Below are 72,089 nucleotides of genomic sequence, written 5' to 3'. Positions count from 1 at the left end.
TTAGCTAATGACCATCTAAACAGACATGAAATGACAGTGGTTTGGGTAGCTATACGGAATACAGACAGATGTAGGATCTTAAATTGAACAGTTTCTCACAGCAGGAAAATAATATTGCAGCAACAAGAAATTTGAATTATTGTGTGGATTATAATGAAAAATGAATGTAGACGTTGACATTTTAAAGCCGAAACTACAAACTTTAGAAGCATTTGTAAACCTTGAATACACTACACATTTGCATTTCCTGCTGTGCAAGAAATTTCCTGCAACTAAAGGGTGAACAAATGAAGATCCTACATCTGTATCTGTTTAGATTTGATTTTACTCCTGACAACTCAGCTTGTTTCTCTCTCACAAGATTGTATGTTTTTGGCAGGACCATATGAAAGATTGTAGCTACATAGCTAATTCTCACCTACAGTTTAAGATGGACAAATTCTCACCAACAGTGATCATACTGTGTCTTATCTGAGTCCTCTTGTCTCTCTCTGTCTCTCTCTCTCACTGTGCTGATGACAGCATTGTGTACTGGGCAGTTTGCTGACAGACCAACAAAAAGGTGTAATGGGTTCGCACTCAAAAGGATGTAGCATAATGCTTACCTCATTATTCACTTTTTTAAAATGATTTTCACTGCATCAGGGATAGCGTACACAGACATTTCGGCTTTACAGCCTGTGTAAAGTGTGTAAAGCTGTAAAGCCAAAACGTCTGTGTACGCTATCCCCGATCCAGTGAATTTTTTAAACAATAATAATAATGAAGTAAGCTTTATGCGATATCTTTTTGATTGCGAACCCGGTATACCTTTTTGTTTGTCTGAATTTGCGGGTTTTACGCATCAGCCAAGCTTCTGGGAGAGCGCAATGGTTCTCTTGACAGGTTGCTGACAGAGAAACACTAGCTTCATACCAAGGAAGACTGCATCGCCGGGTCGCCCATCATGCCTTAGTACCACCATGTTAAACACTAGTCACATAGCTGCTGCTGCTGCAGTCACACGACCAGGTACCTTAAGTTACAGTAGCCCACATGCTACAGACAGACTGCCCCGGAATGGGCACAGAAGGTGTGTTTAAACCAGTGACATGAAGCACATACTGTATGAAGCACATGTTAAATAAGGAGATGTACAGAAAATATATGTCTGAGTTGGTGTATGCAGAGCTAGGGCTGGATTCAATCAGTAGTGCTGAAGATCTGCGCTACAGCGCAATATACAGTGCATTCAGAAAGTATTCAGGCCCTTGACTTTTTCCACATTTTGGTTATGTTACAGCCTTATTCTAAAATGTATTAAATACATTTTTTACTCATCAATCTACACAAAATATGCCATTATGACGAAGTGAAACAAGTTTTTAGAAATGTTTGCAAAAAATAAAAAAACTGAAATACCTTATTTACATAAGTATTCAGACCCTTTGCTATGAGACTCTAAATTGAGCTCAGGTGCATCCTGTTTCCATTGATCAGCCTTGAGATGTTTCTACAACTTGATTGGAGTCCACCTGTGGTAAATTAAATGTATTGACATGATTTGAAAAGGCACACACCTGTCTATATAAGGTCCCACAGTTGACAGTGCATGTCATAGCAAAAACCAAGCCATGAAGTCGAAGGAATTGTCCGTAAAGCTCAGAGACAGGACTGTGTCGAGAAACAGATCTGGGGAATGGTACCAAACAATTTCTGCAGCATTGAAGTTCCCAAGAACACACTGGCCTCCATCATTCTTAAATGGAAGAAATTTGGAACCACCAAGACTCATCCTAGAGCTGGCCGCCTGGCCAAACTGAGCAATCGGGGGAGAAGGGCCTTGGTCAGGGAGTTGACCAAGAAGCCGATGGTCACTCTGACAGAGCTTCAGAGTTCCTCTGTGGAGATGGAAGAACCTTCCAGAAGCACAACCATCTCTCTCTGCAGCACTCCACAAATCAGGCCTTTATGGTAGAGTTGCCAGACGGAAGCCACTCCTCAGTAAAAGACACATGACAGCCCGCTTGGAATTTGCCAAAAGGCACCTAAAGTACTCAAAGACCACGAGAAACAAGATTCTCTGGTCTGATGAAACCAAGATTGAACTATTTTGCCTGAATGCCAAGCATCACATCTGGAGGAAACCTGGCACCAGGGATGTTTTTCAGCGGCAGGGACTAGAGGACTAGTCAGGATCGAGGGAAAGATGAACGGAGCAAAGTACAGAGAGATCCTTCATGAAAACCTGCTCCAGAGCTCTCAGGACCTCAGAGTGTGGCGAAAGTTCACCTTCCAACAGGACAACGATCCTAAGTTCACAGCTAAGACAATGCAGGAGTGGCTTCAGGACAAGTCTCTGAATGTCCTTGAGTGTCTCAGCCAGAGCCTGGACTTCAATCCGATCTAACATCTCTGGAGAGACCTGAAAATAGCTGTGCAGAGACACTCCCCATCCAACCTGACAGAGCTTGAGAGGATCTGCAGAGAAGAATGGGAGAAACTCCCCAAATACAGGTGTGCCAAGCTTGTAGCATCATACCCAAGAAGACTCGTGGCTGTAATCATTGGCAAAGGTGCTTCAACAAAGTACTGAGTAAAGGGTCTGAATACCTATGTAAATGTCATATTTCAGTTTTTGCTTTGTCATTATGGGGTATTGTGTGTAGATGGATGAAATATATATTTTTCTCATCAACTTTATAGTAAGGATGTAACGTAACAAAATGTGGAAAAAGTCAAGGGGTCTGAATAATTTCCGAATCCACTGCACATTTAAAGGCAATGTTCCCGCACAGACTGCATTCACAGTAAATGCTGCATATGTCGGCTCAATAGGGAAGTACCTTTAAATTTAAAGCGCGCTATAGCGCTGGACTTCGGCAATACAGATTGAATCGAGCCCCTAGTGCAGGTATCATTACATCATGGCCACAGAAAGAGGGAGAACTCAGAATTTGCATTCTCTTTAATAGCACACAGTTATCTCAGACCAACCAGATACAGTTAACATTGGCAGGGATTCCACTTTACACTCTTTCATGTACTGCACCTTTCACTTCAGTAGTTTACCATAACTTCAAGGCAGACAATAGACTTAAACAACATAGCTATTAACATTGTATTTGGCTAAATAGTTAGAGTTCAACATTATGCAATGTATTGGATATAGGTCTAATGGGGTTAGTGTTAGTTTTATTCTGAGGAAGAATACACAACATACAGTATGAGTACTGAAATATACAAATCCCCGTAGGTAGGAGCTGTTTTCAATTTGGTTGGATTTATTGAATCAGTCTGCATACTAGATAGTCATAGATATATTATTAATATCATGTTAACAATGTTTTCCCCAAAAAGAAAGAAGTTGCATTCATCAGGGTGGCAGTGACTGCAGCTTGTCAAACTCAAGTATGTGAAACAGAACATTTGTATGCAAACAGAACATACCTGCAAACCTCACTGTCCATTTTCTCCCACATGACAAAGCCAATACTAAAAGTAATGTCCTCTATTCTGCCTTGATCAGGTTTGAGTAGGCGGCCTCAGAGCTTGACCTTCAATATTGAAATAGCTCTATAAAATGTTAGATATAAAAACTTTAAATCAATTTGGATCTGGCTACAATGCCCCACTAGTTGTTACAGTACTCCGCCCAAGAGAAAGGTTCTAGTGTGTTTACTGGTCGTACATATGCTAAACACAAACACAACAAATCAACATGGCCTTACAACAAAGAGAGAAAAGACAACATAGATCTTAGTCATTGCTAATGTCATTTAGCTCACATTCTCCATCCTTGAACTTGTCTAAAACAGTTTAAGTAATGCAAATGGAACATTGGCAGGATCTTCTAATACTGACATTCCAAATGGCATTCCAACAAAATAAACTAACGCTACATCACTCAACACTCCTTGTAGCCGAACAATCAAAGCTGATTGTTTCAAAGCTTTTATTTAGACAAATCAAAATGGAATAGCCTTCTCTATACACATAAGCAGTTAGGCACATGGACATTACAATGGAGTCTACTTCTCACCCTGATGTCCTAGTTACTTCTTGGCATAAGTCAAGTCATTTGACTGTAAATGATCGCAAAATGGCTATCAGTAATAGGAATGGTAAATACATAGCACCATCTTTGTTGAAAATAAAAAATAGAAAAATAATGTTGAAACATTTTACAAACAGAAATAACCAAACCAACATTTGAATGGTTAAAGACATGCTCCGGACCTTTGGCAACTACTAAGTATTTCTTTTAAATCTCCCTCTTTGGGCTGGATGTGTCAATGTGTAGTTCAGAATTACCGTCTTACCTCAATTAGCCACGAAATCCCTAGTTTGAAAGCAATTTTTTCTTAATGCTGTGCTTTGCCATTTTTCCTAGAATTTGTCCCATTTGAGCCAGCCCCCTAGCAATTTTAGTTCAACCAATGAGCTTCAGCTCCTCACCATATTTGTGACAACTAGGAAGAGGCACACACAGCAGAGCATGAGAGGGAGCAGTGACATTGGGCACGTGTCATAGTTCGCAATTTTCAGGGGCCACTTTTTGGATCGTGAGCTCTACTTTTAAAACTACTGGCTAAAATGTATACTAAGTACTGGAGAATCCCTTTAACAACCATAATTTGGATGTTACCACTTTTAGTTTTTGTAAAGCAAGCTCAGTTACACATTCTTTCTAGTTCTATATTTTATACATGCACTTTGGTTAAAATAGTTCAAAACTTTTTTATTCTTACATTTTTGGTGGGTTACATAGAGAGAAACAAACAGCGCCTAATTATAAACAAATATTTAGGCACTTTATCAGCTAAAATGAAGCTCATACGAATATTTTTGTCAACGGAGCAACACGACAATACTATGTACATACACGTAAAATGTGTTATAAATAGGTTTTAAACCATAGATACTACAGTATATACATTTGACAGTATTGGTTGTTTCATTATGTCATTTTTGGTGGTTGTGTTTTTGGTGTTACCCCTAGGGTGCGGTGCAGACCTAGGTGAAGCAGCCTTGTGACCCAGTGAGGTATACAGGTCCTCAAGCTTTTGAGTTTAGTCTCCTAGGGGTGATTGTTAATGCTGAGGGCGGGGTGGAGGTTAGGGGACACGGGCCTCATTCCCGTTTTCTCAAGATGACGTAGATGAGTCCGCTGATCAGGGCCAGAGGGAAGGCCACCCAGGCCAGGATATAAGCCCAGCCGAAGGCCTCCGATGCTGGCACCCAGTCCGGACTCATCACTGTGTAGATCACTGCTCCACTCATCACAAACAGACCTGGAGAGGATGAGAGGAAATGTTTACATACAATAGAGTGAATTCCATTTGAACTTGAAGACCAAATTGTTGTGTCATGTCATCACAATCTGTGCTTTATTTAATGTGTCCTACTATGAACCCTGCTGGGCAGCATTGGGGGAGATGGTGGCTATTTAACCATAAACAGGCCTCTGTCACTTCCTCATCTAGAACCTTGGTCTACTTCCAAGTTCCCCAGCCCTGCCCACTGAACAAGCATGTCATGGCATTGTCTCTTTGTTGATGTTTTGTTGTTCACCCCCTACATTGCCTGTCTTGACATTTCCACTTGTGTCATTGTCTCTGTGCCCACTGGCACAGCCTACAGTGCCAACCTGGGAGGTTTGACATTGGCAGCCCTTTGACACAATAGACTAGAAGAAGTGTCTATCCATAGCCAAAGGGCACAGAATACAATAAACAAGGGATAAACCCCTATTGTAGCAACGGGTTCATGGAGGGACCCTGGAGTAGAGGCGTGGCTGTAAAATATATCTTAGTCACCCGTTAGACTAAATGTCATTCCAGTTCATCTGTTCTGTTGTATTGTCATTACATGCTAAGGTTGAACACTGGTGGTTTTGTAGTTTCAAGGAAGCTAACAAAGGAGTTTGAGTTCTTCAAGAGCATATAAAAATTCCAAAGTCCGAATAGTTACCACTATATGTAATCAGCAATGATAATCATATTAGAATATGTAACATGCATTCAAGGAACATTTTAATTTGCGGTGTACAAATTTGAACAGGAATGACATTTATGCTAAAGTGTGAACAAAAATAATTATCTGAAAGCTATGCCTCCAATAAGCCACACCTCAATCTGATAGGCTGTCACCTCTACAATAAAAGGTTAAGAATTGAACCCCTCCAATCACATAAAGGTTCTGGTTGGAACATTTACACAGGGGTTCCTCAAATAACCTTTTCAGAGGGGTTGCTTGAGGAACATTTTTCAAGTGGAAAGGTTCCGCCAGGGGGGGCAACCCAAAAGGTTCTTCCAGGCACATATACTTCGAAGAGTGTAGTGTAAACTTCTGAATGTGTCCGTTTCAGTTGTGTTTTTCTGGACAAAATGGCTACTCACTGGCAAGGATCTGGAAGACTCCAGTGACAAAGAAGCGTCCTCCCTTCTGGAGGGTGAAGAGCTGACAGAAGAACAGGAAGAGAGAGATGAAGCTGAAGATGATGGACAGGATCATCAGGGCCTGCACTGCCTGGATCCACTCTGTAGGGAAGAGAGAGGGAGCTTGTCAGTCAATTATAGATAATAATATATGACATTTAGCAGATTATTTTATCCAAAGTGGATTCTTTTTTTTTCTTATTATGGTTGGTCCCAAACCCACTATCCTGGTGTTGCAATAGACATGCTCTACCAACTGAGCTACAGAGGACCACACAGGATACATGGCTATACAGCACATGGACCCATAAGACTCACTTCTAGAAATCAACTTCACTTTTTATACACAACATGGTAAACGAATCATGCCGAGGTCGCAACACTAAAGCAACCACTTTTATGAGAATGAAACTCAAAATTGTTGATCAGCTAAATATTGGTCTGGCCAGACAGGGAATGAGTCTTGTTTAGTTACCTGGAATCCTTAATGGATTTACAATAATGGTACCTACATAGATATTCTGTTCCTGAAAGCATTGTAGCGTACTCAGTAATACACACAGGCCCCTAACACTGTGTAACATATTGATCCTCTGGCTACCTACCACTGTTCCAAGGCCAGCTTACTACAGTACAGAAAGCCCTGTTAACCCATTATAGTAACCTATATTGACAGCCAGGGAATTTGAGACATAGCCCCCCCACCAATCTGTGTGTGTTAGTGCTGTGGTTGTAGCGCTATCTACGTCTGGAATGCCTGGACTTCCAAGGGGGTCTATTTCTTGTCTGAGGGTCATGCATGCAACCTGCATCCACTCATGTTTCCTAAGCCAGCCATCCCTCTCTCATCTCATGTTTAGCTGTGTCTGCTACAGTCCCCTTTTGGTGGCTAATGCTACCCAAACAAACAAAAAAAGTTCTACAGAGCCAAACAGAACTGCACACTCTCATAGGATACTAAAGACACTGGACCTTAGTCAAGTAGGAAGAGAAGGTTCCAGTCTCAGTATTTAAGTCTGTCAGGTACCAAACTTACTGTGCATGCTTGTTTTTACAGGTATTTAATTAATCATGAATCCAGTGGTTTTTGAGGCCCTGCTCAGGCTGCTTTAGCATCACTAAATTGGTTAAGCAACCTTAATGAATGACTGTAGCTAAGAAGTAGATGCGTAAATAATGTTGAAGTAAGGAGACAGTTGGCTTTGTGGCGACCTTGCGTGACCACACAAACAAACATCAGCAAAAGTACTCAGTCTGCAAACACATTACTAATTCATAACAGTTTCTTCAGTTGATATCCATTTGTAGATGGTTTCTAAATCTCCCATGATGCACCTGTAGTTTTCCAGTAAACTAATACATCTTTTCATGAGAGGTTTGGGGAAATGACAACAGGGTTTAATGGATTCGATGAGGCCATCAAAGAGTCAGGTTACCCAGAAAGACAATTATGTCTGTCCCCATGCTGCACTCACTCCAGAGCAGAGCACACTAGACAGGAGATATGGCAGAGGAAATTGCCAACAACACTATTATCGAACCCATCCACTGTACAGCAATATGACAAACACTATTTATATCCACGAAAGCATTACACAAAACCAATACAAACAGCTCTCATAATAACGAGAATACTGGAATGTATATGTAATGACATGCAATAACTCCATGTATAGGCCTAAACATGATAGGTTACATTATCCTTGGTTGTTCTGCTCTATATTAGGGCTCTATAAATATCTCCATCTATACTGTTGATAAACAGACACGTTCTCTTCTTTCCTCTCTTCAGGGCTGCCTGTCTGGTACCAGAAGGCTGTGACGTTGTGGCATGGGGGATTTTCTGGTGTGAGATGTGGTCCTCTGGGGACAGAATATCTACCATAATAACGCTCGTTGTGCTTGTGTCTACGGGTATTGCCATTATATGCGCCATGGGTATACCCGTACAACAATATGTTATACTGTAGTCTATACTCTACAATGTATATAAAATATACAGACAAAGATTTCACAGAAAAGTCCAAACAGGAAAATTAAGAATTGTTCTTGGTTTGTTGAGTCCCGACTATCGAAGCTTCATATAAAAGATTAATGTGCCAGCTTGTGGCTACAGTAGAGATCATACCAGCTGTTGTGTGTCCATGTAATAACTAACATACAGGAAGGCGCAACCCTAGTGTGGACTTTGCTTAACTCTAATTTGTGATACAAACTAAGACTGGATTCCCATTTCAGGGGCAAAGGCAGGTCAAGTGCAAACAAGATGGACAAAACAAACCAATCCCCATGTGGAATATAAACTACGCATAACTACATAACTTAACTCCTAATAGCAAAATTAAAAATAAAAGGCCACCCAGTGGGTGTGACCTTCGGACGTGCCTCCACCACCATCCCGCCCTCTCAGTATACTGAGCCTCATGTTACTCAGTATGCTCTGTCCTCATGTTTATCTCTCCCAGTCCAGGCATGCCAGATGTACTGATTGCTCAGTAAAGTAATCCAGGGGCCTTTGAGCACTACTGATTGACTGGGCCGGGCCCCGTGCACTTGAGTACAGACTCCACTATCTTCCCCTCGATCCCTCCCTCCTCACAGAACAAACACACGTGCCTCCTTACACAAACACAGTATGTCAATCAGTGGTGTAATGAAAGCAAATCAAACAAACAAGCTGTTCCATGAATCCACCTGGCAGAGGGGGAGAGAGAGAGAAAGACAGAGCGAGCATGTTGGCTTCAGCCTGCTGTTGGCTCTACTGCCTGTCTCATTGACAACACACACCGGGGCCCAAGACCCACCCGCACATTCTAGACACATGACATCACCAGCCAGCTAGCTACGGCCTGATGGGCTCGAGGCTACTGCAGTTAGCACTGTGGTACTGGGTCTAAGGCAATTGAACACAAGTTCTATAGTATTACAGTGCCTCTAGAATCATGTTTCTGGAAATTGTAAGATATTCTATTGCAAATGCACACACACAAAAGTATGTGGACACCACTTCAAATTAGTGGATTCGGCTATTTCAGACACACCGGTTGCTGACAGGTGTATAAAAACCGAGCACACAACCATGCAATCTCCATAGACAAACATTGTCAGTAAAATGGTCTCACTGAAGAGCTCAGTGACTTTCAATGTGGCACAGGAAAATGTCTGCCCTGCGAGAGCTGACCCGGTCAAATGTAAGTGCTGTTATTACAAGTAGCGTGTAAAAAATCTTCTGTCCTCAGTTGCAACACTTACTATCGAGTTCCAAACTGCCTGTGGAAGCAACGTCTGCACAAGAACTGTTCGTCGAGAGCTTTATGAAATGGGTTTCCATGGCCGAACAGCCGCACACAAGCCTAAGATCACCATACCAAGCATCAGCTGGAGTGGGGTAAAGCTCGCCACCATTGGACTCTGGAGCAGTGGAAACATGTTCTCTGAAGTGATGAATCACGCTTCACCATCTGGCAGTCCGACGGACAAATCTGGGTTTGGCGGATGCCAGGAGAACACTACCTACCCGAATGCATTGTGCCAACTGTAAAGTTTGGTGGAGGAGGAATAATGGTCTGGGGCTATTTTTCATGGTTCGGGCTAGGCCCCTTAGTTCCAATGAAGGGAAATCGTAAAGCTGCAGCATACAATGACATTCTAGTCGATTCTGAGCTTCCAACTTTGTGGCAACAGTTTGGGGAAGGCCCTTTCCTGTTTCATGACAATGCACAAAGCGAGGTCCATACAGCATATTAATGCCCATGATTTTGGAATGAGGTGTTTGACAAACAGGTGTTAACATACTTTTGGTCATGTAATGTACATTCATAACTTCTCGTTTAATATGGTCTAGTTGCAATCTTTGTGCAGTCTTACCCTCCAACCACTGTTGGCGTTTGTCTAAATCTGTCTCAGACAAACACAGCTGCTAGATCTCGTTTTGTTAATGCTCTCGCTGTACACACAATCTGATACATGGGCGTGACCAGGGTTGTCCGCGCACTATGTCCTACATGGGGTGGTCCAAGGCCTCCCTGCCTGCCACACACACCCCTCCCCAGAGCTAACTCTTGAAATTTCCTACAAAGTCCCACCCTAAACCTTCATCCCACCACTACGGCCTCCCAAACATGCAGCCTGAATATGGACATCACACCATGACTATTTATACAGAGGAGAGCCTATGAACAGGGCAAACTCCAGGTTCACATCTTCACCCCTTGATGGCAGTAGAGTCACAGTGGCGCCTTACACGCCCTTCAGGGGCACGGTAAACTAGAGAGTGAATGGGTGGGCTTTCAGGGATTAAGCCAGTTGTAGTTAATCACAGTTCAGGTCTTCCCATGTCTTACTGTCTACTGATCTTTCAGTCAACCAACAGTGCTGAACTTATTCTCAAGACACACCTCAGAAGAATCGACACCCAGCTTGATGTCAAATGCACAAACAGACTACTCAATTTACAGGGTCAAGAAATACATGTCTACAGTATATTCTTTCAAAATAAGTTTACTATTGGACAAGAGGCATCATCAGCATCATGCAGAATGGAAAAAAAAACAAGCCACAGATGTACAAAGTCAGTCTGTACTGCACCCTACCTCCAGTGTAGGCTGGGTCACAGTGGTATCCTCCATTGGTTGTAGAGCAGTTATTCCAGAGGTCTGAGCTGCTAGTGGACCCTGTTGTCCAGGCCTAGAAGATAAACACAGTATTGCTATTAACAAGAGAACACTGCAGCCTGATAGAAAACACCTTTACAGATAGCAGAGATGTCAATGCTTTAAAACAAACTACTGATTTTTAAATGTATAAAAAAAAAAAAAAATCTGTTTGGAATGATTATCATAAATGAGATATCAATAATACGTTGCTTTATCAGATCATTCATTGATAACGATGGTTTACTTACGCTGACAATCGTTGACACAAACAGGAGGACTAGGGCTGCGGCGTGCAGGATGACAATTCCCAGTAGAAGGAGCAGCATCTTGCCAGAAGAAGCTAAATGATAAAAGGAAGGGACACCGTTAGTTTGTGAATGTCTCAGTCGCTCTCCAGTTCTGTGGGACTGGGACATGGGTGTGTCACTGCAGGATTTGCAGTACCCGTTCTGAACTCAGAACAGCGCCTACTCCAAAACTTTATCAGCACCGTGGAATGTCTATCAGCAGAGTTCTAAAAGAGACAATATTAATGTCCTCCTTATATTCAACTTGTAATAAGCTGAAGATATGTGCATACTACCTACACTATTTTTAGTGTGGCCTGTCCTTACTAAAAATGTATAAAAAAAGGCAGTCTAGATAAGAACAGACCACCTTTCACACAACACCGCAGATTCAGTCAGTAGAGACAATGTTTGTATTGGTTGCATCCATATTATCAATAAGTGCGCATGAATTATAAACAAACAATTCTACTCCAACTATCTAGCAAAATTTTTAAATGTCACATAATATAACGGAAAAAGCTATTGTATGTCGACACACTGATAGTCGATAAGTAAAATAAAGACAACCATCTGTCAACCACGTTATGGGTGTTAAAGGTACTAGAAAAATAAACCAAGCCGCTCCCCTGAAAGCCCGCTTGGTGTTGGTGTTCCGTGCGTACCACATATTCCATGCGCATTAATCTAGCGAATAAATAACTTCAATTGGAAGAAAAGTCAACTTACTTAATGCGACTGCGGAGTGACTATAATTTCACAGAAATGGTTTTCAGCCGAAAATCGCAAAAAGCAAGTTTCCCAAAGAGTCCAAAAACTGTAGTCCACAGGTCACAAATCCTTCTGGCTAGATTGACGTCAGTGGCAGCGCTGCAGTTATAAAGTATCTCATTATGGAAGAACAACGCCCATCGGCGCGTCGCTACGTCAGGGAGTGCCCGACGGCTAGGATTCCTGATATCCTTAGAAGACTCGGTGCCTATTTACGCAGCAGGAAAGCCGCTTGTAAGTTACTCACTTTGTGTACTTTAAAATAAGTGATTTCATGACACATTGTTTGTTTATCCTGAATACCATGAACAACACATGCATTTATTAATCTCTCTGGATAGAATTCCTAAAACATGATAATTTCTCTCATGTTGAAACTGAGAGGGGGTCAGGGTGGATGTACCATGTACAGTATGCTGTATAGAATAAGGTATGTTGGACGTGCTCCAAACTGAATAAATACTGAGGTGTCTCCCTCCAGTCAGTCATTCATTCATCCTGCTGCACATAGGCGGAAATCCCCGGGGGGTACGGGGGGGACACGACCCCCCCATCCTGGGAAAAATATGATTTGTCCCCCCCAATCTATCACTGTAAACATAACTATGTAATTTCAATAATATTAATAATACGCAATGAAAGCAGTTGTGCTGATTATAGACACTTAATAGCGCCTTTTTAAGTTTCAAAAGATTGCGACCACCCCGCCCTTTGCCTCACAATGGTTTGATCCACTGCCAGTTCTTTAGCTGGCAAGGTAATAGAGGGTTCGTATCTACTGTCCGAAAGGCACATGTACGTAACTGACGTGAGGTTAATCCAGTCAATCGCGCCATAGCAATGTTTACATTTTTATGTTGGCAGGGTTCACACACTAGCTGAATTTGCAGAGCTAGCGCGCAAACTAAAGCAAACATTAACTAGCAAGCTAGCTAGTACCTATTCCATTAATGTGGCGTCGTCAAAGATGGAATCTTTGCTATCGTCAATTTATTCCAAGATCAGCATGCAGCTTTAGTGCTTCAAAGTCCCTGTGATAAGGTTAGCTATAAACTGAAGTCCAAACTGAACAGAACTACACTCTCTTATACCATTGTCTTAAATATATTTAATGGTCTCGTTGCAAAAGCTAAATTGTCGCTAGTGAACTTTTTTACATTTATTTTATTTCACCTTTTTTTTTTTTAAGATTATAGCAAACACCACAGAAACGGAATTGGTGCTCGCTAGCTTTACAAATTCAGCTATTGTTGGAAGCCAGCCAATATGAAACAAACTATATTAAAATTTGAAAAGGTTGTAGCATATGTTGTGTAAATGTGTGTGTGTGCAGCTAGACCGGCCAGCCAGCCAGGTAGAAAAATGGCAGAAAAAAGTAAAAAGACGGACATCAGAGTATTTTTCAGTACACCAAAACGCAAAGTAAGAACTCTAGTAGCCTAATATCTCAAAGACGAGTTGATAAAATGTTCATAAGAAAGAAGTGAAATGCTAATGGAATGTTTCACAATGATGTCATTAGGCAGAGCAGGCAACAGATGGCACACAGACAGCAGAGCTGGGGACAGATAGGCAGGGACAGACTGGCAGAGACAGGGAGTCTCAGGTAAGTTTGTTGAGTCTTTGTTTGGCAACATTATGAAAGGTTCTCAATTTTTTTTACTTGTAAAATAGGGACATAATTGGAAAATGCCATGGATACCCCCGCTCTCAACTTAAACTGATGACTAAACTAAGATTTGTTTATGGCAATGGTATTGCTGTTGTGATTAATTGTGTAGTTTTGGGTACCGGTAGTTAGGAGTACGGCAAACACCTTATTTCTTTTCTAGGAGACAGACTGAGTCTGTGAGGGTGGTGAAAGGGAAAGAGCCAGGGAGAGAGACTTCAGAGAACAATGTCACAGCCACGGCAGGACCAGGTGTCACCCTTGTTGCCAGCAGCACCAGTATAGGGGACAGTGGCACAGCATTGTCCAGTTACCTCAGTGATGGCACAAAACCATATCAGCCACACCCACAATTTTTGAACCGCAAACACTTGCCAACAGAGTGTTGACGTTTCAAGAGGCCCCAAAGCACAGAATGAAATTCTGAACATCATGGCCAATACAATCATTCGAGGCATTGCAGCTGAGATTAGGTCTCTTCCGATTGTACAATTTTTTATTAATTGTTGATGGTACTCAAGATGTCTCTGGTGCTGAACAGGAGAGTGTCTTTTTGCATTATGTTGACCATGACCTTGTCCCTCACGAGGAGTTTATTGGGCTATACAGGGTGTCGGAGACAACAGGCGAGGGCATTGCGAAAGTGGCAACTGAAGTGTTGTTGAGGCTCAATTTGCCCATGTCTGGCTTACGTGGGCAGAGTTATGATGGTGCCTCAAACATGGCAGGAAAATACACAGGTGCACAGGCAATTGTGAGAAGGCAGCAGCCATTAGCCCTCTATGTCCATTGTGGAGCACACTGTGTAAATCTGATTACACAGGCTGGCTGCTCAGCCTCCCCACTGATCCGGGATTCCCTTTCTTGGGTCCATCAGTTAGGTGTCCTCTATGGCCAGTCAGGAAAGTTTAAGAGCATGTTTGAATCAATTGCCACGTCCAAAGAAACACATCTGCCCACCCGGAAACCCCTATGTCCAACAAGGTGGACTGTGCGGAATACTGCTATTAGAGCTGTGCTAGGGCAGTATGAGCGGGTACTAAGCAGCCTAGAGGAGAGTAGTTTTTAGTACATGACAGTACACGACAGTACACTTACAAATTATTTATTTCATGTTATTTTATTTAAAATTGCATACTTTGTGCGACATACTTGTCCATAGCTGCTGTTTGAAGAGTTGAGACACTGACTGAAGGATATTTTGTTTGATTTATTTGGGTTTTTCATTGAAGTAGTTATTTTGCTTTTAGAACTGTACTTATTTTAAGCTTTTTGTTCTTGTAAAGATATTGTAGTAGACTCAGGCCAGTGGCACATTTAATGACTATATAAATGTATCAGAAAAAGTCAAATTAAAAGGTCAATTCAATACGGAGACTAACTTTGTGATGGTTCTCAATTGAGATTATTTTAGATGAGATCACACCATGTTCATTGTATTTATGAAAACTACACCCATACAGTGTACAGTACCATTGCTACCTACTGGCCTTTCTTGATATTGCTAGTTGTAAGTACGAATACCTGCATACATACTGGACTGGTAAGGAGCAATGCTATAACTATTATTAATAGTAGTATTATAATGATTTAAACATTTGAACAAGTTGGTTAAACCCTTCAGTTAACTACTGTACCTATCAATTATTCAGTTGTAGGAATTATGGTTCCTCAATATACATTTAACATATTACAACGTAGGCTATGTGTTACAGCACTACTTTTGGTGTCCCCCTCAGGAATTGCTCTTGAGAAAATGTAATGTAATTGTCCCCTCCAAGGTTGATATCAGATTTTCGCCCCTGCTGCTGCAGTGTTGTCTGGGCAATGAGGTACACAAACATTGTTGGTTCCAAGGGTGGGAGTCCCTCCGGGTGGGAGTCCCTCCCTCCCGCTGGATACTAGCCATAGCATACAGTGTGGTCTGCCCAATGAGTGACTCACCCCATCACACTGCATGTGTGAAAGTGTGGACGGGTGGGTATGCCCCAGCCGCAGCGCAGCGCCTATGGGACGTAGGCCTGCTGGATAGGAGAGATAGGATCTAGGACTATCCTCTATCCTCTGTTTGACATGACTCATTCAGCTGGGAGCCCATAGGCCTCCGGTCAAAAGTAATGCACAATGTAGGGATTAGGGTGCCATTTGGGACACTGACAGGATATGGGGCTATCCTCTATCTTCTGTTTGACCTGACTCATACAACTAGGAGTGTGGGAGTGTCAGGGTGTTCCAACCTCCATAGGGATGGATTCTACTCCTTTTTACAGGTGCAGATACAGATAACAGGGTAATAAAGCCATGGGTGTTGCAATGATTACAATGATTGGAATTCAGACAGCGTCTTTTAAGTGTGAAGAGCAGTGAGGAGTCAAAACAAAACTTTAGGACCCTGATTCCTGGACACAGATTATACTACATTTCCTGGACTGAAAAGTACTTTCAATGGAGATTCTCCATTCACCAGGAGTACTTTGGAGAAACCGTCCCAAACTCTCTCTGTAAGTATGAAGACGTGTCTTGAACTTTCCCTCTAACGTAAACAACCTGTAGCACACTACAGCACGGAGACCTGCTGTATAGATACTGACAGTCAATGCTGCTTCACTCTCAGTGAGAGAGACTGAACTCCACATCCTGAGTGAAAGAGACTGAATTCTGCAGAGTGGAAGACATATTCTATAAATTATACAGTGTAAGGGTCTCTGTGGTCCAGATTAGGCTCATTAGATACACACACTGCTGCACTCAACGGTCAGTCATTATGCCTATAAGGAAGAATACTCCAGCATAGTGTTTTAGCCCTGGATGCTGAATACAGGGTGTGTTGGGTGGATGTCACACTCACAGCATGGGACAGACAGACAGACAGACAGACAGACAGACAGACAGACAGACAGACAGACAGACAGACAGACAGACAGACAGACAGACAGTAGGCTAGTAGAGCAGCTCTACAGGCCCACAGGACTTAGATAACACATGTCAGCAGACGTATATATACACACACACACACTCAAACCTCTCTCTGGATAATGGTGGAGGCGTCTTGGCTGAAAGCAAGTTTAGCAGAATGAAAAAGTATCAGTTAAGTGTTGGTGAGAGATCAACATTCACATCTTAATGTATCTTATTGTCAAGGGATGATGCCCAATAGAAATGTTTGCCCACCCTTAGTAAAACATTGTCAAACAATGTAATGTTATTACGTTCTGTGTGCTTCAATGAACAAACTTCTGATACACAGAGCTTCAACTCAGTTCATTGATTGACCTCACAGCACGTGAGTATTGCAAAACTCCTCCATTTTGTCTTCATCTCAAAACAATCCCATTGCTCCTTGTAAACCAGTCAATGTACTTTTGTAGGACAGTAGATGTGTATCAAGATGACACGGACACCTATTACACTTTATTCCATGTATTTATGTAGTAGTCGGTATACAATGGCAGTTCTTGGCAGTGATATAGAGATAGCATACTGCCCCAGAGGTGCTGAGAAGTACAAGCCTGGCCACAGATCTGTTTATTCTGCATATTCAACTGCTATAGTCAATGCCTTGCCAAACAGCACAGACAGATCTGGGACCAGGCTAGAGGAGTAGCTCACTACTGCTTGAAATGAAAAGCTAGCACACCCTCCTAGCCCCATATATGCCAATGTTTGTAAAAGACTGACAAGAGTTAGTGGGTGTGTTGGTGGGTGGACGTTCCTACCGCACGGGAGTGTTACATTTAATCTATCTGTTTAGCAGAGACCCAGAGCCAACCCAGCTGGAAGAGACAGTCAACTGGTCAGGATCTGACCAGTGTCTAACGTTGCATCTCCGTCACTAACTAGCTAACACAGTGATTTATCTCTGCATTACAAAGAAGACATATGTTCAGAAATAGGCCACAAAACTTGCACTGTTTGGAGAAAGTTTAAGTGAATGACTATCACGGCCTTTTTATTTCTGTATCTTATCAGTGGCTGCAAACAACTATATGGTAGGAGCTCTGTCTTCCCTTTTCCAAGTGAATCAGCACCTCATTCTTAATGTCAAAAATCAAAGCACTTGAAAGCCTAAGAAAATACCTAAGCTAAATCAAAATGAGAATTGAACATTTTCAGAAACACTGAGACCTGAAGGAGAGGAGAAACACGTTGTTATCAGTGTATCCTTGATATGGGAATATGGTGTTATTTTACTAAAACATTCCTGAGGAAATTTAATCAAATGTCATCACGACTTCAAGACAAACAAACAACATAATACTCATTCCATATTGCAGCAAAAAAGTATGAGGAAATTGGGCTCTATTTTTGGCTGGTGTTAAGGCGGCACTACTGTCAAACGCACATTAGTTTGCAATTTCGTCATGTAAAACCTTGCGCAATGAACTTTTCCCACCCCTAACGCCAGGTTCGGCAATTTACCTGTCTTATATCAAATAAAACAGTGAGCTGGCATTTCCTTTTTATCTATGCATTGTAAGCAGGTCCGCCTTATTTTAGCCACGCAAGTCCCGTTTTGGACGTACGTAAATGATGTAGGCTACGTGCCCATGCCCATCATGCAATGAGAGATATATCATTGAACCTCGGTGAATACCATTGAACTTTTGAATTGAGAAGTTTATCTGTAACCTGTAAAATTGCTTGTTTCCCGTTTTATATGTTCAAAAGCCAAGCCCTCCCTTAGGCCTACTATAACGAAGGGTGGTTCAACAGCAATTCGTGTCTTTTTTATCCTGGCGATATTATGATGTCATTACATTTTACATTGATTTATGTATTATTATTTGTAGGCTTATGTTTTGTTTCATTTTATTACAACCTAACAGAATGGTTAACCTTCCTGGTTTCATGGTGACAACGTCCGTGGCGTGATTGCAATATAACTTCTTGGAGATGTGGGAATGCTATCTAATCTGTAAAATGGTTGCGATTATGTTCATAAAACATATGCCTATTTGGGAGCAATATAACGGTTAGTTGACATTCTCCCTTTCTCTTTATATTGGATCTTTGTCTGGCTAGTGTGAACAGTTTGGATGTGTATAAAACTTTCCATTGTCTGCATTGTTTTAATATTATATGCCCACAGTGAGAAATGATGGTACCTGTAAGTGTGACATAGTCTATTTAAAACAAGTTATTTTGTTTAGAATTTGATTAGAATTATTCGTTCACTTATTAGGCCTTATCAATAATGAATTTAATCTTGCTTATTGACAATGTTATAGCCATAATGCAATTTACAGTAGGCCAAGCCCCTATATCAGTGTGAATGCTATTGAAGCCGTGCATTTACTTAGAACGTGGACTGCAAATGGGTTCAAGTTAAAGTATTTAGTAAAGATACACTACCGTTCAAAAGTTTGGGGTCACTTAGAAATGTCCTTGTTCTGAAACTGAAGATCTCGTACAACGCTGTGTATTACTCCCTTCACAGAACAGTGCAAACTGTCTCTAACCAGAATAGAAAGAGGAGTGGGAGGCCCCGGTGCACAACTGAGCAAGAGAACAAGTACATTAGAGTGTCTAGTTTGAGAAACAGACGCCTCACAAGTGTTCAACAGGCAGCTTCATTAAATAGTACCCGCAAAACACCAGTCTCAACGTGAAGAAGCAAGAAGAAGTGACTCCGGGATGCTTCCATTGTGTTATGTATGTTCAAATAGAGCCCATTCAGTTACTTGTAGGTGCAGAGAGCAAAAAAAGAAAGATACGTAGTTACCCGGGAAAGAACTCATCAGACTTACAGTGGATTGGCAATTGACGGACAGCAAAGCAATAGGTTCCAGGTGGGATTCCTTCCTTGGAGGTCAGGAGTACCCAGGGACAAAGGGTAACCACTGGGAAAGCTGCTATTGGGTGTTGGTCAGACGAGGGTTAGGTTACTTCCAGTGTCCTGGGCTGGCATCAGTGTGAAGTGCTCATCTCTGTTGGCCCTTAGAGTTAGTTCAACAGCTTCCCACCCACCCTCACCCCCACCCTCACCGCCCCCCCGCCCCCGGCCCCGCTCTGCCCCGCTCCCGCCCTCTGTCTGACACAGCCCAGATGTGTCACAATTGACCGCTAAGTCCTGCTATTTAAAGACATTGAGATGCAGTCTCTCTCAAATGTACACACATGCACGTACAAACACACGTGTATATGCACATATATGCATGTGCATGAAAGCACACCTAATGGAGATGCAAAGATTAAGCAGGTTTACATAGAGGGGATTAGTGACGGCACATGGTGTTTCTTCGGGTAAAATGGCACGCATAGGAAACAGTGGCATGATATGAGTCAGCACATTTTCTGAGCATGTGTGTGTGAGGAGGTTAGGAGAATGTTGCGTGTGTAGTCAGAGAAACAGAATGTGCTGGGAGGAGGCAGAGAGGGGGATGGTTAGAGAGAGAGAGAGAGAGAGGGATACACGATGAAGTGTGTTTGTGTATCTATTAGTTTAACCTCATGCTCTAGTATGGTAGTCTTGTCATCAGGTTTACATTACATTCTTAGACAAACAAAGCACGAGGTGTTGACAATGGAGTCTGTGTCTGAAATGGCACCCTTTTTTCTACATAGTGCACTACTTTTGACTAGAGTAGTCTACTACATAGGGAATAGAGTACCATTCGGAAACAAAACCAAAGAGTGCCACTGCTAAAATATGCTAATTTGCGAGGTGTTTGTGCTGCTTATAAAGATAATGTGATCATCTATGATCAGAATCAGTTCGCAGTGGTGTGAGGAACTGCTCTGCTTTGGCTGCCTGACGGCCTCTTTCCCCTATCTTTCTATAACTACCCCATTTCCTGTTGTCTCCTTAGAGACAGACAAATAAATAAACAACAGTGAATGAAAATAAATTCTAGAATCATCCCACACTCTGATTCAGCACAGTCGGCTAGCATCACCCCCCTCTCCTCACTCCTTCACTCCTTCACCCCAACCACCCATATCTCTCTCTCTCTCTCTCTCTCTCTCTCTCTCTCTCTCTCTCTCTCTCTCTCTCTCTCTCTCTCTCTCTCTCTCTCTCTCTCTCTCTCTCTCTCTCTCTCTCTCTCTCTCTCTCTTTCTCTCTTTCTCTCTCAGTCAGTATAACATAATATCTGCCTGCAGAATGAACAGAAGGAGAGAACAACAGATCTATTAAATAGATTGTCCAGGCATTCCAAACAATTTCACTGTGTAATCTTCAGACTCTTTGCTCTATGAGTTGGCCATCTCTCTTTAACCCAATGTGATTCAATACATCTTATGATCCCTGATCTTCAGGTTGCAGTTGAATCTTATCATATCACTTTGTTTGGTGAAACGGAGTTATGTGGAGTATGCTGGTGAGTGATATGAGGGATTGAATGACAGGTTAGAACTGTGGCATTACTGAGAATAAAAGGGATACTAACGCTTAAGGCATAACCACCACTACTCAAGCATCACTGTGACATGGCCAATGTCAGCTATGATAGGAAACCGTACAGAGAAAAACATTATTTTGGCTGCCTCAAGCTTCCTCTCGCTTCACTCTAACGGTCGGGATTGCACGACTACAGTGACTGATGTTGGGACGTTTTTTTCTTCTCATGACCACAAAGAGAGAGCTGACATCATATACTGACTGTATCTCCATGAGGTCTAGGATTATTACAAAATGACCAAAAATAAATGTATTACATCAACCCCAGGATAGAGACACATTTGGTATCAACATTTCCTATTATTACGCATAGGTTCCATGAAACAAGTCACGTTGAATGCCTGCTTAGCCGTAGATGAAATCATGTGTACTAGGGTGTGACCTCTCACCATCGCACCCTTCTACTACTATTTTTCTCTCACCATCACAGCCCTTCCGTTTCTCATAGTCATTATCTACACTAGCCTAATATTAGTGGTGAGACGAGTATCTAAGAAGGCTGAGAAGAAGAGTTTTGCCAGGGACTAAGTCCCCTGAGAAGACAATTGTTCCCGTGGATGTTAGGGTTCACTGTTAGCATGATGTGGAAACTGGAAACTCAATAGGAGAAGTCACGTTAGACACAGTTCGTTTGTGCTGTCATATTCCTGCAGGTACCAGCTGTGGAGGATTTGGTTGTATGGGGACCCTGGTGGTACTATGGGATCAGAGATGAGCTGTGGAGGATTTGGTTGTATGGGGACCCTGGTGGTACTATGGGATCAGAGATGAGCTGTGGAGGATTTGGTTGTATGGGGACCCTGGTGGTACTATGGGATCAGAGATGAGCTGTGGAGGATTTGGTTGTATGGGGACCCTGGTGGTACTATGGGATCAGAGATGAGCTGTGGAGGATTTGGTTGTATGGGGACCCTGGTGGTACTATGGGATCAGAGATGAGCTGTGGAGGATTTGGTTGTATGGGGACCCTGGTGGTACTATGGGATCAGAGATGAGCTGTGGAGGATTTGGTTGTATGGGGACCCTGGTGGTACTATGGGATCAGAGATGAGCTAATCTCTGTTAACCCAGGTTCTGTCCAGAACTAAAATATTGCGTAATTAGTCTGTCCATGAGAGATTAGATGAGCTAATGTTCCACTTGTTGAATAATCCATATCACTGTCATAATGTTGTAATATGACACTCCTCCCAGATAGAGAATCACACCTTTGATGTTTTGTGAAATTAGCAGGTAACATTATCATAACCAGTATCAGACTTGGATGCATTGAGGTATTTATTGCCTTTTGATGTTATATATATTATATGTGGCTCTATATATTACAAGTGTAATATAGTTTTTCAACGGACTAATCTATGCATACAGGTAATAGAGCCACATAAATTATACTATAGGATTCGATTACATTGGCCTTGATTCCTAAGGGAAATTAATTGAATGGTCAAAATGAGGAGTGTAAATGAATATGAAAAATTTATAGTAATTCAATATCAATTTCTAGAGTGGGATAAGTGTAATGTTTAGTTTCACGTCACTCTCTCTCCAATGTGTCTCCAAGACTCACATCTGGAAAATAGGATTTTCATAAAAAATATGATATTTTATGTGGGTCTCCCACGAAATGAGATCCTTTTGCGTCGCTTTGATATTTTAAGTAGAACTTGTTCACCAATATTGAATTTTAAATGCCTGTTATAATAAATGAAGTGCCCTTTAATATGGTCATGTCCCTTTGTCAACCCTGTGTCACTTCTAGGAAGATTTTAACCCACTTAATCCCCAAATGTCTCCAGGTTACAGCATCATTGTAAAGCCCTAGTTATTTGTTGCTTTGACAAAGTCATTTCTGAAGATTACTGTTTATTTCATGTCATTACTGAATCATTTACGTCTGTCCCTCATTTGAAGTAAAATCCTGTTAAGTGAACTGAACTCTCATTTTAATAAGGGTAAAATATTATTATTTTTATTATTTAAGATTTATCATTTGATAGTAAAATCATAGAGTTAAAGCATGTGAGCTGGTTCTACTCATTTTGGCCATTTTCTGATGTTTTGTGGTGGAAAACTGAGCTGGTAAGCACAACACTTCAACCCTGCTACCCAATTTTTATACAATAAAATATTTTCTTGCATTCAATTGCCACTCCCTGTTACACACAGTAAGCTTCCATTTCCCCTGTCACAAGGGAAAATCATCAATCCTGTTAGTCAACCCTGTTACTTTATTTGACACTTAAAGAAATTCTCCGGTACTTTTGTATACTTTTGCATAGCACTCACAAGCCAAAAGTGGTTTCGAAAATTGCATACTACGTCACACATGTGCAGGTATGTGCACGATGTCATTGCTCAAAATTGCTTACTACGTCCGACATGTGCAGATATTGCTCTCTCTCTCTCTCTCTGCTGTGTCCACTGAGTCATTGGGACTAGCTGTCACTCAAATGCGAGAGGCTGAAGCTCATTGGCTAGAACTGTAATTGTTAGGGGGCTGGCCCACGTGGAGGGAATTGTAGGGAATGGGTGGCAGGTAGCCTAGCGGTTAAGCGTGTTGGGCCAGTAAACAAAAAGGTTGCTGGTTTGAATCCCCGAGCCGACTAGGTAAAAAACGTGTTGATGTGCCCTTGAGCAAGGCACTTAACCCTAGTTGCACTGGATACGAGTGTCTGCTAAAGGACTACAATTGGAAAATGGAGCGGCACAGCTTGAAAAAAACAGTCGCTGCTCATAGATTATGCATGTATGAACTTCACAGTGACACATCCAGCCCAAACCGGGAGGTTTTTAATACTTTCTTAGTCACCGGACCATGTCTTCAATAAGCACTTACTACAGACCTTTCATTATTTAACCTCTTGAGATGGGAAAGGTGTTTTTTATGAACATGTGGTCTTTTTGAAAGAATGATAAAATGAGGTGAAATTAAAACTTCTCAAAATTGGTGGAACGACCCATATGGCTATCAAGTGTATGTGGAGTTGAGACCGCAAACCTCTCAATGATATAGTATAGAACTGTGGCTCCCCACTAAACATCATCAGCTCTCTAGTCTAAACATAAACATAGTACATTAAATATAAACTAAGCAAAAAAAGAAACGTCTTCTCACTGTTTATTTTCAGCAAACTTAACATGTGTAAATATTTGTATGAACATAAGATTCAACAACTGAGACATAAACTGAACAAGTTCAAAAGTAACAGTCAGTATCTGCTGTGGCCACCAGCTGCATTAAGTACTGCAGTGCATCTCCACCTCATGGACTGCACCAGATTTGCCAGTTCTTGCTGTGAGATGTTACCCCACTCTTCCACTAAGGCACCTGCAAGTTCCCGGACATTTCTGGGGGGAATTGCCCTAGCCCTCACCAGCCGATCCAACAGGTCCCAGACGTGCTCAATGGGATTGAGATCCGGGCTCTTCGCTGGCCATGGCAGAACACTGACATTCCTGTCTTGCAGGAAATCACGCACAGAATGAGCAGTATGGCTGGTGGCATTGTCATGCTGGAGGGTCATGTCAGGATGAGCCTGCAGGAAGGGTACCACATGAGGGAGGAGGATGCCGTCCCTCTAACACACAGCGTTGAGATTGCCTGCAATGACAACAAGCTCAGTCCGATGATGCTGTGACACACCGCCCCAGACCATGATGGACCCTCCACCTCCAAATCGATCCCGCTCCAGAGTACAGGCCTCAGTGTAATGATCATTGCTTCAACGATAAACGCGAATCCAACCATCACCCCTGGTGAGACAAAACCGCGACTCGTCAGTGAAGAGCACTTTTTCCAGTCCTGTCTGGTCCAGCGACGGTGGGTTTGTGCCCATAGGCAACATTGTTGCCGGTGATGTCTGGTGAGGACCTGCCTTACAACAAGCCTACAAGCCCAGCCTCTCTCAGCCTATTGTGGACAGTCTGAGCACTGATGGAGGGATTGTGCGTTCCTGGTGTAACTCGGGCAGTTGTTGTTGCCATCCTGTACCTGTCCCACAGGTGTGATGTTCGGATGTACCGATCCTGTGCAGGTGTTACACGTGGTCTGCCACTGTGAGGACGATCAGCTGTCCATCCTGTCTCCCTGTAGCACTGTCTTAGGCGTCTCACATTGCAATTTATTGCCCTGGCCACATCTGCAGTCCTCATGCCTCCTTGCGGCATGCATAAGGCACGTTCAAACAGATGAGCAGGGACCCTGGGCATCTTTCTTTTGGTGTTTTTCAGAGTCAGTAGAAAGGCCTCTTTAGTGTCCTAAGTTTTCATAACTGTGACCTTAATTGCCTACCGTCTGTAAGCTGTTAGTGTCTTAACGACTGTTCCACAGGTGCATGTTCATTAATTGTTTCTGGTTAATTGAACAAGCATGGAAAACAGTGTTTAAACCCTTTACAATGAAGATCTGTGAAGTTATTTGGATTTTTACAAATTATCTTTGAAAGACAGGGTCCTGAAAAAAGGACGTTTCTTTTTGTGCTGAGTTTATGAACTGAGGGTCATCTATAACCAAAGTTATAAACTGCCAAGATGCTTGGACTGTGGGGACAATTCCAGAGGCCATTCCCTGTATGCAGGGGTTGGAGAGGAGGGAGAGGAGGTCAAAAGGGGGACTATAAAGAGGGAGAGAGGGAGATACAGAGAGGGGGAGAGAAAAAGACAGAAAGACAGAGAAAGAGAAACACACTTAGAAACTGAGAAACAAAGAGAGGGATATGAGGAGGGAAAGCCTCAGCTCTGTTCTCTGTCCGTCACTAAGTCTAATCACTGAGCGATGAGAGGCGCAAGTCTTGTGATGTAAGGGAGATAGGTGGGGGGGCCTGCAAACAAACACTGGAGGGTGGGAATGCTAGAGACCACTGTGGATCCACCATGTACTTACTGCTGTAGGTCACAGTCAAGCGCAATACTGTTTGTACAGCAGGGGGGAGGGCAGTGACGTGTGTATGTGTGTCAAATGGGACGCTCTGTGCAAACAATAGATAACATACAGTGCAGTCATGAAACATGGCACCCCTGAATAAAAGTGCAAGTTTAACCTCTAACACAAAAACAAGCTTGCTGGTTCTCTCTCTCTCTCTCTCTCTCTCTCTCTCTCTCTCTCTCTCTCTCTCTCTCTCTCTCTCTCTCTCTCTCTCTCTCTCTCTCTCTCTCTCTCTCTCTCTCTCTCTCTCTCTCTCTCTCTCTCTCTCTCTCTCTCTCTCTCTCTCTCTCTCTCTCATATCTAGAATGAGTTGAGATAGAGCCGATAAGCATTTAGTGTGCTGTTTGTTGTCATACGCTGTGTATAAAATCATTTGTCCCTTAGATATGCTGTTAACGACTCCCACACAGTAGAATGAGACACGTCAGGGGTGCAGTTGATCTGTAAAAAGACATGAATGTGAGTTGATATGTATTTTTTAAAGGCACTACAGAATAGTAGTAGTGGGTCAAGTCGACACGCGCGTTGTGACACGGTACTGTCCGGAAAACAGATATCTAGCAGGACAGGGCTATGGTCTGAGATAAAGAGGATGTGATATTGGCTATTAGTTACAAAAGGAAGAATTCTATTGTCCGGCAGGAAAAAGTCAATCCTAGAGTATGATTGGTGGACTGGAGAAAAAAAGGAGTATTGTTTAGCAGTGGGATATCTCCTCCTCTATGGATCAGACAAATTATAGGATTCTAGAAATGAGTTGAACCTGATTTAGAAATGACATTGTTGGGCTTCGGTCTGGATCTGTCTAGACTTGGATGTAATACACAATTGAAATCTCCGCCCAGTATCAAATGATGATCAAATGATAAGGTCGGGAAGAGTTGCAATGAGGTCAGAGAAAAACTGAGCGTCATCCCAATTAGGACCATAGAGGTTAGCCAGATCAACCTGTGTGCTAAACTGTTTCCCAGTCACTATAACACATCTGCCATTAGTATCTGAAATTACTTTGGAGGAGACAAACTGGGTGCCTTTTCTGATAAGGATGGCTGCCCCTCTGGCCTTACAGGCAATGACTTGTTTGATAAGCAAATTATCAATTTCAAGCAATTTTGACATACCAAAAGACCAGCATGCCTATGCTAGTAATTGTTGCTTGATGCCCCATTGCTGGTGAGCATGCAAAGCAAACAGTTCATATTCTTGATCACCAAACCATTTTTGGAGCGGCAGATGCATATTCATTTATGATAGTCATATCTCCCTACAATTTGACGTTTGCGCTGAACCCAATCCTATAGCTGTACAGCAAATCAGATGCTTTGACCCATGACCACCAATAATAAGTGGTTCAAAGCTTGCGAACCCCGTGCACAAATATGAAAATGATAAATTCAATCATCACCAGGTAGCCTATTGTTGTGGCAAAGATATCTAAAGCAGATCGCTAAATAGTATTTATATAGATAATATTCATGTAGGGAGACTATTCTGTTTTTGCTATGCAAAACCAGAGAAAATTGAACAACGTTTTCTGGTCACTAATCTGGATATGTGCGCCTGCCTTTGCGCCCCAATGCTGATGACTGGTCATTGGTCAACAGTCAAGAAGCGCAACTTTTTGGTTCTTGCTTTTGAAACAAGATTTTGGTGCAATGCTGTAGGCCTATGTTAGTGACCAGATCAAATAAGCAAAGATACATATAAAATACAAATGGTAGGCTATATGTAGCCTATTAAAATATGTATGAATATATATATTTTCCCCCCCATTCAGTTTCACACTCGCAACCCTCAAAACCTTCTCACTGCGCTAGCTCACCCAACCTGTGTTAATTGGTCCAATCAGAGGGCCAATCAGTTTTTTTTGCTGTCATACTATTTATTTAAAAAAATCATGACAGCTGTGATGGAAATAGGACGTTTCGGTAGAATTTTATAAATGCAGACACATAATGTGTTAATTCGACATGGTGGGATCTTTTTGTGTTCGAAAAATTCATTATGCGAGAAATGGCGGTGGAAACAGCTTTATGCACAAATACTGATCTAATAACCATCATATCAAAGCAAACATGGAGACACAGATGATATTGTCACATCCTGATCTGTTTCACCTTTCCTTGTGATTGTCTCCACCCCCCTCCAGGTGTCACCCATCTTCCCCATTATCCCCTGTGTATTTATACCTGTGTTCTCTGTTTGTCCGTTGCCAGTTCGTCTTGTTTGTCGAGTCAACCAGCTTTTTTCTCAGCTCCTGCTTTTTCCCAGTCTCTCCTTTTCTCGCCCCCCCTGGTTTTGACCCTTGCCGGTCTCTGAGCCCACCTACCCGACTACTCTACCTGTCTTGACCCTGACCCTGAACCCGCCTGCCGTCCTGTACCTTTGCTCTACCTCTGGATTACCAACATCTGCCTGACCTGACCCTGAGCCTGCCTGCCGTCCTGTACCTTTGCCCCTATACTCTGGATTAACGACCCCTGCCTGCCTTGACTTGTCGTTGCCTGCCCCTGTTGCTATAATAAACATTGTTACTTCGACAGTCTGCATCTGGGTCTTACCTTGATTCCTGATAGATATGGTGTGTGGTCCTCCCACTATGACTTGGGAAACCATTCAGATTATTAGGCTACAGATTAAATACATTACGATGAACTTCACAGGGTGTTGAAAGTGCACACTATGAGCCTGACGCTCCTTTCCAATAAATATTGAGGGTCTTATTCTGGTGACATGATGCTTGAATGCTCTTATCAATAATAATCTCATCATGTAGACCAGCCTATCGGCACTGTATCTGTGAGCTGTTGGCTAGAAGGCATGTGCCAAGACCAGAGTAGCTATATTTGCAATTTAATGCAACAGTTTTTGTGACAAAATTACTGGGGGGTAAGACTGAAATGTAGGGTTTCAGAAGTTTTCGGGAAGATGGGCAGGGACTCAAACGGTATCAAATTAAGTAAAATTGTATTTGTCATTCGCGCCGAACGGGTTTAGACTTTACCGTGAATGCTTGCTTACGAGCCCTTCCCAACGATGCAGAGTTAAAAAATAATAATAATAATTAAAATAGTAACACAAGAGCAATGAAATACAAGAATGGAGCTAAATACAGGGAGTACCAGTACCAGTAGAGGTCCTAAATGACAGGGAGCTCAGCCCCAGGGATGTACTGGGCTGTCTGCACCAACCTCTGTAGCGCTTTGTGGTCGAAGGAGGGGAATTTTCCATACCAAGCAGTGACGCAGCCAGTCAAGATGCTCTCGATGGTGCAGCTGTAGTACCTTTTGAGGCTTCGAGACCCCATGTCAAATCTTTTCATCCTCCTGAGGGGGAAGAGGTGCTGTCGGGCCCTCTTCACGACTATGCGGGTGTGTGGGGACCATGTTAAGTCTTTAGTGATGTGGATGCCAAGGAATTTGAAGCTTTTGACCCGCTCCACTACAGCCCTGCTGATGTGGATGAGGGCGTGCTCTCTCCTCCTGTAGTCCACGATCAGCTCCTTGGTCTTATTGACATTTAGGGAGAGGTTGTTGTCCTGGCACCACACTGCTAAGTCTCTGACATCCTCCCTGTAGGCTGTCTCATCGCCGCCGGTGAGCAGGCCTACCACCATTTTGTGGTCGGCAAAGTTGATGATGGGATTGGAGTCATGTTCATGGTAAGCTTGGTGGAGGTGTTGTTTGTTGCCTATCCTCACCATGTGAGTGCTACAGGGCAATAGTTATTTTAACAGGTTACCTTGAAGTTCTTGGGAACAGGGACAATGGTGGTAAACTTGAAACATGTTAGGATTACAGACTGGGAGAGATTGAAAATATCTGTGAAGACACTTGCCAGCTGGTCTGCACATGCTTTAAGAATGCACCCTGGTATTCCAACTGGCCCGGCGGTTCATGAGTGTTAACCTTTTTAAGTTTTTACTCACATCGGCCATAAAGAGCATATTCACACATGTTGGGATTATAGACAGGGACAAGGAGAGATTGAAAATGTCTGTGAAGACACTTGCCAGCTGGTCTGTGCATGCTTTAAGAATGCGCCCTGGTATTCTGTATGGACCGGTGGCCTTGCGAGTGTTAACCTTTTAAAATGTTTTACTCACATTGGCCATGGAGAGTGTGATCACAGAGTCATCCGGAATAACAGGGGCTTTCACGCAAGACTCATTGTTGCATTCCTCAAAGCATGCATAAAATGCATCACTGGGCATCTCACGGATGGGTTTCCCTTTGTAATCCGTTATCGTCTGCAAGCCCTGCCACATACGACGAGTGTCGGAACCGGTGTAATAGGATTCCACCTTCCTCCTATATTGTCCTTTTGCATGTTTGATTTCTCATCGGAAGTCGTAGCAGACTTTCTTGTACTTTCTCGTGTTCCATTCCTTGTAAGCGGTAGCTCTAGCCTTTAGCTTTTTGGATACGTTCATATAGTCACTGTGGGGATGACGTTGTCTATGCACTTATTGATGAAGCCCATGACTGATGTGGTTAACTCCTCAATGCTATCGGATGAATCCTGGAACATATCCCAGTCTGCACTAGCAAAACAGTCTTGTAGCCTTGCGTCTGTTTCATCAGACCACTTCCGTATTGAGCGCATCACTGGTACTTCCCGTTTGAGCTTTTGTTTGTAAACAGAAAGCAGGAGAATAGAGTTGTGGTTAGATTTGCAGAAGGGATGACGAGGGAGGGCCTTGTATCCGTTTCTGTGGGTAGAATAAAAGTGGTCTAGAGTTTTAGCGCCCCACTTTTGTAGCAGTGAGGTAGAACAGTTTTAAGTCTCCTCCCATTAGAAACACTGCCTCTGGGTGAGCGGTTCCTTATTTGTTTATAACCCCATACAGTTTTTTGAGTGCAGAAGTGGTGTTGGCTTGTGAAGGGATGTAGATAGCCATGATAATTACATAAGAGAACTCTCTTGGTAAATAAATGGGTCTTCAGTTTAGCATGAGGTATTCTATATCAGGTGAGCAAAAGCTCAAGATTTACTTCACAATAGAAACGGCGCAACAGTTGTTGTTTATGAAGAGGCACACCCCTCCCCCTTTGGACTTGCCTGAGGCTGCCTTCATTCGATCGTGCCACTGCATGGAGAAACCACTGAGTTCTACGTACATACAGTGGGGAGAACAAGTATTTGATACACTGCCGATTTTGCAGGTTTTCCTACTTACAAAGCATGTAGAGGTCTGTCATTTTTATCATAGGTACACTTCAACTGTGAGAGACGGAATCTAAAACAAAAATCCAGAAAATCACATTGTATGATTTTTAAGTAATTAATTTGCATTTTATTGCATGACATAAGTATTTGATCACCTACCAACCAGTAAGAATTCCGGCTCTCACAGGCCTGTTAGTTTTTCTTTAAGAAGCCCTCCTGTTCTCCACTCATTACCTGTATTAACTGCACCTGTTTGAACTCGTTACCTGTATAAAAGACACCTGTCCACACACTCAATCAAACAGACTCCAACCTCTCCACAATGGCCAAGACCAGAGAGCTGTGTAAGGACATCAGGGATAAATTGTAGACCTGTACAAGGCTGGGATGGGCTACAGGACAATAGCCAAGCAGCTTGGTGAGAAGGCAACAACTGTTGGCACAATTATTAGAAAATGGAAGAAGTTCAAGATGACGGTCAATCACCCTCGGTCTGGGGCTCCATGCAAGATCTCACCTCGTGGGGCATCAATGATCATGAGGAATGTGAGGGATCAGCCCAGAACTACACGGCAGGACCTGGTCAATGACCTGAAGAGAGCTGGGACCACAGTCTCAAAGAAAACCATTAGTAACACACTACGCCGTCATGGATTAAAATCCTGCAGCGCACGCAAGGTCCCCCTGCTCAAGCCAGCGCATGTCCAGGCCCGTCTGAAGTTTGCCAATGACCATCTGGATGATCCAGAGGAGGAATGGGAGAAGGTCATGTGGTCTGATGAGACAAAAATAGAGCTTTTTGCTCTAAACTCCACTCGCCGTGTTTGGAGGAATAGAAGGATGAGTACAACCCCAAGAACACCATCCCAACTGTGAAGCATGGAGGTGGAAACATCATTCTTTGGGGATGCTTTTCTGCAAAGGGGACAGGACGACTGCACCGTATTGAGGGGAGGATGGATGGGGCCATGTATCGCGAGATCTTGACCAACAACCTCCTTCCCTCAGTAAGAGCATTGAAGATGGGTCGTGGCTGGATCTTCCAGCATGACAACGACCCGAAACACACAGCCAGGGCAACTAAGGAGTGGCTCCGTAAGAAGCATCTCAAGGTCCTGGAGTGGCCTAGCCAGTCTCCAGACCTGAACCCAATAGAAAATCTTTGGAGGGAGCTGAAAGTCCGTATTGCCCAGCGACAGCCCCGAAACCTGAAAGATCTGGAGAAGGTCTGTATGGAGGAGTGGGCCAAAATCCCTGCTGCAGTGTGTGCAAACCTGGTCAAGAACTACAGGAAACGTATGATCTCTGTAATTGCAAACAAAGGTTTCTGTACCAAATATTAAGTTCTGCTTTTCTGATGTATCAAATACTTATGTCATGCAATAAAATGCAAATTAATTACTTAAAAATCATACAATGTGATTTTCTGGATTTTTGTTTTAGATTCCGACTCTCACAGTAGAAGTGTACCTATGATAAAAATGACAGACCTCTACGTGCTTTGTAAGTAGGAAAACCTGCAAAATCGGCAGTGTATCAAATACTTGTTCTCCCCACTGTAGAGTCATCCAGCCACGTCTCTGCAAGTCATGTAATATTGCAGTTTTTCAAGTCTCTCTGAAAGGAGACTCTCGAACGAAGCTCATCCATCTTATTCTCTAATGACTGGACATTTGCCAATAGAACGGAATTGAGTGCTGGTCGATTTTCTCTTTGTCAGTCTCATCAGGATGCTGGCTCGTCTACTGCATCTACGCCTGCTGCGTTTTGGCAGCCCATAAAACAAAGGAATGCAATCCGGGATGAACAAGGGAACAGCTGAGTCGGAGTCGGATTTTAAGTCGAAATCGAGGTTAGTTACTGCCGATCTGATGTCCAGAAGTGCTTGGCGTTCATATGAGGTAATAGTATGAACTTTCTGTACAAAAAAGTTAAGATACCAATGAAAGAAAGTCACTAAATAGCAAAGTTGGGTTGGAACTCGTAAGATGTCGCTCTTCTCCATCGGACTTGAGCAAGACTGACAGTCCTTAGTTGAACCTAAGGTTGTCTCGGAGGTTAGAGTGTTGAAGTAGCAGGGTTGGGTCAGGGGTGGAGATGTGTTAATGGTTAGTACAGGCACTCAAAGGAGTTAAATGGAAATCAATATTGTTAATCAAATCAAATTTTATTTGTCACATACACGTGATTAGCAGATGTTATTGCGGGTGTAGCGAAATGCTTGTGTTTCTAGCTCCAACAGTGCAGTCATATCTAACAATTCACAACAATACACACAATACACACAACCTAAAAGTAAAAGAATGAAATTAAGGAATATATACGTAAATATTAGCATGAGCAATGTCGGAGTGGCATAGACTAAATACAGTAGAATAGAATACAGCATGTACAGTGGTTCTTCCTTTAAAAGTTGAGGCGTACTGCAGCACAGCTTGCAGGGTGCCACAGAATTCTATGGCACATTATTTAAGTAAGTGTCAGCCATTGTTGCCAGAATGATGCAATTTACCACAATCTGCCACCATCTACCACAAACGGTCGCTGCATTAGCTCAAAACATTTAAAGGAAGAACCACTGTACATATGAGATGAGTAAAGCAAAAATATGTAAACATTATTAAAGTGACTAGTGTTCCATTATTAAAGTGGCCAGTGATTTCAAGTCTATGTATATGGGGTAGCAGCCTCTTAGGTGCAGGGTTACGTAAGCCGCCTAGTGATGGTGTTTAACAGTCTGATGGCCTTGAGATAGAAGCGGGTTTTCAGTCTCTCGGTCCCAGCTTTGATGCACCTGTACTGACCTCGCCTTCTGGATGGTCGCGGGTTGAACAGGCAGTGGCTCTGGTGGTTGTTGTCCTTGATGATCTTTTTGGCCTTCCTGTGACATTGGGTGCTGTAGGAGTCCTGAAGGGCAGATAGTTTGCCCCCGGTGATGCATTGGGCAGACCGCACCACCCTCTGGAGAGCCCTGCGGTTGCGGGCGGTGCAGTTGCCGTATCAGGCGGTGATACAGCCCAACAGGATGCTCTCAATTGTGCATCTGTAAAAGTTTGTGAGGGTTTTATGTGCCAAGCTAAATTTCTTTGGTCTCCTGAGGTTGAAAAGATGCTGTTGCGCCTTCTTCCCCACACTGTCTGTGTGGGTGGACCATTTCAGATTATCAGTGATGTGTACGCCGAGGAACTTGTAGCTTTCCACCTGCTCCACTGCGGTCCCGTCGATGTGTATAGGGTCATGCTCCTTCTGCTGTTTCCTGAAGTGCACGATCATCTCCTTTGTTTTGTTGACATTGAGTGAGAGGTTATTTTTCTGCCACCACACTCCTAGGGCCTTCACCTCCTCCCTGTAGGCTGTCTCGTCATTGTTGGGAATCAGGCCTACTACTGTTGTGTTGTCTGCAAACGTGATGATTGAGTTGGAGGAGTGCGTGGCCACACAGTTATGGGTGAACAGGGAGTACAGGAGGGGGCTGAGCATGCACCCTTCACCACCAGGGGGCGGCCCTTCAGGAAGTCCAGGACCCAATTGCACAGGGCGGGGTTCAGACCAAGGGCTCCGAGCTTAGTGATGAGCTTGGAGGGTACTATGGTGTTGAATGCTGAGCTATAGTCAATGAACAGCATTCTTACATAGGTATTCCTGTTGTTCAGATGGGATAGGGCAGTGTGCAGTGCGATGGCGATTGCATCGTCTGTGGATCTATTGGGGCGGTAAGCAAATTGAAGTGGGTCTAGGGTGTCAGGTAAAGTAGAGGTGATATGATCCTTAACTAGCCTCTCAAAGGACTTCATGATGACAGAAGTGAGTGCTACAGGGTGGTGCCTTTCTCTGTGTGTTATCGTATGTGTCTGGAAAACTATTACAACAATCCATTACCATCACCGCCCAATGCTGGACTATAAAGACATCAGGAAGAGGAGGAGAAGGAAAGGGGGAGAAGAGGGGGATAGGTATAATCTATACAGGGAGAAGGAGAAGATGGGTGGAGGATGTACTATATACACAGCTCCACCATTGTGTCATATTATTTATATACCACCAGTAAAGGCAATCAAATACTAAATTAAGTTGACAATACAATAAATCTCACTCACTGAATGGTTTAAAAATAATGGTATACCAAGCAGCCTGGAAGTAATAAAAAAACGGCCACCTGTGTCAGTTTCACTTGAACTTTTAGTGTCTTTCCAGGGCCAGAGCTTTCCTTCAAACAGTAGTAAAACCACCACCAGTGAGTGTCAATGGCTCACAAAGGTATCATCCAGGCTAGTTATTGACTCTGACAGATCAGAGGTTGACTAAGTAACCCTCCAGAGGCCTATATATTTGTTCTAGCCTCTCTGCTACAGGAGCTAATCCTGTATGTTTGTTTGGAGATTACTGCCACATCTGCTGCTCGCCCAGAACCACTGTTTGGTTTCCATGGACTGTCAGACCAATAGGGCTGTCCCCTAACCTGAGTCCCAGACCTGTATAATATATTGTCGTGATAATGTTCCACCATAGACTTAGATAGAAAGCACATCATTGTATCTGTCCCATTGTGGCATATGTTAGAGCATGGGCAGCGCCATTGAGGCTATCTACATTTTGGAAGTAGTCCATTTTCTTCTTCTACTACTTATATGAGTTGGCAAACAAACTGAAATGTTATATACTGCCACCTGTAGTGTGTTGTTTGAAAAGGTATAAAGCCAAAGTTAGCGATTTACTGCCACCTGCAGTTATGGAATGTTTACTCACAAGTAAAATTCACTGGTTGATTCCTCCTGATGACCTGGACGAAATGATTTAATCATTCCTTAACCTAAAGGAAGTCACACCCAGTTGACTACTCCAAAATGGTGAAAGTCCTCAATGGCGGTGCTCATGCTAAAACAAGCTTTTGTGCACCAGAGTCCTCTATCATTCTCTATGGCCAAGCCAAGCCCATCTGAGTATTACTGCTCTGGCCTGGTTACTCAGCGTAGGAATCACCAGGCCAGAGCAGTATAGCTCAGATGGGCTTGGCTGGAACCATGCTAGAAAGGAAAATGTGAAAAGCGAAGCCAGAACAGTACAGGTCAGGTCGGTACAATAGCATGGAAAGGATATGCGTTTCCCTATCCCTATGTGGTGCTCATTGCTATAGGATCCAGGAGTTTTCCCTTGTGCAATGCTCTTGACCAGGAAACATTCTGGGCCTTAGTTAGTGTATACAGTACTTCGTCATCGCCCAAGTGTAGCCCACCACTCTTATTTTATACATAAGTGGAGGTTGCTGAGGGGAGGACGGCTCATAATAATGTCTGGAACGGAGCAAATGGAATGGCATCAAAAACATGGAAACCATGTGTTTGGTGTATTTGATACCATTCCACTCATTCTGCTCCGGCCATTACCACAAGCCAAATTAAAGTACCACCAACCTCCTGTGGTATACATGTACAGTGCATTCGGGAGGTATTCAGACCTCTTCCCTTTTTCCACATTGTTACGTTACAGCCTTATTCTAAAATGTATTCAATGTTTTCCTCATCAATCTACACACAATACCCCATAATGACAAAGTGAAAACAGGTTTTCAGAAATTCCTTATTTACATAAGTATTCAGACTATTTGCTAAGAGACTCGACATTGAGCTCAGGTGCATCCTGTTTATATTGATTAACCTTGAGATGGTTCTACAACTTGATTGGAGTCCACCTGTGGTAAATTCAATTTATTGGACATGATTTGGAAAGGCACACACCTGTCTATATAAGGTCCCACAGTTGACAGTGCATGTCAGAGCAAAAACCAAGCCATAAGGTCGAAAGAAATGTCCGTGGAGCTCCGAGACAGGATTTTGTCGAGGCACAGTTCTAGGGAAGGGTACCAAAACATTTCTGCAGTATTGAAGGTCCCCAAGAATACAGTGGCCTCCATCGTTCTTAAATGGAAGAAGTTTGGAACCACCAGGACTCTTCCTAAAGCTGGCCGCCTGGCCAAACTGAGCAATCGGGGGAGAAGGGCCTTTGTCAGGGAGGTGACCAAGAACTCGATGGTCACTCTGACAGCGCTCCAGAGTTCCTCTGTGGAGATGGGAGAACCTTCCAGAAGGACATCCATCTCTTTAGCAATAATCGTGCCTTTATGGTAGAGTGGCCAGATGGGAAGCCACTACTCATTAAAAGGCACGCACACCCCGCTTGGAATTTGCCAAAAGGCACCTAAAGTACTCTCAGACTATGAGAAACAAGATTCTCTAGTCTGGTGAAACCAAGATTGAACTCTTTGACCTGAATGTCAAGCGTCACATCTGAAGTAAACCTGGTGCCGTCCCTACGGTGAAGTATGGTGGTGGCAGCATCATGCTGTGGAGATGTTTTTCAGTGGCAAGGACTGGGAGACTAGTAAAGATAGAGGAAAAGATGAACCGAGCAAAGTACAGAGAGAGCATTGATGAAAACCTGCTCCAGTCCTCAGGACCTCAGAATGGGGCGAAGATTCACTTTCCAACAGGACAACAACCCTAAGCACACAGCCAAGACAATGCAGGAGTGGCTTCGGGACAAGTCTCTGAATGTTCTTGAGTGACCCAGCAAGAGCAGGGACTTGAACCCAATCTAACATCTCTGGAGAGACCTGAAAATAGCTGTGCTGCAACACTCCCCATCCAACCTGATAGAGCTTGAGAGGATCTGCAGAGAAGAATAGGAGAAACTCCCCAAATACAGGTGTGCCAAGTTTGTAGCGTCATACCCAAGAAGATTCAAGGCTGTAGTCGCTGCCAAAGGTGCTTCAACAAAGTACTAAGTAAAGGGTCTGAATACTTTTGTAAATGTGATATTTCAGTTTTTATGTTTGATAAATTCGAAAAAAATCTAAAAATCTGCTTTGTCATTATGGGATATTGTGTGTAGATTGATGAGGGAAAACCCATTTAATCCATTTTAGAATAAGGCTGTAAAAGTCAAGGGGTCTGAATACTTTCCGAATGCACTGTATGTGATGGCTTTAGGTGTATCCCACCAGGCGTGGGGTGCTGGGGAAGCTCTTCCTTATGCCCATGCACTTCTCCTGATCCAGGAACAAGGAGTTAGCCTTGATGGACAGGTCATGCTCCAGGGCAGCCTTGGTCTTCACCAGCTTCTGCAGGGTGTTCTCTGCCTCCATCAGTCTCTCACGCAGCTTGTGGATGGTGTCCTCTATCTCCCTCACTTCTCCCACCAGTCTGGAAATAGAGATAAGGATAGGGACAAGACACACGGAGGAGAAGAGGTAAATGGAGGAGAAGGAAGGGAATGTACGTGTAATACGTCCTCATTTTACAGGCTATAAAATACCCACCACACGAGCCCTACCTGTGGTGTGGGTTGTCCCTGCAGAGCTCCACGTTGGGCCTGCGTGTCCTCTCGTCCAGCCTGGTCTGGGCCACCTTCAGGGGGCATTCCTTGTCCCTCAGAGCCTTCTTCAGGCTCTCTATTAGCATCTCTGTCTGGAAGATTTCCTGGAGGGTCTGCCAGTAGAAACAGGCGAGAGGGATGGTGAGACGATCCAGGGAGTAAGGAAACAGAGGAATGGAGCAGTTCTAGCGGTTGAAATGGCGCTGTAACAACCAGTTTACAACCGGAACTGTCTATAATGCTAAGGACGTCATTGCAACCAGTTTTGCCTGCAGTGTAAGGGTTTGAGGTAAACAGTTCTAGGAAACTCAAAGAACTTGTTTATTTACACCACACAGTTAGGTGATGTGAAATGTATAGTACAGATGCAGGTGTCTGTAAAAGCAAAACTAACACCAAATGTAACTGTAGATCAAATCAGATTAACACTGTACTGTACAGTACTTTCCTCCTTCTCATCCCACCATCACATTATCTTGTAATCCCATTCCCCTGAATCACTCAACCACTCCTCAGAACCATCCCTGACTGACTGACTGGCTGGCTGACTGGCGTTATTAAAGACTGTGTGGCTCACATCATAGCTGCTGTCAATGGATAAACCCAGAGAACAGCTGAGGTGGATAGAGCCCTGCAACATCCAATTAACCCTTCGACAACAATGGGCTCCAGTGTCTATGTCACAATCGTTGTAAGCATACTCGGACCAACGTGCAGCGTGATCTGGGTTCCACATATTATATTTAGTGAAACGCACAAAAAACAATAAAGAATAAACGATACGTGAAGCTCAAGCAGTGCTCACAGGCAACTACACAGAAACAAGATCCCACAAAACACAGTGGGGAAATGGCTGCCTAAATATGATCCCCAATCAGAGAAAACGATGCCTCTGATTGGGAACCATACCAGGCCAACATGGAAATAAACGCACTAGATCACCCACCCTAGTCACACCCCGACCTAACCAAAATAGAGAATTAAAAGGCTCTCTATGGTCAGGGCGTGACAGTCTACTACTCCACTACCAAGGGTATGTATCAGTGGAAAGTGTTGAACACAGGCAATGCAAGATAAATCTATTTTTGGTGTCCTTCTTTTGACAAGACTATTTACCCTAGAAGTAACAAAGTTTGGTGAATTAGTTTGCATGCCTGGGTTCCATAACACGATTACAGTAAAAATAAGGCCTAGACCAGTGAAGAGGGTGATCACGTCACAAAACTCACATGTCTCTGCCCATTAAACGCTGATCTTGTGAGACACAAGTAAAAGGGTCTGAAAGGAGTTTTATTTTTCTCCTCAATGAACAGTAAACGCAATGTGATAGGAATAAAGCGTTGTTCTATTATCATGAAAGATGTCACGTGAAAATGCAATAGACCCTTGAATAGTTTGACAACCCTGGAGAAAAAAATAGCATAGACCAGCATAGGCTGGTGACCAGCCTTCGTTGTGTTTTCGCTAGTGATGGGAAACCGAGGCTGTCTGAAGACTTCGAGGCTTTCACCAAATTGTTCTGAAAAACTGTTCATTACTCAGAGCTTCATTATCTGTTCACAATGCACATGAGTGACATATGCCGTTCAACAATAAATAGCAGCCTATGATTATCAGATAGACATTTTTTCTCTCCACTGTTTTCATCAAAATTCCGTGGCGCAGCGATAAGTTGTTGACTTTCGTAACCTATAATCAGTTGGAATACCAGGTTTACATACATTATGCTTCACTTTTTTGCCTTGAAGTTTACTATTTTTCAAAAACAGAATTTTTGGCATTATTTAGGATGCTTAACACAGAAGCGTATACTATACTAAATAAAACAAATGATTTTAACAACAGTGTGGTTTCACATAAAACTATTTTCAAAATAGTGTGCCTTCAACAGGATTCGATATCATACCCTCATTCCCCTGAGTATTCCATTGTCGACCTGCTAAGCTACTGTACCAGACGGATGAAACTTTTTGTACAAAATCCCAAACTTTTTATAGTCCCGTACCCCTTCAAACATTCAATCTCCAGCTGCGTACCCCCTCTAGCACCAGGGTCACCTCACTCTCAAATTTTGTTTTTTGCCATTATTGTAAGCCTGCCACATTTCTTCATCGAAAATTGTGAATACAATACATTTATTAAACATAAGAATGTGTGTGAATGTTTGTCACAACCCTGCTCGTGGGAAGTGACAAAGAGCTCTTATAGGACCAGGGCACAAATAATAATATAATAATAATCAATCATTTTGCTCTTTATTTAACCATCTTACATATAAAACCTTATTTCTTCATCGAAAATTGTGAATAACTCACCACAGGTTATTGAGAAGGGTGTGCTTGAAAGGATGCACATAACTCTGCAATGTTGGGTTGTATTGGAGAGAGTCTCAGTCTTAAATCATTTTCCACACACAGTCTGTGCCTGTATTTAGTTTTCATGCTAGTGAGGGCCGAGAATCCACTCTCACATAGGTACGTAGTTGCAAAGGGCATCAGTGTCTTAACAGCGCGATTTGCCAAGGCAGGATACTCTGAGCGCAGCCCAATCCAGAAATATGGCAGTGGCTTCTGATTAAATTCAATTTTCACAGAACGCTTGATGCAATTTCGATGAGGCTCTCTTGTTCAGATATCGGTAAGTGAACTAGAAGCAGGACATGAAAGGGATAATGAATCCATTTGTTCGAGTCATCCGTTTCGGGAAAGTACCTGCATAATTGCGCACCCAACTCACTCAGGTGCTTCACTATATCACATTTGACATTGCCCGTAAGATTGAGTTAATATGCACACAAAAAATACAATGATGGAAAGACCTGTGTGTTGTCCTTGTTAATGCAAACAGAGAAGAGCTCCAACTTCTTAATCATAGCCTTAGTTTTGTCCCGCACATTGAATACAGTTGCGGAGAGTCCCTGTAATCCTAGATTCAGATCATTCAGACGAGAAAAAACATCACCCAGATAGGCCAGTCGTGTGAGAAACTCGTCATCATGCAAGCGGTCAGACAAGTGAAAATTATGGTCAGTAAAGAAAACTTTAAGCTTGTCTCTCTATTCAAAAAAACATGTCAATACTTTGCCCCTTGACAAAGCATTACATGGTCGCTGCCCATATCATTGCATAGTGCAGAAAATACACGAGAGTTCAGGGGCCTTGCTTTAACTATTTTCACTGTAGTGTCCAAAACATCTTTCAAGCTGTCAGGCATTCCCTTGGCAGCAAGAGCCTCTCGGTGGATGCTACAGTGTACCCAAGTGGCGTCAGGAGCAACTGCTTGCACGCGCGTTACCACTCCACTATATCTCCCTGTCATGGCTTTTGTGCCATCAGTACAGATACCAAAACATCTTGACCACCAAAATCCATTTGATGTCACAAAGCTGTCCACTACTTTAAAAATAATTGAAGAATTAAGTAATCCACAATAGTATGGGGCTTGCCTGTCCTAGCCAATGAGTAGCTCACCATATAAGACGCTTCTAACCCCTTCTTATTAATGGTATCTGTTGCTTTTATACATGACTTACTACTCGAAAGTCGTCTTAATTCTCTTATTTTTCAAATTGGCATGTTTTGTTTCTAAATGTCTGTGCAAGAGTGAAGGTTTCATCGAGTTGTGAGATAGTACTTTTGCAAATATAACACACTGTGGCCGAGGAAAGGCACTACTCCCAATATAAGTGAACCCCAAATCAATGTAGTTCTCATCATATTTGTGCCTCTTCGATACTGCTGGTATGTGTCTCTATGGATGCGAGCCTTACTTTTTTTGACCATTTATCAATTTTCACACAAACGGAATGAGCAGCAGCTTTGTTTGGCTGCATACTGACCGTTAGTGGAATTGCCGCGAGATGGTAATGGTTAATGTGATTGGGTGTTAATTATTTGACTAGGCTACCTGTATTTGACATTGTGTTGTTAAAAAAACTAAATGGTTTAATTGTATTTTTGGCAGTGAAACGAGGCTATTTAGGCGAGAAAAAAAACTCCCCCAAATGTATAGTCCCTTTGGAAAATATAAATGGACTGTTTGAAAATGTGCAGATTTTTTTTTCCAAAAAAAATACAAAATACGTTTTATTTAAAAAAAATGTGAATCACATTTTTATTTGGCGTACCCCGACGGCATTGCGCGTACCCCTGCGGGGAATATCTGATCTACACTGATTGAAGTGGATTTAACAAGTGACATCAATTCACGGGCAGTGCAAGCATTATTATGTTCGGGAGAAAGTAAATGCAAAACATTATTGCATTCAAATGATTTGTTTACAGGTCCATAGCAATTTGTTATTATTTTTGTGTTTCAGAAACGGTCAGATACAGCAAATGTCATTGAAAAAAACATTCTGTTAACACTGCTAAAGACATTTGATCAAGTTTACCATTTATATATACCTTAGATGTACTGTCTTGGCCTAATTCCAATACTTACAAGTAGACAGCAAATAAGGGTGTTATTGTCACCATAAAAGGTGACAATTCAGGCAGAGTTATAATGCTCCTTCACATTTGCACAGTTTTACATCAGGTTTTTTGTATTTTATTAGGATCCCCATTAGCTGTTGCGAAAGCAGCAGCTACTTTTTCTGGGGTCCACACAAAACATGAAACATTAAGAGATAAGAACAGCTCAAAGACAGAACTACATACATTTGAAAAAGTCTCACATAGCCTACATATCAATACATACACACAACATATATAGGTACATTAGGGGAGAGGCTTTGTGCCGGGATGTGTTGCTTTATGTTAAAAAACAAACAGGTTTGCTGTTCATTTGAGCAATATGAGATGTATGGGAGTTTTACGTGATAATGGCTCTATATAATACTGTACGCTTTCTTGAATTTGTTCTGGATTTGGGGACTGTAAAAAGCCCCCTAGTGGCATGTCTGGTGGGGTAAGTGTGTGTGTCAGAGCTGTGTGTAAGTTGGCTATGCAAACAATTTGGAATTTGAAACACATTCACGTCTTATAAAAAGAACACATTCGCCAAAAGCCACAAAATAGACCTGAATGGATTTCTGCAAATATGTAAACACCACTGGAGTCCTCTTACATGTGGGAACTTACAGTCCTGTTGATCAAACAACCATGAAAAAGCTCTCTCTCCCTCAGTTATGCACATCAATAACAACATGATCAACAACTATTGCTAGCCAGAGCAAGATGAGCAAAAATCTAACGAAGGAACATAAGATAAACCCTCTCAAACTTTTTCTGCTAGTTGACTGTCAAAATTGCACTGATTAACAATGGGGAATTGTAACCTCCTCATCCTTCTGCAGCTTGCCTGCCAATGCATGCTTGTCCCAACCAAGCACCCAAGCTAACTGGCTAAAGTTGGCAAGCTTGTTAGCTAGCTGCTTCCAGACACAAATGAGAGAACACCTCACTCTCCATTTTACTCTCCGATGCAGAGCTGATTATGCTGTTTACATGATATCTAGAGCGTTCTTGACTAACTATTACCTTTCCCCCCCTACATTTACTGCCACCGGTCATATTCAGCAGGTGTTGCATGTTTGTAAATTCATAATTTGTTATGTGCTCTGGCACACTCAAACAAGAGTACTCTGTAATCGTAGTAGATAGCCAAAGTGAATTTGCAATGCAAATATGCTAACTGTATAGCAGTCTTTCAAGTTCTTGCTAGCTAACCAAATGACAACTGCATCTCTAGCTGTGTATAGCCACCGAAAAACAATATGAGGGTAAAAAAAATCAATCACTCACCCACTCCTCGAATGGCATGACATGACTTTCTCCTAGCAGCTAGCTATCAAGCTAATGTTAGGCGCTGTGTTTTTAGCTTGCTACATAAATACTCTAGCCTATTAGCCACGTTATGACTGACTTGTGATCATTGCCCTTGCTAGTTTGAATGTATTGACATTCCCAGCATTAGTTACATTCGTCTGTTTTTGTCCAGAATATTGAGTCATTGAAACTGAAACATTACATCCCGGATGGAGGCACAGTTCCACTTTAAACTTTAGGTCACAGGTTACTTTGTGTGCTAAACTTGAAACTTTTTTTTCAATGGGAAGTAATAGTTGTACATTTCGATTGGGAAATGCTTAACATCATGCTGTGTGTGACTGCTTTCTATTGGCCCTATGCAGTGGTGTAGTGGTGATTTAACATCATGCTGTGTGTGACTGCTTTCTATTGGCCCTATGCAGTAATGTAGTGGTGATTTAACATCATGCTGTGTGTGACTGCTTTCCATCAGCCCTATGCAGTGGTGTAGTGGTGATTTAACATCATGCTGTGTGTGACTGCTTTCTATTGGCCCTATGCAGTGGTGTAGTGGTGATTTAACATCATGCTGTGTGTGACTGCTTTCTATTGGCCCTATGCAGTGGTGTAGTGGTGATTTAACATCATGCTGTGTGTGACTGCTTTCTATTGGCCCTATGCAGTGGTGTAGTGGTGATTTAACATCATGCTGTGTGTGACTGCTTTCCATCAGCCCTATGCAGTGGTGTAGTGGTGATTTAACATCATTCTGTGTGTGACTGCTTTCTATTGGCCCTATGCAGTGGTGTAGTGGTGATTTAACATCATGCTGTGTGTGACTGCTTTCTATCGGCCCTATGCAGTGGTGTAGTGGTGATTTAACATCATGCTGTGTGTGACTGCTTTCCATCAGCCCTATGCAGTGGTGTAGTGGTGATTTAACATCATGCTGTGTGTGACTGCTTTCCCTCGGCCCTATGCAGTGGTGTAGTGGTGATTTAACATCATGCTGTGTGTGACTGCTTTCTATTGGCCCTATGCAGTGGTGTAGTGGTGATTTAACATCATGCTGTGTGTGACTGCTTTCTATTGGCCCTATGCAGTGGTGTAGTGGTGATTTAACATCATGCTGTGTGTGACTGCTTTCTATTGGCCCTATGCAGTGGTGTAGTGGTGATTTAACATCATTCTGTGTGTGACTGCTTTCTATTGGCCCTATGCAGTGGTGTAGTGGTGATTTAACATCATTCTGTGTGTGACTGCTTTCTATTGGCCCTATGCAGTGGTGTAGTGGTGATTTAACATCATGCTGTGTGTGACTGCTTTCTATTGGCCCTATGCAGTGGTGTAGTGGTGATTTAACATCATGCTGTGTGTGATTGTCTTTCCCTCGGCTCTATGCAGTGGTGTAGTGGTGATTTAACATCATGCTGTGTGTGACTGCTTTCCCTCGGCCCTATGCAGTGGTGTAGTGGTGATTTAACATCATGCTGTGTGTGACTGCTTTCTATTGGCCCTATGCAGTGGTGTAGTGGTGATTTAACATCATGCTGTGTGTGACTGCTTTCCCTCGGCCCTATGCAGTGGTGTAGTGGTGATTTAACATCATGCTGTGTGTGACTGCTTTCTATTGGCCCTATGCAGTGGTGTAGTGGTGATTTAACATCATGCTGTGTGTGACTGCTTTCTATTGGCCCTATGCAGTGGTGTAGTGGTGATTTAACATCATGCTGTGTGTGACTGCTTTCTAATGGCCCTATGCAGTGGTGTAGTGGTGATTTAACATAATTCTGTGTGTGACTGCTTTATATTGGCCCTATGCAGTGGTGTAGTGGTGATTTAACATCATTCTGTGTGTGATTGTCTTTCCCTCGGCCCTATGCAGTGGTGTAGTGGTGATTTAACATCATTCTGTGTGTGACTGCTTTCTATTGGCCCTATGCAGTGGTGTAGTGGTGATTTAACATCATTCTGTGTGTGATTGTCTTTCCCTCGGCCCTATGCAGTGGTGTAGTGGTGATTTAACATTATGCTGTGTGTGACTGCTTTCCATCAGCCCTATGCAGTGGTGTAGTGGTGATTTAACATCATGCTGTGTGTGACTGCTTTCCATCAGCCCTATGCAGTGGTGTAGTGAGTGGTGCCGTGAGAAGTGGGTATACTCTAATTTTGCTTAAAGTTCACAAATAGCCCGCCCAGTGAAGGAAAGGCACCCTGTGTGAATAAAAAATCCTATTTTATTTTAAAATTTGTTTTCCTAGACTTTTCCAATTTTCACTCTCAAAATCACACTCTCAAAAAATACAATAATTTGATTGGTCTCGAGTACTACAACACTGCCATGCTGGTCAGACCAGCTTGACCAGCATCTAACCAGCGCTGACCAGCATAGACCAGCATGAACTAGCATGGACCAGCTTGAAATTTATGCTGGTCTAAGCTGCTTTTTCAGCAGGAAAATCAATCAAAGACAGCAGTAAAATTTCAGCAATCATCAACTATGGTATGCAGGCAGTTTACAACTCCTTCCTTACTGTCCCCTGGACCTGATGTTGAAGTACAATGATGCTTAACAAGATACAACCAAACTGCATTTCACTGAGTTGAATGGAACTAAACAAAAAAGGAATTAAACATGAAAGACGAGCTTGATGGTCATTGGTCAGGTAATGGTCAGTCACCTTAGCCAGGTGTGTCTGCAGGCTGTTCTTGGCGTCGGCGGTCTCTGACATGCGGTTGGTGAAGGCCACGTTGACCGTGTTGAAATGTTTCCACATCTCGTTGGACGTGGCGTTCAGCAGGATCTCAATAACATCACGCAGCTTGTGGGAAGCAGCCCGCTCGCTCTGGGAGTGAAGGATGTTGTCATCCGTGAACTTTGACCACGAGTCGGGCAGGGAGAGCCTGGTCAAGTGGGTGAGAAATGACAATGGACACAATGGTCAACGGATTGGGATGCCGTTGGAAGGCAGGCAGGAGATACACTGGGGTGGATGTAGCTAGAGTTGAATTTGGGATTGGTGCTTTATATTCAGAGGAAATGTGAAGCACCTGTGTCAATACAATCTGAATGTGATGACCCCTTCTGCTTTACTTCCATATCCAGTCCCGTACTAGTTTGAATGGGATTAAAGATAATATCATCCAATTTGTGGAAATGCAGTCATTTAAATTTAAAGGTAGAATAAAGGTAGTAAAATGAGGTTGCCATGAGCAGCACTGCAGATATTGAGATGATCGAGATGCAAGACTTCGCTCTCATATAGTCACACACAGTTTCTGTGCATGTGCAGAGAAGGGTGTGATTGCCGCCCGCAACTCGGGGCATTCCTGCATCTGTGGGAACCCCTCTTTATTCTTCTACCGGTCCATTTTTAAGCTAGGACTCTGGTAACTTTACACAGGCGGGAGGCGGGGGCAGATGTAGGTAGCTAGCAATCTAGGACACCAGTAGACAGTATCCTTCGCCCCCATCTGCCGAGCACTGCTTTCAAGGCAGGTCTGTTAATGTTACGGCGAGGGCAGGTGTTCGGCAGGCGGGTGCTAGTTAGCTGGGCCTCCGGTAGTGATGTTATGTTTGATACAGGAGCTCTGAGGCATGTGTCGAAATCACTAAGCAGTGTACTTTGAAGCAGTGTGCCGATGCCTGTATTACTTTATCAGACACATATGATCAGTGATGTCCAAAGCTTAGTTTCATCGAACAACCACCTGATTGGTTTGGTAATGGTTTGGTAGAAGACAAAAAGGCTATGCTACGCATGCGCCTCGGAATCATTTACTTCTACCAGACGCCTTTTATTATGATTTTTAATTGTTTTCATTTTTGAAAGTTTTCGCGCTTGAAGAACATGAAAATGTTTTATAAAGTTCATGGCTGAGGGGGCAGTCCCTTTCACAGCATATACAGTATCTCCCATTTCAATCACAAAGCTGTATAGCATCCACATCTAAAGTAGTGGTTAGGTATGACTTACGATGGGTCCAGTCTCTCGATCCCTCTGTAGTAGTTGATCCCGTCTGATGCATTCCTGAGATGGTGACACCTATTATCTATTCTCTGGGCTGTCACCTTGTCACTGAGGTCTCTCTCCAGTTCATGTTGAGCTGCTCGGTTTGACCTGATGGAAGTAACACACACAGAGGCATAGTAACACTTTAACACTTGACGCTGCGCCGACAGGTGTAATGTTTTATTATGTTATGAGCATATATGAGCCGTTGTAATGTCTTATTATAAGTCTCATCACATTAAATATATTTCTATACCCGGAGAGAGACCTTGTTTTAGCTTACTTTTTCTTGAGTAAGACTATTGGTTAAAATGGCCCCTACACAGCAAATTCTCCAGTGTTAAAAAACAAACAAAACTAACACTGAGAGTGTTAAATCAACACTCTGTGGACCCATATAGATGCTGGAACAGTGTTACATTAACACACTGCTTAGTGTAAAGCATTATTAAAAAATATCCCAGTGCCTTGCCTTTTGAGTAAATTGTACAGTTACCATCCATGACTGTGGTTTGTTAGTGACAGAGACATCAATGTTGCTTTATCAAATTTCAGTCCAACGTACTTCACCAAGTGATATCCTAAGCGAATACGTTATCGTTAAATACATATATTATTTAAATATATTATTTAACACAATATGGCCTCTTTTAGACAGGCAGACCAATTCTGATCTTTTTTTCACTAATTGTTTATTTGACCAATCATATCAGCACTGAAAAATAGCTGATGTGAAAAGATATAATGTGATTGGACAAAATACCAATTAGTGGAAAAACGAATTGAGCTGAAGGTATAAATGCAGCCTAGCATACATATTTCATAAGGCCTTATTTTAAGGGGCTAGTTCTACCCTAATACAGGGGCCTGAAACTAATACACATACACTTTGAACCAAAAATATGCCCGTCATTATCATATTTCCAAGCATGCTCTATTACAGGTTGCTTTTTAGAATTGTTTGTTTCAATATCTACAGTGCATTCGGACCTGACATTTTATCAATTTTAGAATAAGGCTGTAACGTAACAAAATGTGAAAAAGTCAATGGGTCTGAATACTTTCCGAATGCAATGTATGTTTGTGGATGTACATTGATTGATGGATTCATTAATTCATCTTATGTTTTAGGTCACAAGTCCAGGAATGGCTGAAGAATTGCAATATTTACCTGGAGCTAACCCTGCAGATAGCACTACTGGGCAATCTGAAAAGTCATAGTCAATCAATCAATAATATAATAATACTTTTAGCAAACCATTTTATTTTCAATTTACAATCTGTAGAAGCTATGAGAATAGAAAGGTTCAGTACTTTTGTGAAGCATCACAGCTCAGTTGAAAATATATAGGAAATAGAAATCCAATTAGGATGGTGTTAAGAGATGGATGGGAGGGTTGAATGGAGCTGAAGGATGGGACTAATAATAACAAGATAACTAATGTAAAACATACTGTGTCCGTAAAACGTATATAGGTTCAGAACTTTTTTTGAAAGAGCACAGTTTGAAAGATATGGCAAATAGAAAAATGATATATGGGAGAGGTTGAGGGTAGAGGAAGGACAAGAGTAGAAACATAAAATGTGTGTCCATTAAAATAACATCAAATTGATCAGAAATACAGTGTAGACATTGTTAATGTTGTAAATGACTATTGTAGCTGGAAACGGCTGATTTTTTTATGGAATATCTAGATAGGAGTACAGAGGCCCATTATCAGCAACCATCACTCCTGTGTTCCAATGGCACGTTGTGTTAGCTAATCCAAGTTGATCACTTTAAAAGCCTAATTGATCATTAGAAAACCCTTTTGCAATTATGTCAGCACAGCTGAAAACTTTTGTCCTGATTAAAGAAGCAGTACAACTGGCCTTCCTTAGACTAGTTGAGTATCTGAAGCATCAGCATTTGTGGGTTTGATTACAGGCTCAAAATGGCCAGAAACAAAGACCTTTCTTCTGAAACGTGTCAGTCTATTCTTGTTCTGAGAAATGAAGGCTATTCCATGCAAGAAATTACCAAGAAACTGAAGATCTCGTACAATGCTGTGTACTACTCCCTTCACAGAATAGTGCAAACTGTCTCTAACAAGAATAGAAGGAGGAGTGGGAGGCTCCGGTGCACAACTGAGCAAGAGGACACGTACATTAGAGTGTCTAGTTTGAGAAACAGACGCCACACAAGTCCTCAACTGGCAGCTTCATTAAATAGTACCCGGAAAACACCAGTCTCAATGTCAACAGTGAAGAGGCGACTCCGGGATGCTGGCCTTCTAGGCAGAGTTGCAAAGAAAAAGCCGTATCTCAGACTGGTCAATAAAAAGAAAAGATTAAGATGGGCAAAAGAACACAGACACTGGACAGAGGAATTCTGCCTAGAAGGCCAGCATCCCAAAGTTGCCTCTTCACCGTTGATGTTGAGACTGTTGTTTTGCGGGTACTATTTAATGAAGCTGGCAGTTTTTTTTGCAACCCTACCCGCAGGTCACATAATGCTGTCTTACAAAGTTTTGGGTGACTCCTACTGGAAACTAGCCAGAGTTCAGATTCTAATAGTTTTTATTCACCTGCATTCAGGAACATCACGAAGAGACTATTTCATTTACACTGGAACAAACATTTCAGTAACGGATGCAAAAAAATCTAACAAACTGATTGGATTAGTTTTGAAAAATATATGTGATTTATATTTGTGTAGCATAAGAGTAACCAATCAATTATGCACAAACATAGATATTGAAGTAAACAATTCTCAAAATCAACCTGCTATAGAGCATGCTGGGAAATATGATAATGATGGGCATGGTTTTGGTTCAAAGTGATGCGTATGAGTTTCAGGCCCCTGTATTAGGGTAGAACTAGCCCCTTAATATAAGGGCTTATGAAATACATATGGTATTGTGTTAAATAAAAAATAAAAATAACTTATTCACTTAGGATCTCACTTGGTGAAGTCAATAGGACTGAAAATGGATGAATGCAATAACCATGTCACTGTCACTAACAAATATAGTCATGAGTGGTAATACAATTTACTCGAAAGGCAAGGCACTCTGGGAAATAAGGCTTTACACTAAACAGTATGTATTTTAATACGGTTCTGGTGTCTATATGGGTCCACAGACTTAACACAGTCAGTGTTGATTAAACACTCTCTGTGTTAATTTCTCTTTTTTCTACACTGGAGAATTTGCTATGTAGTTTTCAAACAGTGAAGGCCTATTTTACAGTAGTCCTGTGTCATACTCTAGGAGTGTAGACTCACGCTAGTTGAGCGATGGCTTTGTCTAGATGTCTCCTCATCCTCTCCTGGCATGACTTAATGGTCTCCACTTCCTGGTTACATAATGAGCAAAACAGGTATCAGTTCAGGTAATAAGGTTCTGATCATTAGGATAAATAGTCATAAGTCATGCCATGATTGTAATGACATGTCTTTGTTTGTACCCTTATGAGATCTTTCTCCACGTTGTCGTGAACCAGATCAATGGACATTCGCTTCTCTCTGTGATACAGGCATTCTTGGGACACCTGTTGATGGTCACACAATATTAATTCAGTGTCCCGAATGGCACCCTATTCCCCTACATGGTGAACTACTTTTGACCAGGGCCCATCGTGCACTTCTTTTGATTAGAGCCCTATGGGCTCTGGCCCAAAGCAGGCACTATATAGGAAATATATTAGTGCAGTAGTGTAAAGCACAGACAGAGTCTGGTGTGGTAGAAGGATCGTCTTCCAATCTAACTGACAAATTACTCTACATTATCTAACATTAAAAATGTTTTGCTGAAAATTAGGCATTGGTCTGAAGCTGAAGAATAATGGAAATTCACATGTGCACCACAATGCCTACTCCACCCATTCTCTACCCAGATTTTCCAGCACACAGCTCTGACCTGCTAAAGTAGCTATGTTGGTCTGTTGTACTTCAAACAATGTGTAGGCAGGTTTCTTCGAATTCAAACCTTCTCACACAGCCTAATTTATACAATTTACATTAGTGTTCTATAGATCGCCTCTGACCATTCTCAACGTTCTATGTTAGAAATATTGCTCTAGTATTCACTTTTGAACGTGCTAGAGTTTCGACGGGAAAAAGTATCTTGAAACAAAGAGCATTCCTTGGGTGAATATTGTAGAGGAAGACCTGTATCTTCTCCACTTGATTCGAGTAGGTGTGTCCAAACTTTTGACTGGTACTGTATATACAAAAATTATGATTTGATTTGTATGTCTCTCTATACAGTGAGTATACATTCTATTCATAGGTTCCAATTACTTATTAGAGGTCCTCTCGGAAAACTATCTGTTGCTACCTGATCTCCACTACCCTGTGTGGTTCCTTCATGTCACCAGATCTCTAGCCAGATCAAGTTGACGCTACTATACACCCCAAAGCACTTTGGGTTAGGACAAATGACCACCGGTGCTGTTCTGTGGAAGGTTGCCTGGTTGCCCAGCAACCTTAACAGGACACGTGTGACCTAATTTAGAGTATTGTGAATGATGACCCCATCTGCTCTGAAGTGGTGTGAAGAACCAATAACTACTGTCACTTTATCCACCACCATCAGACACAGTAAGACCCTGTGTTGAGTAAGTGACATGCATGGATGATTAAATAGGTGCACTGGAGATGGACTTTGTTATGCTTTATACTGTACAATTTGTACAATCACATTTCTGTGTGAATGCATTGTGTACTGTTGGAGTTACAGGACACTCTTACGTAGAGCTTAGCATGCACACACGCACACACACCATTACCTGCAGAGGCCCCTCGGTCTCCTGCATGGCTCTCTCCAGCCTTCTCTTCACCTCAGTGAGGGCCATGATCTCGCTCACCATGTTGTCTATCTCATGGTTCAACTCTGACCTCCAAAAGCTGATGTCGTTGAGGCGTTCCCCGATGTTCTTACTGGTGGTCTCCTGGGTCCTCCTGGTCAGCTGCTCTTTATCCTGCATCAACCTGATGGTATCCCTCCTCAGCCGCTCAGCACTGTTCCTGGACGACTCCGACTCACGGTAGTTGCTCTGGTTGGACTTGTACCAGTCGTCTGGGGTGTAGCGGGTGATCATGGCTGACCGGTTTGACGGGTAGAACATGGTATTGGCCCGGACCAGGTCGAAGCCTAGGTTCTCCCTCTGGATGGAGGAGAGGGAGGGGATGCCGGCAGCGCTGCCTGTGCGGTAGTAGGCGTTAGTCCTCCAGGGTTGGTTGGCACTGGGGTTCATGGCCAGCACAGGCTGGTTGCTCCGGTAGGAGGACACCATGTTGGAGATGGCTGGGAAGAATTGGCTGGTTTTGGGTCGGGTGTACTCCGCCGTCAGGGTGGATCCCATTAGCTCCATTTGTCGCTCTTCTTCTCAGGGCTCTTCTTTTCTCCTGAAAACATACAATATTGGATCGGTGTATCAGTGTGTTTGCATATCACATGTCATCTGTTATCAATAAGACTGAGAAAGATTGGTATCTGTCTCTTATATTTTCACAAGACCAACACATTCTAATGTCTTCTAGGATTGAAAAAGAGTCGCGATTTAGCCATTTTGTCAATAAATTGATGATTATCTGTCAAACAGTTGAGTCATTCTATCGTCGTTTGCAGTCAACAAATGTTTCACTAAACATGTCATGACTACTGATTTAATTGAGAATCTTTGAAGACAATAAGATACAAAAATCTGAAGTGATGATGCTATACTTGCTCGGCAGTTTCCACAAGTATAGGGAGAAGCAGCCCAATATGGCAACGGGAGTATAGGCAAGTGGGTATGTCGAAAGGAGTGGGTGTATGGAAAGCGAATCAGGTAATTGCGTGACTGATTCGGCTACACAAGGAGCCGATAAGCCGGCGACCAGTTCACCGGTGTTGAATTGACGTGCCTGCCGACCTGCTTCCTACTGGTTATCACCACAGCTAGAACAAGGGGCCAGATGTTTCACTGGATGTATAATTCTGAAGCATACGGTTGGAATTTCCACTCCCCAGCAATACGGTGAGGAGAGGAAGCCCAGTGGCCATCAGTGAGAGAGTATGCAGCGAGATGGAACTGGGCCAACATTCTGCTGATTTTCTCATCAAATAAAAGCATGAGCTCAATACAGTTTTCTGTTGCCAAAACTACAAGCTGTTACGAAAAGAGTGCATTAAGTTTCGTAGACGTGAACCTTTGCGTTGTTTACAAGGAGTGCAAGGGTGAACAGAGTTATTGTGCTCACTCACTTTACAGAGAAGGTGTTCCCCAATGGAAATATGCAAAAACATCCTACAACGCGCCAATAGGATCTCGCTAGCTCATGCTTGGCTCTGACCACCTCCTTGCTTGTTCTGTCCACTTTGCTTAATTTGCTCCCATTGATAACGACACAGATGAACAATCTTGGGTTACTTATAAATATCTTTGGTATCACCATTGTGTCGCTATCTGTTGCTGAAGTGGCAATTTCTTTTCCCTCCCATGATTTTATTTCAAGTAGGATAGCAGCCTACACAAGAAATAACTAAGGTTGATAACCATCTAGATGTCATCTTGATAGATACATACAGTCTACTACTCAATGGGGAGGGCAAGAATGGCAACAACACTGGGACACAGTGCCCTTCGCTCCCGCTTAACAAGCACTACTGACCGGCAGTAGCATGGGAAGTAGCTGCCTACTGTAGTAGTCAGGCTGACAGTCACAGTAAGCACACACATACTGTACAACACATAAGGAAACAGTACACCCATCGTCAGTACTTTTAATGAAAAATAAACAATTGCCAGTTTAATAACCGACAATGTACAATTCTTTGTGTTAAACTAACAGTAAAATTACGACTCAGATTTATTTTAAACTGCAAAACCCTTACGCACCATTGTACATTATATACAAGGGTTGGCTGGCCTTCTCTAGTCAATCGTAGGCTCAGTCACTGGTATACTTTTATTTACAAAGCCCTTTTGGGTTTACAACCATATTATTTAGGCATTTTTATTGTTCAGAAATGTGGTTGGTACTCTCTTCGTTCGCAGGACTTAATCCTGCTAACTGTTCCAAAGGTCCGGACTGAATTTGGTAAAAGGGCTTTTATGTACTCTGCGCCATCGGCTTGGAACGCCTTACAAAATACTTTTAAACTGGAAGAACTTGTCCCAATTGGTGTTTTTAAATCATTGATGAAGGATTTTGAGGCTGATTCCCTGACCTGTCAATGTTTTTAGTTTGCTGTTTTATGATTTTGTATACTCTTGTGAATTCTGTTTTTTTACTAGACTACCTGTAGTTTTTCATGTTGTCTGTCTGTGATTGTGTAATGACTTGGTGCTCCCTATCTTGGTCAGGATGCTCTTGAAAAACAGATTTCAAATCTCAATAAGCCCTTCCAGGTTAAATAAAGGTTAAATAAAATAAATAAATCCTCTGGCTTCAAAACACAAGTTGTAGCTCAATGTACGGTAGTTGAGTGGTAAGAAACGGAAGAAATAAAACACTGCTCAATCAAAACCTTCTAACATATAGCAGAGCGCTTTCCACTCACCCACTCCCTTCCACACGCCCACTACTTTCCTTTCCACTCACCCACTCCCTTCCACACGCCCACTACTTTCCTTTCCACACACCCACTCCCTTCCACACGCCCACTACTTTCCTTTCCACTCACCCACTCCCTTCCACACGCCCACTACTTTCCTTTCCACTCACCCACTCCCTTCCACACGCCCACTACTTTCCTTTCCACACACCCACTCCCTTCCACACGCCCACTACTTTCCTTTCCACTCACCCACTCCCTTCCACACGCCCACTACTTTCCTTTCCACTCACCCACTCCCTTCCACACGCCCACTACTTTCCTTTCCACACACCCACTCCCTTCCACACGCCCACTACTTTCCTTTCCACTCACCCACTCCCTTCCACACGCCCACTACTTTCCTTTCCACTCACCCACTCCCTTCCACACGCCCACTACTTTCCTTTCCCCTCACCCACTCCCTTCCACACGCCCAGTACTTTCCTTTCCACTCACCCACTCCCTTCCACACGCCCACTACTTTCCTTTCCACTCACCCACTCCCTTCTACACGCCCACTACTTTCCTTTCCCCTCACCCACTCCCTTCCACACGCCCACTACTTTCCTTTCCCCTCACCCACTCCCTTCCACACGCCCACTACTTTCCTTTCCACTCACCCACTCCCTTCCACACGCCCACTACTTTCCTTTCCACACACCCACTCCCTTCCACACGCCCACTACTTTCCTTTCCACTCACCCACTCCCTTCCACACGCCCACTACTTTCCTTTCCACTCACCCACTCCCTTCCACACGCCCACTACTTTCCTTTCCACACACCCACTCCCTTCCACACGCCCACTACTTTCCTTTCCACTCACCCACTCCCTTCCACACGCCCACTACTTTCCTTTCCCCTCACCCACTCCCTTCCACACGCCCACTACTTTCCTTTCCCCTCACCCACTCCCTTCCACACGCCCACTACTTTCCTTTCCCCTCACCCACTCCCTTCCACACGCCCACTACTTTCCTTTCCCCTCACCCACTCCCTTCCACACGCCCACTACTTTCCTTTCCACACACCCACTCCCTTCCACACGCCCACTACTTTCCTTTCCACTCACCCACTCCCTTCCACACGCCCACTACTTTCCTTTCCACACACCCACTCCCTTCCACACGCCCACTACTTTCCTTTCCACTCACCCACTCCCTTCCACACGCCCACTACTTTCCTTTCCCCTCACCCACTCCCTTCCACACGCCCACTACTTTCCTTTCCACTCACCCACTCCCTTCCACACGCCCACTACTTTCCTTTCCACACACCCACTCCCTTCCACACGCCCACTACTTTCCTTTCCACTCACCCACTCCCTTCCACACGCCCACTACTTTCCTTTCCCCTCACCCACTCCCTTCCACACGCCCACTACTTTCCTTTCCACTCACCCACTCCCTTCCACACGCCCACTACTTTCCTTTCCACTCACCCACTCCCTTCCACACGCCCAGTACTTTCCTTTCCACTCACCCACTCCCTTCCACACGCCCACTACTTTCCTTTCCCCTCACCCACTCCCTTCCACACGCCCACTACTTTCCTTTCCACTCACCCACTCCCTTCCACACGCCCACTACTTTCCTTTCCCCTCACCCACTCCCTTCCACACGCCCACTACTTTCAGTTCCACTTACCCACTCCTTTCCACACACCCACTACTTTCCTTTCCACTCACCCACTCCCTTCCACACGCCCACTACTTTCCTTTCCACACACCCACTCCCTTCCACACGCCCACTACTTTCAGTTCCACTTACCCACTCCTTTCCACACACCCACTCACCCATACTCCAGTCGCCATATTGGGCTGCTATTCCCATTTCAGTTTCTGGGATGCGATTTGGAAAATTCTAAAGTTAGGCTACTTTCTGCTGCCAGATGTTGACTTGTGCACCTATAATACATTTTAAGATATTTAAAATATTTTAGAATATTCATATATTCTACATTTGCATGAATGTCACACATTTTTGGCATCATTAACATCTCATTGATATATGTAGTAATTGCAAATAATATGAGAAAATTAAATGTCCACCGGAAAAAACGTTAATCGAAAGAAATATCACATGGCCAATTGTCTGCGAAAATAGCCATTTAGTCACAGGTATGTGAGTATCTTTTGTAAATAACAGTAGGCTGAATTGAAATAAAATACACTTACACGTGAATAGACAAAGGTTTCCGCCACATCCAGCGCTAACGGCATACAGGCTCACCTCGACCCGTCCTCACCTAAGAATGAGCTGAAGAATTCAGAAAGGTAATCCAAGATACATTATTGATGGACAAGTTCGCAGGCCACTCCTGCTGTGGGCTCAAACAAACCAATGGCATCTTGGACTGTCTGAAAGGCTGGTTGCTTCAGTTCGGAGGTGAGTTGTCCTACATTTCAGTTGCCACAGAGGTAGTTGCTATGGGTTGCTATGAGAAGCAGTGAGAAGCATTTTGGGGGGGGTTAATATTTCAAGGTAGGCTAGGCCGAGTATACGAGTATGCAGTTACACAGAACCTTTTCCTTCTGCATACTGCTCAGGGCTATTCCTTATAGATTGAATCCATCAAAAAATGTGCTTGATGGACACACTGCGGATGTTATACTTTCATCATCAATGGGTACAGAGAGAGTCCCCACACAACTGCATGCATTGTGTCTTTTGTAAGCAAAATAATTACTCATTTTGATTATGGGATTTGCTGTGACTTAGAGGACAGTTGGAGTTTAGAGTTACCTTGGACATAGTCACAGTATAGCCTATTCCATTTGAACAGCCATTGAAGTAGCTGTAACAGTTGGAGACATTCTGAATTAATTCTGAATTAATTAAGGTTCAACACATGCTCACCTGTTTCTCTCACCATTTTCAGCCTCAAGCATATTTGATCACATCTATAAGCCAGGGGGAGCAGCAAGGTTGCCTTGTAACTCCTGAAATGCAAATATATATTTTTATTTAACTAGGCAAGTCAGTTTAGAACAAATTCTTATTTTCAATGGTGGCCTAGGAACAGAACGACAGATTTTCACCTTGATTTTCACCTAGGGGTAGAACGACAGATTTTCACCTTGTCAGATCAGGGATTTGATCTTGCAACCTTTCGGTTACTAGTCCAATGCTCTAACCACTAGGCTACCTGCTGCCCCATGAAATGCAAAGAGGCAGTATATACTCATAAGGATAGTTGATAATAGAAATACAATTTTACGGTGAAGAAAACACAGCAGCCTACCACTTCTGATGTGATATTGCACCCCAAAATGAGGAGATCCTTTGCTGATGAAAATATAAAATTAATGCTAAATGCCTTGAAGGTCGCATTTCAAGGCCTCTAAATGTGAATATCAACTTTATGGTTTTTAAAATCAGGCTTCCTGCCTGGTTATGACCCGATGAAATGTGAATGTTGAACATCTGGACGGTAAACGTGTCTGTAATATGTGCAGTCTGTCTGGGCGTGAAGCCCCTCAGCTAAATAATCTATGGCTCTGTTGGATCTAGGCCTAGATCCATGTGCAGATGAAATGGACCATGTGTGTGTGTGTGTGTGTGAGAGAGATATCTCCATGGTGTGATTTTGGACATTGGCTCCTGTTGATTAGGCCTAGGAGTGGCAGACACATCTGGTGGGTGCATTTGAACAGTGGTTGTAAATCTTGGCAGGAGAGGGAGTTTGGGCCTCCCTCGCACTACAGCTGTGTATAATAACTCACATTAGAACACACAACTGGACTTCTCCACCACCACCCTCCCAGTATACCTTTTAGTCAAATCAGAATAGGAGGAACTCAAACACCAGCAGAGCTAAAAACCTTCTGCATAGCCATGAAGGAATGTTATAGGGGAAACATTACTTTAGAGTGGACATCTGTGAGTCATATGGAGAAGTGTCTGCATTATAACAGCCTGAAAATGGTTGATGGATGGAAAATAGCAGCGTAAATTTGCTGTCACTTTGGCATTTCTGGTAGGATCTCCTCATTTTGGGGTGCAATATCACATCAGAAGTGGTAGGCTGCTTTGTTTTCAATAAGTATTCAATAAGTACTCAACCCCTTTGTTATGGTAAGCCTAAATAAATTCAGTGTAGAAATGCGCTAAACAAGTCATAACATAAAATGCATTGACTCAATCTGTGTGTAATAACAGTGTTTGACATGATTTTTTAAATGACTACCTCATATCTGTACCCTACACATCCAATCCAATCTGTAAAGTTCCTCAGTCGAGCAGTGAATTTCAAACACATTCAGCCACAAAGACCAGGTTCAGTCTTCTGTCCAACAGACACTGGGAGACAAATTCACCTTTCAGCAGGACAATAACCTAAAACACAAGGCCAAATATACACTGGAGTTGCTTACCAAGACGACATTGAATGTTTTTGAGTGACCTAGCTACTGTTTTGACTTAAATTGGCTTGAAAATATATGGCAAGACTTGAAACTGGTTGTTTAGCAATGATCAACAACCAGCTTGACAGGGCTTAAATAATTAAAAAATAATAATGTGCAAATATAGTACAATCCAGGTGTACAAAGCCCCTTAGGGACACAGAAAGACTCACAGCGGTAATCACTTCCAAAGGTGATGCTAACATGTATTTACTCAGGGGTGTGAATACTAATGTAAGCGGTTTATTTCTGTATTTCATATTCAATAAATGTGTTTCTAAAAACATGTTTTCACTTTGTCATTATGGAGTATTTTATGTTGATGAGCATGACAAAATGTTGAAAAAGTCAAGGGGTATGAAAACTTTCTTAAGGCAAAGTATATTTAGTTCAACTAGCACCAAAGTGCTATCAGACTTCTAATACCACTGCAGGGTGAAAGGGGGCCATAAAATTGTGAATCACAAAAAAAAGAAAAAGTATAGAAAAGTATTTTGTGTTTTGAAAATACTAATTTCAGCTCTCAAAAGTATTTTGTTACAAAGTACATAAAATCAAACTTTATTTGTCACATGCGCCGAATACAACAAGTGAAGACCTTGCCGTGAAATGCTTACTTACAAGCCCTTAACCAACAGTGCAGTTCAAGAAGAGTTAAGAAAATATTTACCAAATAAACTAAAGTAAAAAAAAAATATATTAATAAAAAGTAACACAATAAAATAACAATAATGAGGCTATATACAGGGGGTACTGTGTCAGTGTGCCGGGGTACAGGTTAGTCGAGGTCATTTGTACATCTAGGTGGGGGTGAAGTAACTATGCACAGATAGTAAACAGTGAGTAGCAACAGTGTACAAAACAAACGGAGCGGGGTTATTTATCCAATTTGACGTTTTTCACATGTATCCTAAAAAATGTATCTAAAAGTATATTTTAAATGTATTTCTTTTGTATGGGTAGTGTTTGAAGCAGATGAGTTCAGTCAGTCTTCACTTCCAGCAGCATCAGAGCTGTGTCCCAAATGGCACCCTATTCACTTCATAGTGCACTGCTTTTGACCAGAGCCCAATAAGTAACGCACCGCATAGGGAATACAGTGCCATTTTGGACACAACAACAAACAACCTAACCCCACTCTGAGGTAACTACCCTGGGGCCTATAGGTTACCGTCTCCTGGTTAATAATTCATAGCACAGGAAGAGTCCACACAGTAAGCTAATGTAGCACACAATAACAATATGTGTGTCATGTTACCAGAATCTTTTACACTAATCTGGGTAATCAGGATTTTGGGTTTGGACTGACAATGACAGTAGCCCTCCACTCCCAGGGCTTGTCTCCAGTTATCGTCAGTGTCAGACAGGTGATGAGATGTACTGTATTATATGCAAATTGGGCACATATACAAAAGCAAAACATTTTGTATGGCAGAGTGATGGTGGCCGGCAACTTTTGGCATTGGTTGTCATCAGAGATGGGCATTATTTCTGCTACATGTATTTGAAATATGTATTTTAATTACTTCTGAGCTGAACTGCACTCCAATGTATTTTGTAATAAGACACTTTGGAAAGCTGTAATTTGTATCTTCAAAATACAAAATCCTTTTCTATACCATTCCTTTATAGCGGTTAAAAATGTTTTGGCCCTCTTTTACCCTACATTGGTATCAAAAGTCTGATGGCACTATGGTGTGATAAGAGTGTCTGCTAAATGTATGTGTATCGAGTGCCTATAGAAGGTCTATACCCTCTTTACATTTTTCCACATTTTTCACACATACTCCAAATGTTCAAAGTGAAAGAAAGTTATAGAACATTGGATAAGTCTCCACCCCCTGAGTTAATACTTGGTGGAAGCCAGTTTGGCAGACATTACAGCTGTAAATAATTTGGAATAAGATTCTACCAACTTTGCATAACATCTTTGGGCAACATACAGTGCTTTCAGAAAATATTCATACCCCTTGACTTATCACACATTTTGTTGTGTTACAGCCTAATTCAAAATAGATTAAATCCCCAACAATTCTCACCCATAACCCATAATCACAAAGTGAAAACATGTTTTTAGAATTCTTAGCAAATGTATTTATAATGAAATACGAAAATACACTACATAAACAAAAGTATGTGGTCACCTGCTCGCCGAACATCTCATTCCAAAATCATGGGCATTAATATGGAGTTGGTCCCCCCCTTTGATGCTATAACAACCTCCCCTCTTCTGGGAAGAGTTTCCATTAGATGTTTGAACATTGCCGCGGGGACTTGCTTCCATTCAGCCATAAGAGCATTAGTGAGGTTGGGCACTGATGTTGGGCTATTACGCCTGCGTCGCAGTCGGCTTTCCAATTCATCCCAAAGGTGTTCGATGGAGTTGAGGTCTGGGCTCTGTGCAGGCCAGGCATTGGGGCATGTAGTGTTCTCCTGGCGTCCACCAAACCCAGATTCTTCCGTCGGACTGCCAGATGGTGAAGCGTGATTCATCACTCCAGAGAATGTGTTTCCACTGCTCCAGAGTTCAATGGCGGCGAGCTTTACATTACTTCAGCCGACGCTTGGCATTGCGCATGGTGATCTACGGCTGCTCGGCCATGGAAACCCATTTCTTGAAGCTCCCGATGAGCAGTGCTTGTGCTGATGTTGCTTTTGGAACTGTTCAAACTGAGGACGAACATTTTTATGCTCTACGCGTTTCAGCACTCGGCAGTCCTGTTCTGTGAGCTTGTGTGGCCTACCACTTCGCAACTGAGCCGTTGTTGCTCCTAGACGTTTCCACTTCAAAATAATAACACATACAGTTGACTGGGGCATCTCTAGCAGGGCAGAAATTTGAAGAACTGACTTGTTGGAAAGGAGGCATCCTACTGTATGATGGTGCCATGTTGAAAGTCACTGAGCTCTTCAGAAAGGCCGTTCTACTGCCAATGTTTGTTTATGGAGATTACATGGCTGTGTGCTCGATTTGATACACCTGTCAGCAATGGGTGTGGCTGAAATAGCCAAATCCACTCATTTGAAGGGGTGTCCACATACACTATATATACAAAAGTATCTAATTTACATAAGTATTCACACCCTTAAGTTAATACTTTGTAGAAGCGCCTTTGGCAGCGATTATAGCTGTGAGTCTTTCTGGGTGCGTCTCTAAAATTCTTCAAACTGTCAAATTGGTTTTTGATAATTGCTAGACAACCATTTTCAGGTCTTGCCATAGATTTTCAAGTAGTAAATCGGCCACTCAGGAGCATTCACATTCTTGGTAAGCATTTCCAGTGTAGATTTGGCTTTGTGTTTTAGGTTATTGTCCTGCTGAAAGGTGAATCTCCCTGTGACTGGTGGAAAGCAGACTAAACCAAGTTTTCCTCAAAATGTTTGCCTGTGCTAGCTCCATTCTTTTTCTTTTTTATCCTGAAAAACTCCATAGTCCTTAATGATTACAAGCATACCCATAACATGATGCAGCCACCACTATGCTTGAAATGATGGAGAGTGGTACTCAGCAATGTGTTGTACTGGATTTGCCCCAAACATAACACTTTGTTTCGAGGACAAAAAGTTAATTGCTTTGCCACATTATTTACAGTCTTATTATAGCCTTGTTGCAAATAGGATGCAGGTCTTAGAATATTTGTATTCTGTACAGGCTTCCTTTTTTCACTCTATCAATTAGGTAGTATTGCGTAGTATCTACAATGTTGTTGATCCAGCCTCATCCACAGACCTTAAACTCTAACTGTTTTATAGTCACCATTGGCCTCATGGTGAAATCCCTGAGTGGTTTCAAATCAAATTGTATTTGTCACGTGCCGAATACAATTCTTACTTACGAACCCTTAACCAACAATGCAGAGTAAAAAAAAGTAAGTAAGAAGGAAAAATACTAACACAATAAAATAACAATAATGAGGCTATATACAAAGGGTAGCGGTATCGAGTCAATGTGCAGGGGTACGGGGTTGTCAAGGTAATGTACAAGTAAGCAGGGGTAAAGTGAATATGCATAGATAATAAACAAAGAGTAGCAGCAGCGCATGTGAAGAATGTGTGTGTGTGTGTGTGTGTGTGGTGTCAATTTGCATGTGTGTAAATGTTTGTGTTGGAGTGTCAGTGTAGTATGTGTGAGTGTGTGGTTAGACTCCAGTGAGTATACATCATGCCTATGCAAGAAAGTCAGTGCAATAAATAAGAAAAAATAAAGAATACAATAAGGGGTCAATGCAAATATTTGATTAACTGTTCAGCAGTCTTATTACTTGGGTGTAGAAGCTGTTAAAGAGCCTTTTGGTCCCAGACTTGGCACTCCGGTATCGCTTGCCGTGCGATAGAACAGTCAATAACTTGGGTGGCTGGAGTCTTTGCCAATTTTTAGGGTCTTCCTCTGACACCGCCTGGTATAGAGGTCATGGATGGCAGGAAGCTTGGCTCCAGTGATGTACTGGGCTGTACGCACTACCCTTCTGTAGCACCTTGCGGTTGGATGCCGAGCAGTTGCCATACCAAGCAGTGATGCAACCAGTCAGGATACTCTCAATGGTGCAGCTGTAGAACTTTTTGAGGATCTGAGGAACCTTGCCAAATCTTTTCAGCTTTCTTAAGGGGAATAAGCGTTGTCATGCCCTCTTCACAAATGTGCTGGTGGATTGGACCATGATAGTTTCTTAGTGATGCGGACACAAAGAAACTTGATGCTCTCGACCCGCTCCATTACAGCCCCTTCAATGTGAATGGGGGCGTGCTTGGCACTCATTTTCCTGTAGTCCATAATCAAATCAGCACCTTTGTCTTCCTCACGTTGAGGGAGAGATTGTTGTCTTGGCATCCCACTGCCAGGTCTCCGACCTCCTCCCTATAGGCTGTCTCATCGTCATTAGTGATCAGGCCTACCACAACTTGTCGTCGGCTAACTTAATGATGGTATTGGAGTCATGCGTGGACACGCAGTTGTGGCCGTGAGAGGCCCCAGTGTTGAGGGTCAGCGTGGTGGATGTGTTGTTGCCTACCCTCACCACCTTGGGGCAGACCATCAGGAAGTCCAGGATCCAGTTCCAGATGGACGTGTTCAGTCCCAGGGTCCTTAGCTTAGTGATGAGCTTGGAGGGCACTATGGTGTTGAACGCTGAGCTGTAGTCAATTAACAACATTCTCACATAGGTGTTCCTTTTGTCCAGGTGGGAAAGGGCAGTGTGGAGTGCAATAGAGATTGCGTCATCTGTGGATCTGTTGGGGAAGTTTGCGAATTGGAGTGGATCCAGAGTTTCTGGGATGATGGTGTTAATGTGAGCCACTACCAGCCTTTCTGTAGTGAAGAAGCTGTGAGTCGAGAAGCAGGTGCAGGTGAAACATTTAATAAAACAACAAACATGGAACAAGACAACATAACTGTAGCATCGTAGCCTAACACAGGATCAATACTGACTGGGGAAGGAACCTATGGGAGTGCCAGATATAGGGGAGGTAATGAGTGTGGTAATGGAGTCCAGGTATGCCTCATGATGATGTGCAAGTGCGCGTAATGATTGATTTATTTTTATTTATTTAACCTTTATTTAACCAGGTAGGCAAATTGAGAACACGTTCTCATTTACAATTGCGACCTGGCCAAGATAAAGCAAAGCAGTTCGACACATACAACAACACATAGTTACACATGGAGTAAAACAAACATATAGTCAATAATACAGTGAAAAAAAAAAAATAAGTCTATATACAATGTGAGCAAGTGAGGTGAGATAAGGGAGGTGAAGGCAAACAAATATATGTATAAATAAATAAAAATATAAAAGGCCATGGAGGCGAAGTGAGTACAACACAGCAAGTAAAATAAAAAATAAAAAATAAAATAAAAAAATAAAAAATAAATAAAAATAAAACAATGGAATGGTTGGTTTGCAGTGGAAGAAAGTGCAAAGTAGAGACAGAAATAATGGGGTGCAAAGGAGCAAAATAAATTAATAAATAAATACAGTAGGTAAAGAGGTAGTTGTTTGGGCTAAATTGTAGATGGGTTATGTACAGGTGCAGTAATCTATGAGCTGCTCTGACAGCTGGTGCTTAAAGCTAGTGAGGGAGATAGGTGTTTCCAGTTTCAGAGATTTTTGTAGTTCGTTCCAGTCATTGGCAGCAGAGAACTGGAAGGAGAGGCGTCCAAAGGAAGAATTGGTTTTGGGGGTGACTAGAGAGATATACCTGCTGGAGCGCGTGCTACAGGTAGGTGCTGCTATGGTGACCAGCGAGCTGAGATAAGGGGGGACTTTACCTAGCAGGGTCTTGTAGATGACCTGGAACCAGTGGGTTTGGCGACGAGTATGAAGCGAGGGCCAGCCAACGAGAGTGTACAGGTCGCAGTGGTGGGTAGTATATGGGGCTTTGGTGACAAAACGGATGGCACTGTGATAGACTGCATCCAATTTATTGAGTAGGGTTTTGGAGGCTATTTTGTAAATGACATCACCGAAGTCGAGGATTGGTAGGATGGTCAGTTTTACAAGGGTATGTTTGGCAGCATGAGTAAAGGATGCTTTGTTGCGGAATAGGAAGCCAATTCTAGATTTGACTTTGGATTGGAGATGTTTGATGTGAGTCTGGAAGGAGAGTTTACAGTCTAACCAGACACCTAGGTATTTGTAGGTGTTCACATATTCTAAGTCACGCGTTCATTGATGCCAGGTGTGTGTAATGATGGACCCCGGGACCGGTGGTTAGCATACCGGCAACGTTGAACTCCGTAGGGGAGCAGCGGAGGTAGACATGAGACTTTCAAAGCATTTCATGACTACAGATGTGAGTGCTACGGGGCAGTAATCATTTAGGCAGGTTATCCTGGCATTCTTGGGCACAGGGACTATGATGGTCTGCTAGGTATTACATACTGTGTCAGGGAGAGGTTGAAAAAGACACTTGCCAGTGAAGACACTTGCCAGCTGGTCAGTATGTGTCCTGGCAATCCATCTGGCCTTGTGACCTTGTGAATGTTAACCTGTTTAAAGGTCTTACTCACATCGGCTATGGGGAATGTGATCACACAGTCTTCCAGAACAGCTGGTGCTCTCATGCTTGGTTCAGTATCGTTTGCCTAGAAAACGGGCGTAATAGGCATTTAGCTCGTCTGGTAGGCTCACGTCACTGGGCAGCTCACGGCTTGGTTTCCATTTGTCCATGATCATTTGCTAGCCCTGCCACATCTGATGGGCGTCAGAGCTGGTTTTGTAGGATTCTATCTTAGTCCTGTATTGATGCTTTGCCTGTTTGATGGTTCATCGGAGGGCATAGCAGGATTTCTTACAATCGTCCGGATTAGTGTCCCGCTCCTTAAAACGGCAGCTCTAGCCTTTAGCTCAGTGTGGATGTTGTCTGTAATCCATGGCTTCTTGATGGGATATGTACGTACGGCCATTGTGGGGATGTCGTTGTCGATGCACTCATTAATTAAGCTGGTGACTGATGTGGTATGCTCCTCAATGGTATCGGATAAATCCCAGAACGTATTCCAGTCTGTGTTAGCGAAACAGTTCTGTTGCTTAGCATCCACTTCATCGGACCACTTCCCTATTGAGCGCGTCACTGGTACTTCCTGTTTGAGTATTTGCTCTGAGGCAGGAATCAGGAGGATAGAGTTAAGGTCAGATTTTCCAAATGGAGGCCGAGGTAGAGCTTTTTATGCGTCTCTGTGTGTGGAGTAAAGGTTTTCCTGCATTAAAGTCCCCGGCCACAAGGAGCGATGCCTCCTTGAGCATTTTCTTATTTGCTTATGGCCTTATACAGATCGTTGAGTGCGGTCTTAGTGCCAGCATCGGTTTGTGGTGGTAAATAGAAAGCTACAAAGAAAATTGATGGAAAGTATCTTGGTAGATAGAGTACTTCATGATAAGCTGTAGACCACACTAACTCAGGCGAGCAAAACCTTGAGAATTCCTTAATATTAGAGATCGCGCACCAGCTATTGATGACAAAGAGACACACCACACGCTCCTTGATCTTACCGGAAGCTGCTGTTCTGTCTTGCCGATGCATGTAAAACCCAGCTACAGTACATTCAGAAAGTATTCAGACCACTTGACTTGTTGTTACAGCCTTATTATAAAATGGATTAAAATCGTTTTTTCCCATCATCAATCTACACACAATACCTCATAATGACAAAGAAAAAAACAGGTTTTTAGAAATTTCTGCAAATGTATTCCAAATAAACTGAAGTATCAAATTTACATAACCATTCAGACCCTTAACATTCCTTTGCTGAAGCACCTTTGGCAGCGATAACAGCCTGAAGTCTTGTTGGCTATGACGCTACAAGCTTGGCACACCTGTATTTGGGGAGTTTCTCCCATTCTTCTCTGCAGATCCTTTCAAGATGAAAGGTTGGATGGAGAGTTGCTGCACAGCTATTTACAGGTCTCTCCAGAGATGTTCAGTTGGGTTCAAGTCTGAGCTCTGGCTGGGCTCTTCAAGGACATTCATAGACTTGTCCTGAAGCCACTCCTGCGTTGTCTTGGCTGTGTGCTTAGGGTTGTTATCCTGTTGGAAAGTGAACCTTCACCCCAGTCTGAGGTCCTGATGTCTCTGTACTTTGCTCCATTCATCTTTCCCTCGATCCTGACTAGTCTCTCAGTCCCTGCCGCTGACAAATATCCCCACAGCATGATGCTGCCACCACCATGCTTCACCGTAGGGATGGTGCCAGGTTTCCTTCAGACATGACGCTTGGCATTCAGGCCAAAGAGTTCCATCTTGGTTTCATCAGACCAGAGAATCTTGTTTCTTATAATCTGAGAGTCTTTAAGTACCTTTTGGCAAACTCCAAGCGGGCTGTCATGTGTCTTTTACTGATGAGTGGCTTCCGTCTGGCCACTCTACCATAAAGACCTTATTGGTGGAGTGCTGCAGAGACGGTTGTCCTTCTGGAAGGTTCTCCCATCTCCAGAGAAGAACTCTGGAGCTCTGTCAGAGTGACCATCGGGTTCAAGTCACCTCCCTGACCAAGGCCCTTCTCCCGCAATTGCTCTGTTTGGCCGAGCTGGCCATCTGTAGGAAGAGTCTTGGTGGTTCAAAACTTATTCCGTTTAAGAATGATAGAGGCCACTGTGTTCTTGGTCTTTCAATGTTGCAGACATTTTTTGGAACCCTTCCCCAGCTCTGTGCTTTGACAATCCTGTCTCGGAGCTCTAAGGACAATTATTTTGACCTCATGGCTTGGTTTTTGCTCTGACATGCACTGTCAACTGTGGGACCTTATATAGACAGGTGTCTGCCTTTCCAAATCATGTCCAATTAATTGAATTGACCAGAGGTGGACTCCAATCAAGTTGTAGAAACATCTCAAGGATGATCATTGTAAACAGGATGCACCTGAGCTCAATTTCGAGTCTCATAGCAAAGGCTCTGAATAGTTATGTAAATTAGTATTATTATTATTTTTTTTTTATTTAAAATTTGCAAACATTTCTAGAAACATGTTTATGGGGTATTGTGTGTAGATTGATGAGGTTTTTATTTAATTTAATACATTTTAGAATAAGGTTATAATTTTAAAACATTTGTAAAAAGTCAAGGGGTGTGAATACTTTCCGAAGTCACTGTAACTGTCTATCGTCCATGTCCTTGCATGTTCGCCAGTAGAACGGAGTTGAAGGCGGATTATACACTCCCCAACGCAGTCTCGACAGGCATCCGGCTCGTCGTCCTCTGTAGTGGCCTTTCCTCTTCTTACCAATGACGGGGATTTGGGCCTTGTCCGGGAAGTGCAGTATATCCTTCGCGTCCGACTCATTAAAGAAAAAAATCCTTGTCCGGTTCGATGTGAGTAGTTGCTGTTCTGATGTCCAGAAGCTCTATTCAGTCATAGGAAACGATGGCAGAAACATTATGTACAAAAAAAGTGAAAAACTGCACAAAAATTGCACAATTGGTCATGAGCCCGAGTTAGGAAGGATGCCTGTATCTTTGTAGTGACTGGGAGTATTGATACACCATCCGAAGTGTAATTAATAATTATTGAATATTGAATATCTGCTTTTTTTTGTTAGTTTAGCACCAGTATGTGCCCTTCTTTGCTTCTTTGGGGCTCCAGAGCGACACAGCGGTCTAAGGCACTACATCTCAGTGCAAGAGGCATCACTACAGTGCCTGGTTCTAATCCAGGCTGTATCACATCTCGCCGTGATTAGGAGTCCCATAGGGCAGCGCACAATTGGCCCAGTGTTGTCCGTGTATGGCCGGGGTAGGTCGTCATTTTAAATTAGAATTTGTTCTTAAAACTTCATTGGGATAGGGGGCAGTATTTTCACATCCGGATGAAAAGCGTGCCCAAAGGAAACTGCCTGTTTCATAGGCCCAGTAGCTAGGATATGCATATAATTTGTAGATTTAGATAGAAAACACTCTAAAGTTTCTAAAACTGTTAAAATTATGTCTGTGAGTATAACAGAACTGATATGGCAGGCGAAACCCCGAGGACAAACCATCCCCTCCCCAAAACAATTCAGCTTACCACTGTTTTCAATGGCTAGTATTATCATTATAATCCCAAGTCCTCCCAAATTGCAGTTCATAGGGCTTCCACTAGATGTCAACAGTCTTTAGAAAGAGTTTCAGGCTGGTTTTGGGAAAAATTACCCAGAAATTGTAGTTTTTCTAGGTGGCTCCCATTTTGGCTGTAGTGTTTCCAAGCGTGTGGAGGAAAGCGCATTCTTTCTTATTTATCTCCGGTAATGAACATACTATTATCCGTCTTAAATTTGATCATTTATTTGCGTATTACGATACCTAAGGTTTGATTATAAACATTGTTTGACTTGTTTGGAAAAGTTTATTAGTAACGTTTGGGATTCATTTTGTATGCATTTTGATGAAGGGAAACTGGATGGATTATTGACTGAAGCGCGCCAGCTAAACTGAGTTTTTATGGATATAAAGAAGGACATTATCGAACAAAAGGACAATTTGTGATGTAACTGGGACCTTTTGGAGTGCCAACAGAAGAAGATCATCAAAGGTAAGACATTATTTATATTGCTATTTCTGACTTTCGTGTCGCACCTGCCTGGTTGAAAAATGTTTTTCATGTGTTGGTATGCGGGGCGCTGTCCTCAGGTAATCACATGGTTTACTTTCGCCGTAAAGCCTTTTTGAAATCTGTCACAGCGGCTGAATTAACAACAAGTTAAGCTTTATTTTGATGTATTACACTTGTGATTTTATGAAAGTTAAATATTTATAGTAATTTAATTTGAATTTGGTGCTCTGCAATTTCACGGGATGTTGTCGAGGTGTCCCGCTAGCGGCACGCCTTTCCCAAACAGGTTTTAACCTTTCACGAGCCTCTACCCCGGGTCCGGGATCCCCCCCCATCCCCCCACACACTGATTAGCATAGCTAGCATAGCTTCACAAGTAGATAGTAGCATCTAAATATCATTAAATCACAAGTCCAAGACACCAGATGAAAGATACAGATCTTGTGAATAAAGCCACCATTTCAGATTTTTAAAATGTTTTACAGGGAAGACACAATATGTAAATCTATTAGCTAACCACCTTAGCAAAATACACCATCTTTCTTTGTCCACCATTTTCTCTCTCCACCACTAGCTATCACCAATTCGGCTAAACTAAGATATTGATAGCCACAAACCAAGAAAAAAACTCATCAGATGACAGTCTGATAACATATTTATGGTATAGGAT

General features: G+C 42.7%; 2 protein-coding genes across 2 annotated transcripts; both read right to left on the bottom strand.

Annotated features, from left to right (window-relative positions):
• Positions 1-2,932: 2,932 nt before the first annotated feature.
• On the bottom strand, positions 2,933-12,228 carry LOC139580659 (peripheral myelin protein 22-like). Its single transcript, XM_071409545.1, has 5 exons — positions 12,091-12,228; positions 11,323-11,414; positions 11,012-11,105; positions 6,381-6,521; positions 2,933-5,273 (listed from the first exon to the last, which is right to left on the bottom strand). The coding sequence occupies exons 2-5, from the start codon at positions 11,398-11,400 to the stop codon at positions 5,113-5,115; spliced, it is 474 nt and encodes a 157-aa protein (XP_071265646.1). The 5' UTR covers positions 11,401-11,414; positions 12,091-12,228; the 3' UTR covers positions 2,933-5,112.
• A 21,211-nt stretch (positions 12,229-33,439) lies between these two features.
• tekt3 (tektin 3) lies at positions 33,440-58,299 on the bottom strand. Its single transcript, XM_071409544.1, has 8 exons — positions 58,171-58,299; positions 53,201-53,819; positions 51,878-51,961; positions 51,696-51,766; positions 48,395-48,538; positions 47,099-47,321; positions 38,623-38,777; positions 33,440-38,492 (listed from the first exon to the last, which is right to left on the bottom strand). The coding sequence occupies exons 2-8, from the start codon at positions 53,783-53,785 to the stop codon at positions 38,276-38,278; spliced, it is 1,479 nt and encodes a 492-aa protein (XP_071265645.1). The 5' UTR covers positions 53,786-53,819; positions 58,171-58,299; the 3' UTR covers positions 33,440-38,275.
• Positions 58,300-72,089: the final 13,790 nt, after the last annotated feature.

The sequence above is a fragment of the Salvelinus alpinus genome, chromosome 7 (assembly GCF_045679555.1).
Source record: "Salvelinus alpinus chromosome 7, SLU_Salpinus.1, whole genome shotgun sequence".
Taxonomy (NCBI): Eukaryota; Metazoa; Chordata; class Actinopteri; order Salmoniformes; family Salmonidae; genus Salvelinus; species Salvelinus alpinus.
Note: the sequence above shows the minus strand (reverse complement) of the source record. Positions and strands in the feature narration are given on the sequence as shown.

Excerpts from the sequence above, each read along its gene's own strand:
- LOC139580659 (XM_071409545.1), bottom strand. The coding sequence starts at position 11,400 with ATGCTGCTCCTTCTACTGGGAATTGTCATCCTGCACGCCGCAGCCCTA. Across the intron at positions 6,522-11,011 it reads TGACCCAGCCTACACTGGAG|AGTGGATCCAGGCAGTGCAG; the intron begins GTAGGGTGCAGT and ends TCTTCCCTACAG. Across the intron at positions 5,274-6,380 it reads AGTCTTCCAGATCCTTGCCA|GTCTGTTTGTGATGAGTGGA; the intron begins GTGAGTAGCCAT and ends CATCCTCTCCAG.
- tekt3 (XM_071409544.1), bottom strand. The coding sequence starts at position 53,785 with ATGGAGCTAATGGGATCCACCCTGACGGCGGAGTACACCCGACCCAAA. Across the intron at positions 51,767-51,877 it reads TGGAGAAAGATCTCATAAGG|GAAGTGGAGACCATTAAGTC; the intron begins GTACAAACAAAG and ends TTATGTAACCAG. Across the intron at positions 38,493-38,622 it reads AGGGACAACCCACACCACAG|ACTGGTGGGAGAAGTGAGGG; the intron begins GTAGGGCTCGTG and ends CTCTATTTCCAG.